Below are 66587 nucleotides of genomic sequence, written 5' to 3'. Positions count from 1 at the left end.
CTACATTAATACACCCCCACACATTACTACAATAATACACCCCCACACTCTTCATTAATACACCCCCCACACACACACTACTTTAATACACCCCCCCACACAAACTACATTAATACACCCCTCCCACACACACACACACACTACAATACACCCCCCACACAAACACTACATTAATCCACCCCCCCACACACACACACTACATTAATACACCCCCCACACACACAATCACTACCTTAATACACCGCAGCTACACACACACTACATTAATACACCCCCACACACACACACTACATTAATACACCCCCACACACACACTACATTAATACACCCCCCCCAAACAAAATACATTAATACACCCCCCCACACACATACTACATTAATACACCGCCCCCACACACACACACTACATTAATACACCCCCCAAACACACTACATTAATACACACACACACTACATTAATACACCCCCCCATACACACACTACATTAATACACCCCACCACACACACACTACATTAATACACCCCCCCACACACACTACATTAATACACCCCCACACACACACACACACTACATTAATACACCCCCCCACACACACACACACACTACATTATTACACCCCCCACACACACTACATTAATACACCCCCCCACACACACAGACTACTACAATATACCCCCCCACACACACACTACATTAATACACCCCCCAAACACACACACACTACATTAAAACACCCCCCCCACACACACACAACATTAATACACCCCCCCACACAAACTACAATAATACACCCCCCCACACACACACACTATATTAGTACACCCCCACACACACACTACATAAATACACCCCCCCACACACACTACATTAATACACCCCCCCCACACACACACTACATTAATACACCCCCCCACACACACACATTAATACACCCCCCCACACACACACACACACTAAATTAATACACCCCCACACGCACACACACTACATTAATACACCCCCCACACTACTACAATAATATACTCCCCCACACACACAGTACATTAATACACCCCCCCACACACACACTACATTAATACACCCCCCCACACACACTACATTAATACACCCCCCACAAACACACTACATTAATGCACCCCCCCACACACACACACACAGACACACACACACACACACACACACACTACATTACATTAATACACCCAACACAAACACACTACATTAATACATGCCCCCACACACACATACACTACATTAATACCCCCCCACAAACACTACATTAATACACCCCCCCCCCACACACACACACTACATTAATACACACCCTCCACACACATACACACTAAATTAATACACCCCCCCCCACACACACACTACATTAATACACCCCCCCACACACACACTACATTAATACACCCCCCACATTACAACATTAACACACACACCCCCACACACACACACTACATTAATACACCCCCCACAAACACACACACACTACATTAATACACCCCCACACAAACACACACTACATTAATATACCCCCCCACACACACACTACATTAATACACCCCCCACATTACAACATTAATACCCCCCCCCACACACACACTACATTAATACAGCCCCCCACACACACTACATTAATACACCCCCCCCCACACACACTACATTAATACACCCCCCCACACACACACTACATTAATACACCCCCCACACACACTATATTAATACACCCCCCCACACACACACTACATTAATACATCCCCATACACACACACACACTACATTAATACACCCCCCACACCCACACACTACATTAATACACCCCCCCCCACACACACACACACACTACATTAATACACCCCCCCACACACACACACACACTACATTAATACACCCCCCCCACAAACACACACACACACACGCACACACTACATTAATACACCCCCCCACACACACACTACATTAATACACCCCCCACATTACTACATTAATACACCTCCCCACACACACACACTACATTAATACACCCCCCCACACACACACTACATTAATACACCCCCCCACACACACACTTCATTAAAACACCCCACCCCACACACACACTACATTAATACACCCCCCCCACACACACACACACACTACATTAATACACCCCCCACATTACTACATTAACACACCCCCCACACACACACTCTACATTAATACACCCCCCCACACACACACACACAACATTATTACACCCCCCCACACACAGACACTACATTAATACACCACCCCACACAAACACACACTACATTACATTAATACACCCCCCCACACAGACACACTACATTAATACACCCCCACACACACACACACTACATTAATGCACCCCCCCCACACACACACACACTACATTAATATACACAAACACACACACACACATACACTACATTAATACACCCCCCCCACACACACTACATTAATACACCCCCCCACACACACTACATTAATGCACCCCCCCACACACACACACACTACATTAATACACCCCCCACACTACTATATTAATACACCCCCCCACACACACACTACATTAATACACCCTCCCCACACACACACACACACACACTACATTACATTAATACACCCAACACACACAAACTACATTAATACATGCCCCCACACACACATACACTACATTAATACCCCCCCACAAACACTACATTAATACACCCCTCCCACACACACACAGACTACATTAATACACCCCCTCCACACACATACACACTAAATTAATACACCCCCCCCACACACACACACTACATTAATACACCCCCCCCACACACACACTATATTAATACACCCCCTCACACACACACACTACATTAAAACACCCCCACACACACACTACATTAATACACCCTCCCACACACACACTACATTAATACACCCCCCACACACACTACATTAATACACCCCCCCCACACACACACACAATACATTAATACACCCCCCCACAAACACACACACACTACATTAATACACCCCCCACACAAACACACACACACACACACTACAATAATATACCCCCCCCCACACACACTACATTAATACACCCCCCACATTACTACATTAATACCCCCCCCACACACACACTACATTAATACACCCCCCCCACACACACACTACATTAGTACACCCCCCACACACACACTACATTAATACACCCCCCCCACAAACACTACATTAATACACCCCCCCACACACACACTACATTAATACACTCCCATACAGACACACACGCTACATTAATACACTCCCCCTCACCCACACACTACATTAATACACCCCCCCACACACACACACACACACACTACATTAATACACCCCACACACACACACACTACATTAATACACCCCCCACACAAACACACACTACATTAATACACCCCCCCACACACACACTACATTAATACACCCCCCCACATTACTACATTAATACACCCCCCCAAACACACACACTTCATTAAAACACCCCACCCCACACACACACTATTTTAATACACCCCCCCACACATACACACACACTACATTAATACACCTCCCACATTACTACATTAATACCCCCCCACTCTACATTAATACACCCCCTCCACACACATACACACTAAATTAATACACCCCCCCACACACACACACTACATTAATACACCCCCCCCTCACACACACTATATTAATACACCCCCGCACACACACACACTACATTAATACACCCCCCCACACACACTTCATTAATACACCGTCCCACACACACACTACATTAATACACCCCCCCACACACACTACATTAATACACCCCCCCACACACACACACTACATTAATACACCCCCCCACAAACACACACACACTACATTAATACACCCCCCACACAAACACACACTACATTAATATACCCCCCCACACACACTACATTAATACACCCCCCACACACACACTACATTAATACACCCCCCCCCACACACACACTACATTAGTACACCCCCCCACACACACACTACATTAATACACCCCCCCACACACACTACATTAATACCCCCCCACACACACTACATTAATACACCCCCCCCACACACACACTACATTAATACACCCCCATACACACACTACATTAATACACCCCCCCTCACCCACACACTACATTAATACACCCCCCACACACACACACACTACATTAATACACCCCACAGACACACACACTACATTAATACACCCCCCACACAAACACACACACACACACACACGCTACATTAATACACCCCCCCACACACACACTACATTAATACACCCCCCCACATTACTACATTAATACACCCCCCCACACACACACTACATTAATACACCCCCCGCACACACACTACATTAATACACCCCCCCCACACACAGACTTCATTAAAACACCCCACCCCACACACACACTACATTAATACACCGCCCCACACATACACACACACTACATTAATACACCCCCAACATTACTACATTAATACCCCCCCACTCTACATTAATTCACCCCCCCACACACACACACACTACAGTAATACACCCCCCACACCTACACTACATTAATACTCCCCCCCACACATACACACACACACTACATTAATACACCCCCCACATTACTACATTAATACACCCCCCACACACACACTACATTAATACACCCCCCCACACACACACACACTACATTATTACACCCCCCCACACACACACACTACATTAATACACCACCCCACACAAACACACACACTACATTACATTAATACACCCCCCCACACACACACACTACATTAATACACCCCCCCACACACACACACTACATTAATACACCCCCCCACACACACACACACACACACTACATTAATACACCCCCCCACACACACACACACACACACTACATTAATACACACAAACACACAAACACACACACACACTACATTAATACACCCCTCCACACACACTACATTAATACACCCCCCCACATTACTATATTAATACACCCCCCCACACACACACTACATTAATACACCCTCCCACACACACACTACATTAATGCACCCCCCACACACACACACTTCATTAAAACACCCCACCCCACACACACACTCCATTAGTACACCCCTCCACACATACACACACACTACATTAATACAGTCCCCACATTACTACATTAATACACCCCCCCCACTCTACATTAATACACCCGCCCACACACACACTACATTAATACACCCCCCCACACATACACACACACACTACATTAATACACTCCCCCACATTACTACATTAATACACCCCCCACACACACACACTACATTAATACACCACACCACACAAACACACACACTACATTACATTAATACACCCCCCACACTACTACATTAATACACCCTCCCCACACACACACTACATTACATTAATACACCCCCCACACTACTACATTAATACACCCCCCACACTACTACATTAATACACCCCCCCCCACACACACATTACACAAATAAACCCCTCCGACACACACACTACTACATTAATACACCCCACCACAGACATTAAAACACACTCCAACCTCCCTCCCCCAAGAAATAAGAAAACAATACACACCTGCCCACCGATACCACCCCTAAACTGGCACTTACCTGTCCTGGAGGAGGATGTGTGGTCCCTGCTGGGGCTGGGCTCCATGCCACATGATGAAAGGAGAGGAGAGGCTGTGACACAGTGACAGAGAGGGCTAGACTGGAAAGTGGTGGGGACCCGGTGTTAGGGGGCAGAGTCTCAGCAGAGAAAGGAGAGTGCATGTAGAATAGACGGAGAGTAGGGGGCGGGGACTCAGGGGGAGGGGCTGTCTCAGGCAGTCTAGTGACATTCTGATCATATACAGTGAGGGTAAGTAGCTCCTCCCCCTCCTCCTTCCTCTGTACAGCCTTTGGCAGCACAGAGAGAGTACTGTAATCATGACTCAGTGTGACTCATTAGTACTGATGGCTGCAGGCTCTGCTGCCGAGCGGCAGGATGCCCCTAAGGCATTGCAAATGCCAGTAATGCCTATGCCTAGGGCCGGCTCTGGTTGAAGGAACAATTGAGGGGACCCCATGCTCTTTGTGTGATATCCCACCAAAGGGTCATATACATTTACAGTATATTAACAGTGGTATCACACTCAGACTGTGAAGGAACTCTTGTGGTTCCTCTGTGTATATACTGCCTCTGTTTTGGGCAAACTGTTGTGTGTGAGCTGCATTGTGGACGGCGCTGAGAGATACTCTGCAGGGTTTGCCCCCCTTCTCCCCTGAAATGCTGCAGCTGATGCCGTTAACAGTTGGGCTGAAAAAGAATTTAAACCTACTCATGCTGTATGCAGGAATCCCCACGAGAAAATGCTGTTTTCATTGGTTTTACCGCATTTCTCAAATGTATTAAGCATCGGAATGCATTGCTTCGTCCCGATGTATAATGCCATCTTTAGATGTCATTACCCAATAGAAGTCTATGGGCTTCTTTTCAGGACACCCCCTGAGAGGGATCCATTCATATTCCTCCCAGCTCCCCCGCGATGCAAGCATCCTTCTGCACATGCACAGAGGGACTTCTGGGTGTTATCTGAGGCTATCGCAAAGAACAGCTCTTATCGGGAGAGCTGTCCTTTACTATTTTAATTGCATTTCTAAGTACATACTGGCATAATTAACTGTATGTACCCAAAAAGAGGTGGGATGTACCGCATCGCGCCCCCTGTCACCTATCCAGAAGCTATATATATCAGTTCTCTCTGACCCATAGGGGAGTTCTGAGGTGATCGCTGAGGAGAGCTGGCTGCGCTGCTGAAGGTGACATTCAGTGGTGTCTGTGTGTGATAGCCGCTTTCCAGCAGGCAGCAGTACTGAGGGGTTGAATCAGAGGCAGTGCCCTTAGTAAGAGGAGGCGGTTCAGGGGTCTCTGAAGAGACAGCTCCAGGCTCTCTTTCCCAATGTGTGACAGCCATCAAGGCGGAGCTGGAGAAGAAGCTGTTAGTGCCCAGCTAATTTGACTGATTCAAGGCAACAAAGAGAGACCTAATCGCAGCTTCTGAGGAGAAAAAGGAGATTGCATCTGAACTGTAGCATCTGGAACAGGTCTGTGTATTCCTCACCACTACTCGCATTAAACAGGCACCCTTAATACTATATAGCAAGCCTACTGCCAGAGTAAGGACCTGATTCAGACCCGCTCGCTAAGGCGCGATCGATTGCTCTGAGCGATTTTCGCCCATCTGCGCATGCATATAATTCGCAGTGCGCATGAGCAAGCCATTCATTGCCATCTGATTTTGGTTGCTCGTAAGCCACTATTAGGTCACTGCTTTGAGTGATGCAATGCACAAGCGTCCAACACACCCTTTAAAAGCGCCCCTCACAATTCCAAAGACTTTCACAAGGAGCTGCGTAGTGTTTGGAGTGTCCTACTGGCCACATAGGCATATCCTAGCTGTGGAATGAGGTGAGTCACATGATGCATGATAGCTGTTGTGTTGTTATAGATGTATTAAATCAACAAATGTCCTGTGTTTCTCCTCCATTTTTGAATGGCCAACCAATCAGACTGCACCCTAGTTGATATAAAGTTTACAGACTGTAATATTTGTCATTGCCATCATGAGATCCTCCAATTTTAGTAGATGGGAGCTGCGCGACCTGACAGACGTTATGAACCGGCGCCTGGGGCCTGTGGGCCTGTGGGCATGTGCGCAATCGCATAAAAATGCGGGTGTATGCGGAGGTGAGGAGGAGGCTCCGGCGCATGGGCTTCCGCCGTACTGTTGTGCAGCTGGAGAGGAGATGGTCGGATCTCCGGAGGCAGATCCTGGCCCTCCTGGATCAATTGCGGGCGGATAACCGCCAAAGTAAGTAATTCGTTGTATATGCATTGCGTGGTATATGCTTTGTGTTGTGTATGCCTTTCTGTGTGTGTATGTGTTTATGGTATATATACTGTTTATGATGGCCTGTTTGTTAGCTTCATTTTAAGGTCTGCAGACATTTTAATATTTTTTACAAAATGGCTGCTAACAAGTTTGAATTCCTAATTTCAATACTGTGTTTGAAAAATTAGCACAACTTTTGTAGTCATTAGGTGTGTGTGTTGGTGTGTGTGAGTTTGTGTGTGTGTGTGTGTTGGTTTTTTTGTAAAATAACATGGTTTCTGAAATACGTGTTTAAATGTAGAAGATGGCTGACAATTTCAGTGTCAGGCTACAGTTATCGCAGTGTCTCTGGATTTTTGTCACATGGGTGACACAGGTGTCTGTATGTAATTCTCTGGTTTTTTTTTTTGGCTTAAAAAAAAATCTGTGCTCATGCATTTGCTCTGCTAAACCAGGGAAATCTGGATATGATGTTTGTTTGACATTGCAAAAATGAAAAGCTTTTATTTTTTTAAACTCTTAGGATTACGTCAAAGAAGAGAAAGGGCTCGCCAAGCCCAAACACCACCCACCCCTGAAGAGGCCTCCCCCCAACCATCATCCCCACCCACCACTGAAGATGCCTCCCCCACCCACTCCTCCTCACCCATCCCTGAACCTGCCTCCCCCACCCACTCCTCCTCACCCATCCCTCAACCTGCCTCCCCCACCCTCTCCTCCTCACCCATCCCTGAAGATGCCTCCCCCACCCTCTCCTCCTCACCCATCCCTGAGCCTACTTCCCCCACCCTCTCATCCTCACCCATCCCTCAACCTGCCTCCCCCACCCACTCCTCGGGAAGCTCTAATTGGGCTGCTTCCACCCAAGAAGTGCCGGACCAAGGACATGAAGGTACATATGTCACAGATGCCATTATGCAATGTATATCTAATTTAGGAACCAGAAAAGAAAGCAATGTGAAAGCAGAATTAACCTCAGTAGCCAATGTGAAACACTGTGCAGTACTATCTGGCGAAGGGATACACACTATGGGGATACATGGCTATCGTCCGTGGTTTTTATGTCAAACTGTTTGGCTTTTTTGACAAATACTTATTAAATATTTTTTCTTTCCCTTTACATTTCAGTTGAACAAGAGGAGCCACTTTGGGAGCTTCTAAGGAGGGGGGTGGCCACAATAGCCACATGTGTCCAACAGATTTTGGAGGCCATTCGACGCATCCAAAATGGCCTTTAATTTTTTGTGAATTAAAAATAAAGAAATACATTTTTTCCCTAAAAAATGTGTGGTGTTTTTATTAAAAGGTCAAATATTCTATAAGTAACATCTTAATAAAGTAGAACTATCTGATTCCATGTTTGCGTATATATGTAATTTTTAATGTGTACATATATACTGTATATATATTTTAGTAAAATTAAAAACAAATATATGTATAAATACATATAGGGATATATATATATATATATAGATATATAGATATATATATATTTAAAAATCTGGGTTGGTATATATATATATATATATATATATATATGTGTGTATATAATATCCACCAAATCCAGCACTCCTCCTGAATGCAAAACAAACGCTCTGGTGCCTTCCCAAATGATAATGTATAGACCACAGGACAGGCGGCACTCGATGAGACTTCACAGCAATCAAAAAAAACTCAGCAATACTTTGCTTTTTAGTCAATGTTTCAGTGTTTCCACTTTTATCAAGACATAAATAAAATAACTGCAAAACATATCTTAAATAGATTTCACCCTGTGTTCCTTCACCACGTGTCTCCGTCCCGATGGGGGTCTGATGACGTCATAGAGAGCGTCAGTGCGCCGGCGTCATCGTCATCCCCGGGGGCGGGTACACTAAAGTGTTCACCATCACCTTAGAAACATAATTACAATATAAAAACTGGATACATCTGATACAATAAACCAAGAAAAGCACATAACAGTGCATACGAGCACATGCATATGATGTAGTTTATTGCAGATCATGTACAAAAAACTACAGAGATGTATAAATCAGAGAAAGCAAGAAAAGGAGTTAATTTCATTAAGACCCATGGGTTGAAGGATTTGAAGATCATGGGTTTGAAGATCATGTTGAAGGAGAATGCGTCCCCTATCACCTCCCTTAATACTGGGAGGAATCCAGTCAATCATTTTGCAACACAATGTTGTCAGACCATGTTTGAAGTCACGAAAATGTTTAGCCACCGGTTGGTCTACTGGTTTGCCATCGATGGCTGCCCTAATGCTGGAACGGTGAAGCGCCATTCGTTCTTTAAGCTGTCTTTCCTATATATAGGAGACCACAAGGGCACCTAATATAGTAAATAACAAACCGGCAGGTACAAGTGAGGGGGTATTTTATATACATTTTTCTGCCGGATTGAGGATGCACAAAAGTGTCACCAGTCTCCAAATGACTGCAGGTAACGCAACCTGTACATTTATAATTTCCTGCTTTCTTGGTAAGAAAATGTACGGGGGCTTGTTGTTTGTGTTGTGAAACATCATTGTGCACAACTAAATCCCTAATATTAAGACCCCTCTTGTAGGCTGGAATGATATTGGAATCCTTTAACATCTTCAGAGACTGGTCCCCAGACACAATCGGCCACAACCGTCTGGCCATCTGTATAATTTCACGTGAAGAGTATGAAAACTCTTGTATCCACAAGAGCTTTTTATCTTTTGATGCAGGTTTAATAGGATTAAGGGCTGCCACTCTAGATATTTGTAAGGCTTTTTCTTTAGCCTCCTTGAGTAATCTTGGATTGTAACCTTTGCCAAGGAATTTTACAATCATGTTATCAATCTGTAGGCGAGCATCCACGGGGTCACTGCAGATTCGTGCAATTCTCAAAAACTGGAGTACGGTAGGCCTTTTTTAAGGGCTGGAGGATGAAAGCTGTCCACCTGTAGAAAAGTATTTCTATCAGTGTTGTTGAATTTGTCAATAAACCTTTTAATATATTCCTTCCTATAAACCTCTAAGATTCACCTGCCTAGAACCTCTAAGACAAAACCCTGCCTAAAACCTCTAAACAGAATGCTAATTGCGTACGCAGTTTAACCGCAAATAAAGACAGGAGTGGAATCTGTGTTTCCAACGCACAAGTATTATTCAGGTAAAAGTACAGTCAGTTACACGCAATCTATACATACACAAGTTAGGCGTAAAAGGAAATAATACAGACCCAAGTACGGTTATACATACGCTGCGCCTCTGGACCCAGAGATAGACTTCTGACTAGATATCCTCAGTTCACCCAAAATTCAGAATGAACTCCCAAACCAGTGTTCGGACACATGTATTTATTCCCCCCCAGACTGAAACAGGACAAAGGGGGAACTTCCTGCTGATCTCATTGGTTCCCAGAGGAGAAGCATATGTAACGACACATTTAACAGGTTGTTTCAAATAGACTTTCCCTGCCTCTAACAGCCGGAGTCTTTCTGGTAACGCCTCCTGTAACATTCCATCAACTAAACATTTTGTTGCTTGTAAGTTCTGCAATCCGTAACTTGAGTTTGCATGATGCGATCTCTCCACCAATAACACCGGGATTCTGTAAAAAGGGGACGCATCAGAACGAAACCAAACACACCTTGCTTATCATGTATAATACCTTAGATATCAAAAACCTCTATTTCTTAGCATTTAAACTAACTTAACCAACTTGAATCATACAGTTTGATGCTAATGGAACCTTGTGTGCGAATATGTAGTGTGTGAGTATTCGGGGTTTGATATAAGGATGCTAGTTATTAATGGGTGAGATTTAAGTGCATAATTTCTCATACACGAAGTGAACATCCAGCAGTGTGGATGGCTGAGGGTTGTAGTTCTACATGCCCTCTGTCAGCAGGCCCCCACCTGTTGTGTGTTCAAAGGAAAACAAAACCTCTTTTGTTCTCACAGACTCTTGTGTGAAGTGCAAATGTATTACCACCTCAAGCTGTGGAATCTGGGGCCATCCTGTCTAGGATTCAGACAAATCCAATTGTGGAGATATTATATTACAATTGCCACAACTATACTTTATCTGCATCCAGGGATTCCCAATTTGTATGTAAAAATACCCATTGTCTCTTCTTATTTACTTTTACTCAGAAAGCTTGTTTTTCCAGTTGCCCTTGGTAGGTTAACAAAAACATTGCCATCTGTTCTTAGCTCCTGAGTTATAACTTGAATTGACGCTGACCACAAAAATGGTATCTTGCGATCCCATTTCCAAAATGGAGTCTTGCGGCCATTCGCAAGATGGCGTCGCCGCGATTAAATTTTAAACTGAACTTGTCTCAGCCAATTATTCAGCTTCGACAGTCCACCCTTTGATAGCAAACAACATGCTATCACAATCTGCTATAAAAATTTATTTTGGGCTTACATTAACATATTATTTAGTGTTATCATGGGATGGCACAAGGTGGTTCTTAATCCATCAACAATGTGTCTCTAGGTGGGGGCATAAAACTACTATTATATGCACACCGCAGATCTTGGGAGATCATGTGACAGATGTGGGGATGCACCAGTCTTATAACAGTAGTTTTGAAGGGGAATTTGAGACTTTACATTGTCTGGGTGTTCTATAAATAACATTTCAATAATATCTTCTATGCATGTCTAAATATTATACATTTAAATGATGGTACTTCCTAGCTCAGGGTTGTAGTGCAGTTCTGTATCTACCTCGGTATACATATTATCATTTCTGACCACCATCATAGTTTCATCCCTTCGTTTCACTCTGTTTTCACATTTTCCACACTTCAACACAATAGGAACACCCCGGATGCATATGCCAATTACTATGATGACAATCAGTATAAGGATCAAGAATTTGACTACGCTGGCGACCACTTCCTGGACCCACTCTCCTAGACCCGAGAACCATTTCACTGGGTTCAGCCATGACACCCATCCTTCTATCTTTTCCCCTGCTTCAGCCACTGATGCGTTATGGTTCTTATGAAATGCCCACTTTAGCTGCAGAATCTCATCCATCTTCTGGTCTATCACCTCCTTAGGGTCGCTGGTATCATTGGTGACATAAGTGCAACACTTTACTCCAAATTGGGTGGCTAACGTTACGCAATACCCTCCAGTAACAGCAGTTAAATAATTCAACACTAGCCTGTGTTGCACTAGTTCTTTCTTGTACGCTTGCAATTCTCTCCCTGTGTACCTGAATGTGTCATCGTACATCTCGGTGATATTATCTATTAATTTAGCAAGTTCCTGGATATATCTAAAATTTAATGTACCCCTAGCAATTCTGGTGGGATCCAGGGCGACTAAAACTTGGAAGCCAGTTGTCTCACTGATTAACTGAGCAGCTTTATGCATATCACCAGGTATCATATTTCTCTTGCCTCTGTGTTCACATTGTGTGTGAAGATATGGTGACGGTGTGTTTTTATGTATTCCCAACATTTCAACATGTGTGAGGGTCATAACTTCTGGGACAACTCTTCCCAGATAACACAAACCTTCGGAACTCGGGGAGAGCCATTTATACGCTTTTCTTCCACATATAAAATATACATTATCAGGGAGAATATAAGGAATTGTATGCATCATTATCATTAAACACATTTCTCTTGCAAACAATCCTATCTCAGGCTCTTCCATCTGGTATATGCAAGTTTCTGGTTGTATTATTTTAGCACAATAACCATCTTGTACTTTACCAATCATTTCTTTGGTGGAACTCAATGTATACCGGTACCTAAAATATTTCCCACTTGATTTAATTGAGTGTAGCAGATCATAGTTTATGGACTCATTATCAGCTCTTTGTGAGAAGGTCATCGTCTGATTATTCCCCGTCACTTCCCAACATCCGGGTTTATTGGGGTTGGTTATGTTTAAACACAAAAGTGATTTATCTACTTGAAATTGATAGAGTTTGAAATGAGGCGGTTTGGATGAGAGGAATTTTCCATCCAATGTTTTCCCCTTTTGTAATTCTAAAATTTCCATGATATTCAGCGGAAATGGCACCAACACTACATTATGCTGTCCTTGTGGCACATGTGAACACACCCAGCAATCGGTTTGATTTAACACTTTGCCTACCATGCTGTGAAAATCCTCTAAAGGATACCCTCCCCAGTATGGGTTATATTTAGGTTGGCACCGTTGAACACAGTTCTCATCAATTAGGGACCCACAAAACTCACAAATACAGGAATCTTCAGACGATAACCCTTCACACCTTCCCCGAGTATCCGGAATGACAGCTCTCTTAACAATAACAGTACTAAGATTGGTCAGACACTCCCTTGATTGGCATTGCACTCCTCCTTTCTCCACTCCATCAGCACTGCCATCAGCTCCTGTTTCCTCAATAGGTCCCCCATCACAGACACTGGGTATTCCCGAACTGACCAGGATGGTGAACACTCTAAAAGAGAATATGAAAATGAACACAGCAGGCCCGTCCATTGTCACAACAAGACCTGCAAATTTCTCTCAGTTCAGGTATCTCACTACAACCTTTTCAATCCTCCCGGAACAAGCTCGCGAGTGACAGATCCACACTATCAGCTTTGTCTCCGACCTGTTTCTCCACCGGTTGATTGACCTTTTTACAGTGAGTGGAATGGACCCAGGTATCTCTCTCGGCCACCTTCAAAGATGTAGTACTAGTCAGCAGCACCTGGTACGGACCTTCCCACCGATCAGTCAAACAACCTGAACGTAAGAAATTTTGGATCATTACATATTCTCCTGGTTCAACATCATGGCAGTTCATTTCAGGCATATCATGGGACAACAATTTCAGTTTCTGCTGCTGTTGCTTTAACTGCTTACTCATTGATATAAGATACTTCACAGTTACCTCGTTGTTACCCTTTAGATCTTCCTGTGGACTTATAATCAAATGAGGTTGTCTACCAAACAATATCTCAAATGGGGACAGATTCAGAGGAAATCTAGGAGTGGTCCTTATACTATGTAGGACCAAAGGTAAAGCTTCTGGCCATCCTAGTCCAGTCTCCGCCATGATTTTACTTAGCTTATTTTTAATAGTCCCGTTCATCCTCTCTACCTTGCCACTATGACAACTCCCATCCATATAGAAAGTCACATCCACATTCTCTAAAGGTGTGTCATGTATGTCAGGTCTAGCAGTAAAGGTCTGATTCAGATATGTCATACAATCGTGGGTGTCATCATGTCTGCTGAACTCACCTCCCGCCAGCAACTCCTCTCCTTCCACTCTTTGTACATCATGTTGTACATATGGCAGGTATGTTGCTGGATTCAGCGTACTGCAACATTTAACTGTAATATTTGCAGGAGCGATTAGGGCTAGTTCCCATTTGGTGAACCTAGCCGAGGAGACGTGTTTGGTTTGAGCTGAGTTCAACAGAGCAGATACAGCATGGGGAGTGTAGACAATCATATCATGGCCCAATACTACGTCCTCACTTTTACTCACCAATAAAGTGGTAGCTGCTACACTTCTCAAACAGGTGGGGAGTGATCTTGCTACCGTGTCCAATTGGGCACTGTAGTATGCTACGGGCCTACTGGCATCACCATGTTTTTGTGTAAGGACACCTGCAGCACAACCATCGGCTTCCGTACAATATAAATCAAAAGGTTTTTCATAATCGGGTATTCCCAATGCAGGAGCTTTTGTCAGGCTATCCTTAAGATTAAGAAAAGTCTGTTCTGATTCCTCAGTGTGTGTGACGCGATCGGGCTTTGAGGAAGAGACTAGTTCCTGTAAAGGCAAGGCCAAAATAGAAAAACCTGGGATCCACATTCGGCAATATCCACACATTCCCAAGAAGGTACGAATTTGCTGTTGATTCTGCGGCAGTGTCATGTTTTGTATGGCCTGGATTCTATCATTTGTGAGATGTCGTAACCCCTGGCTTAGGCAATGTCCCAAATATTTTACTCTGGGCTGGCACGGCTGTAACTTGTCTTTGGCCACTTTGTGTCCTGTTTGCGAGAGATGAAGTAACAAAAGTTTAGTATCATTCACACATGACTTAAATGAGTCAGAACAGAGCAATAAATCATCCACATATTGAATTATCCATTGGCAGGTTGAAAAGCTTGTAAACAGTCATGCAATGCCTGGGAGAAAATACTGGGGCTGTCTATGAAACCTTGGGGAAATCGTGTCCATGTATATTGCACACCTCTGTATGTAAATGCGAATAGGTACTGACAGTCAGGGTGGAGAGGCACAGAGAAGAAAGCAGAACAGAGGTCAATGACAGTGAAATGGGTTGCATTTGGTGGGATCTGCATCAGGATGACAGCTGGATTCGGCACTACAGGGAATTGGCTCTCTACTACCTTATTAACACCTCTAAGGTCTTGCACCAGCCTATAACCCCTCCCACCACTCTTCTTCACTGGAAAGATGGGACTGTTGGCTACACTAGCTGTACGAACTAAAATTCCCTGTTGCAATAATCGCTCGATTATTGGAAACACCCCTAGTTCTACTTCCTGTTTTAGTGGGTACTGGGGAATTTTTGGAGCTTGCCTACCGCTTTTTAAGTGTATCATTACCGGGCTTACGTCTGCCATTAATCCAGTGTCCTGTCCATCTTTTGTCCAAAGGGAATCAGGAATTTGGGACAACATTTCATCTACTTGTGATGGATTTTCTTTTAAAACTGTAGAGTGGTACATTATCCTTTGTGGGGTGTCTAACATATCCCGCACCTCGTATACCATTCTCTCTGGGATATCTAAATATACACCATCAGGGGTGCAATATATGACACATCCCATTTTACATAACAAGTCTCTGCCCAGCAGGTTAGTAGGAGCCGCGGCAGCCAGAAGAAAAGAATGTCTGGTATGCAACGGCCCAATACTAACTTCTGCGGGTCTGGTTAAAGGATAATGTTCCACTTTACCTGTCACACCCATTGTTGGTATTGTCTCGTTGGTCACCTGTAAATTAACGGGAGATTTCATCACTGACTTGGTCGCCCCTGTGTCTACAAGAAAAGGATATTCAGTACCAGCTACATCAACCATCAAGACCGGTTCTTCCCTAGTACTTCCCGTTAACCTGACTATCTGTAGACTACAGGTATGACCTGACCCCTAGCGTTGGCTACCATTCTCCAATAAAGCATTTACGGCTACAATTGGAGCTGGTGCTTGCTGAATATTTGCTGATCTCTGTGCATATCCCTTATGGGGATATCCAGGTTTCACTTGGTGTGGGGTCCATACTCTTTTTACTGTGCTGTTTGTACTTAAGTGTCCTGTTTGTTTGCAATTAAAACATGTACGTGATTCAGGTGAAAGCATGTGTTGTTGTGAAGTTTGAGCAGAGGGCAAAGGTGGTGGATATGGGTAAGGATAGGGAGGGTAAGGGTATTGTGGGGGAAAAGAAGTGGGTGGATATCCTGGGACCTGTGGTTGCATTCGGCTAGTGGGATAGAGTAGTGTTTGTTGTTGAGTGGGGTTAGTGAGAGCAACTTGTTCTGGCATGAGTGTGTGTGCAAGTACAAGCGTGTCTGTTGGCTGTAATGTTAACGTCATTCTCTCCAGAGCTTGTATACTGACATCCATTAATTTTTCGCTCTGGGTCTCCCTATTTTTTGAGATGTTTTTGTCATGTTCTATGGCAGACTCTATGAGGTTATCTATTGTAAGGCCCCGCCAGCCAGGCTGTGAGGTCTGAACCCGAGTTTTTAAATTCTCTTTTAACCCATCCATTAATATCGTGACTATCATTCCCCTGTGGTGAATGCTATCTTTAATCTCTTCTATCCCAGTGTACTGGGTGATAGCCTGCAGAGCCCTGTCGCAATATTCTTCTGCAGTTTCACTCTCTTTTTGTTTGATTGTGAAGATTTTGTTCCAGTTAACTACTACTGGAAAATATACACCCAATTGAGTCACAATGCGGGAAATGTTACCTTGGTTTACTTGGTCTGTTAAGGGAACGTCGCCATCCAATACACAGTCCGTGATAAATTTTGTCACGTCGGTATTGTGTGGCAGGCAGGCCCATAACACCACACGCCAATCTTTATTAGTGGGCTCATGAGAACTACCCAAATTTCTCAAAAATCTTTGACATTTGGCTAGTTCCTTTTTGGGATTGGGGAAATCAATTATGATGGAATTCAGTTCTGCTCTTGTCCATGGACAATGCATTACTACTTCCCTTGTGGGCACTACACTGTTTGCATCTGCATTTCCATTCAGAACAGTTATTGTCCGAATGGGATGCAGACCGGCAGCATTGCTACCTCTGACCTGGTTACCTGGCTGGGGGTTTAATCTGCTGCTGCTACGTATGGTATTAACAACTTCCTCAATGGGTGCCGAGTGTATTAACATTTCCCTTGCTGTTACCGATGGAGATGGCGGCACCACCCGATTGTGGTGATGCAGCATCTATCATTTGTACAGCATGGGAAATAGCAGACATTACAATAGGCTCATCTTCTACATCATAAACATTTTCTTTATGGTTACTTAAGAGGGGGTACAAATTACTTGATACATTTTTATTGGTATTTTTGGTAACTGTACTTGCACCTCCATCCACATAAGGTGGGGGAGGTGAGCGTGAACTGCTGGTAATACTCTCCGCGACGCTACTTTGCCGCCCGTGCGCGCCAATTTGCGGCTCGCCCATATTGCAACTCAGCGTCGCGGATGTATTTTCTGGCAATGCGTTCGCAACGCTAGTTTGCGTCGTTTGCACATTTTTAAGCCAAGCATCCCCTTCATGCTGCCATATTTTTAAACATTCAAAATACTTAATCTTTTTCTCTCGGGATCGCACCATACTGATGTGATCCTGGACATTATCTAACACATTTTTGTCAAAACTACCAATTCTGGGAAACGGTCTAACACTCTTTCTCATCATATTAAACCATATATCACAATACCTTATTGCATAAGTACCGTACTTAGTGTGCGTTTGCGTGGCTCCCATTTTGAGACAACTCCTACGCTTTTCAATAAAAATGTAAACTGGTGAAAGACAATCAAGATACTTTCACTTACCTGTGAACGATTTAAGTCGGCGGCGCCCACACACCTGGATAAGATTTCGTAAGGCCACTTCCACACCTAGATAAGTTTTGAAACAGGCAACTTCCAGACCCGCATAAGCTTTAGTAAGGTAACTTCCAAACCTATGAGAGTTTGTATGTCGGCCACTCTCATGCACCTCTATACAACAAAGACAACATGTACACCTGCTACTGTGTTTAGAACGGTAAATCAGCTTACCAAGCGACTAGGCTAACCCTTGCACCTAGCCCTTAAGGATCATATGGTACCCTTAACTTTAGGGAATAAATTACCCCTACCAACAATACACACACTGTTACACACTTTTTCTCTACGCAGAAAATAAACATTTAACCCAGATATTGGTAGATAGAAAAAAATGTAAACCTCAATGGCTTTGTTCAAACACGTGGCAGCAGAACCGGAAGTGCGTATATGCTATTGTGCGATCGTCCGCATACACAATTATGCGACTACCACACAAGCATATAATTACTTTTTTTTTTTAACTGCGTACGCAAAAATGCATTTTAGCTGCGTATGCAAATACTGCAGCACCCCTCTAAACACAAGGTTCTATCAACAGAGGAAAAACAAACTTTTTTTTTTTCCTCTGTTGTCCCTGGATTCTAATCAGTGCTTCCTCTACACAATAACCGGCAGTACGCTCTCAGCAACACTGTGGTAATGAAAGACTAATGCGTCTCCCAAAAGGCGCCTCCACCCTTTTGCTGAGAGAGGACTGACCAAGTGTTATCGTGTATCAGATAGTGTGATAAACCGATGAGCCCCCACTGTTGAATTTGTCAATAAACCTTTTAATATATTCCTTCCTATAAACCTCTAAGATTCACCTGCCTAGAACCTCTAAGACAAAACCCTGCCTAAAACCTCTAAACAGAACGCTAATTGCGTACGCAGTTTAACCGCAAATAAAGACAGGAGTGGAATCTGTGTTTCCAACGCACAAGTATTATTCAGGTAAAAGTACAGTCAGTTACACGCAATCTATACATACACAAGTTAGGCGTAAAAGGAAATAATACAGACCCAAGTACGGTTATACATACGCTGCGCCTCTGGACCCAGAGATAGACTTCTGACTAGATATCCTCAGTTCACCCAAAATTCAGCATGAACTCCCAAACCAGTGTTCGGACACATGTATTTATTCCCCCCCAGACTGAAACAGGACAAAGGGGGAACTTCCTGCTGATCTCATTGATTCCCAGAGGAGAAGCATATGTAACGACACATTTAACAGGTTGTTTCAAATAGACTTTCCCTGCCTCTAACAGCCGGAGTCTTTCTGGTAACGCCTCCTGTAACATTCCATCAACTAAACATTTTGTTGCTTGTAAGTTCTGCGATCCGTAACTTGAGTTTGCATGATGCGATCTCTCCACCGATAACACCGGGATTCTGTAAAAAGCGTACGCATCAGAACGAAACCAAACACACCTTGCTTATCATGTATAATACCTTAGATATCAAAAACCTCTATTTCTTAGCATTTAAACTAACTTAACCAACTTGAATCATACAGTTTGATGCTAATGGAACCTTGTGTGCGAATATGTAGTGTGTGAGTATTCGGGGTTTGATATAAGGACGCTAGTTATTAATGGGTGAGATTTAAGTGCATAATTTCTCATACACGAAGTGAACATCCAGCAGTGTGGATGGCTGAGGGTTGTAGTTCTACATGCCCTCTGTCAGCAGGCCCCCACCTGTTGTGTGTTCAAAGGAAAACAAAACCTCTTTTGTTCTCACAGACTCTTGTGTGAAGTGCAAATGTATTACCACCTCAAGCTGTGGAATCTGGGGCCATCCTGTCTAGGATTCAGACAAATGCAATTGTGTAGATATTATATTACAATTGCCACAACTATACTTTATCTGCATCCAGGGATTCCCAATTTGTATGTAAAAATACCCATTGTCTCTTCTTATTTACTTTTACTCAGAAAGCTTGTTTTTCCAGTTGCCCTTGGTAGGTTAACAAAAACATTGCCATCTGTTCTTAGCTCCTGAGTTATAACTTGAATTGACGCTGACCACAAAAATGGTGTCTTGCGATCCCATTTCCAAAATGGAGTCTTGCGGCCATTCGCAAGATGGCGTCGCCGCGATTAAATTTTAAACTGAACTTGTCTCAGCCAATTATTCAGCTTCAACAGTGTTTTTAAAGTAGATCGAAGTGCTGATATCCAAATTCTCATTGATGCTCACAGCCACATCCAAAAAATTTACAGATTTGTAGTCACAATCAAATGTGAATTTGGTCGATGGATCTGAAGAATTAATGTCTTGCATCATGCTGTTAAAGTCCTCCTTAGAGCCAGACCACAGTACGAATATATCTTCTATGTAGCGTAGATACGTTGTGATATGTCCTCTTGTAGCAGATGAATTAAAGAACAGATCCCGTTCAACCTCACACATAAATAGGTTGGCGAAACTTGGCGTCACACAGGGACCCATTGCGTAACCTGATTTCTGTATAAAGAATTTGTTGTCAAAAAGAAAATAATTCCTGGACAAAGTTAATTCCAAAAGTGTAAGGAAAAAATTGATGTCTGGACCGGCATATGTTGCATTATTGGTAAGTATACGTCTGATGGCCTCCAGGCCTCTAGAATGAGGTATAGAGGTGTACAGACTTATTACATTGATTGTGCACATCAAGTGTTTGGAGGTCAGAGGGGAAAGTTGTTGTAATTTAATAATGAAAGAAGTGGTATCTCTTAGTATGGAAGCTTGGGACTGTACCACCGCTTGTAGTATAAAGTCCAAAAATTGCGACACAATGTAATATAACGAGTCCCTGGCAGAAATAATTGGTCTGCCAGGGGGTTTAATAGCATTTTTGTGCAATTTAGGAATAGTGTATAAATGGGTACTTTAGGCCAATCCTGTCTGAGGCTGTCATATGTTTTCTTTGAAATATAGTTGTTAGAAAGTGCATCCAACAGAATGTTGTCCAATTCCTTTTTAAAGATTAAGGTGGGATCTCCAGCAAGTGGTTGGTATACATCTTGATCGGAAAGCTGTAAATAGATTTCCTGTTTATAGCTATCGGTTTCTTACCAGGAAAGCAGGAAATTATAAATGTACAGGTTGCGTTACCTGCAGTCATTTGGAGACTGGTGACACTTTTGTGCATCCTCGATCCGGCAGGAAAATGTATATTAAATACCCCCTCACTTGTACTAGCCGGTTTGTTATTTACTATATTAGGTGCCCTTGTTGTCTCCTATATATAGGAAAGACAGCTTAAAGAATGAATGGCGCTTCACCGTTCCAGCATTAGGGCAGCCATCGATGGCAAACCGGTAGACCAACCGGTGGCTAAACATTTTTGTGACGTCAAACATGGTCTGGCAACATTGCGTTGCAAAATGATTGACTGGATTCCTCCCAGTATTAAGGGAGGTGATAGGGGACGCATTCTCCTTCAACATGAATCTAAATGGATTCATGATCTTCAAACCCTTCAACCCATGGGTCTTAATGAAATTAACTCCTTTTCTTGCTTTCTCTGATTTATACATATCTGTAGTTTTTTGTACATGATCTGCATTTAAACTACATTATATGCTTGTGTTCGTATGCACTGTTATGTGCTTTTCTTCGTTTATTGTATCAGATGTATTGCTGAGTTTTTTTTGATTGCTGTGAAGTCTCATCGAGTGCCGCCTGTCTATATATATATATATATATATATATATATATATATGGTGTATGGGTATGATATTGTGCTGCGCGCTCCCGCGGGATCGTAGATCGCATCCCCAGATCTTCCTGCATGTTCATCAGAACTGGGATGCGATGTACGATCCCATTCAGATGAAGGAGGGAGGAGCCGGCATGTCGTGCGGTCTGCGGGGACCGCACGGTTGCCAGCAGTAACAGCACGATCCGTCTGCCGATGGATCGGCAGTCGCCCTACACGGTGCATCGGACCGTGTATGGGTACCTTTACACTTTTTATTGGTGCTTAGTCATATACTGACAATGGAGGACTGATATTACACTTTTAACAAACTGGTCTCTATGAAAATGTTTTCATTCTTTACGATTCCTTTTTGGTGTTTACTAATTGAAGGACTTGTTTATTGAATGCTTAGGCGTTAATTATTGCATTTGCTACATTTATTTATTTTTGTCTTTTTGTTCCATTTGATGCAATAAGAAAATGTTTTTGCTTTTTATTTCCTGGGTACCCATTGAATACTATAATGATAGTATATACATGATTCCACTTTCATAGAGATATGTCATTTGCAGTGCCAGTTCTAGACCTTGTGGAGCTCAGGGCAAGAGTTCCCATTGGTGCCCCCCCCCCCAAAAAAAAAAAAATACTTAGTGACACGCCCCCTGTTCATCTCTTTAGTGAACACGCCCAGCAGAAGGCGGATGCACTGCCATGCGCGATGGCATCAGGCGCAGCACCACCGGCATTTAAGGAGACTGGTAGTGTTTGGGAACAGCAGCACAGTTTGTGAATATGGTACCGCCAGCATTTGTATGTCATGCCACACAGAGCACATTCAAGATATTCCACACAGTAGTACTCCTCGGGTGGGTTAGGGACCACAGGGGGGGTTAGACACTAAGGGGGTGGGTTAGGTTTAGGCACCAAGGTGTGGGGAAGGTTAGTGTTAGGATGCAACAACAGAGAGTTAGGGTTAGGGGCACAATAGGGGACGGTTACCATACTTACCTGACCCTTGTCAGCATCCTGAGCATCAGGATGCTGCTGGTAGTATATTGACAGCAGGCATCCCAACTGCCGGGATTTCATACCAATTCCATAGTAGTGCCCTTTATAACACACTATGCCACACAGGGTAATGCCCCTTACATAATATGCCATATGCCAGAGTAATGCCCTGTACACAATATGCCACACAGAGTAATGCCCCTTACACAATATGCCATGCAGAGTAATGCCCCTTACATAATGTATCACAGAGTAATGCCCCTTACACAATATGCCATGCAGAGTAATGCCCCATACATAATGTATCACAGAGTAATGCCCCTTACACAATATGCCATGCAGAGTAATGCCCCATACATAATGTATCACAGAGTAATGCCCCTTACACAATATGCCATGCAGAGTAATGCCCCATACATAATGTATCACAGAGTAATGCCCCTTACACAATATGCCATGCAGAGTAATGCCCCACACATAATGTTTCACAGAGTAATGCCCCATACAATACCTTTTTGCACACAGTCTGACAGCAGGGGCCAGAGATCAGAGTCAGGCACAGGCAGGGCCAGAGATCAGAATCAGGCACAGGCAGGGCCCCAGGGGCTGCAGCAGTAATCACAGCCTGGGGGCTGTTGAACAAGCAGGGACTGGAGGGAGCTGATGAGTAAGAGGAGGCTGTGGGAGTATCCTGCAGTACTACGGGTGCTGCCATGCCCCTACATCAACTGACACTCACCGGAGTCACCACCGCCATGCTGTTGCTGCTCTTCGTGTCCTAGTGGGTTCCCTGCCTCTCACTTGCGGCTCAGTGACGTTGTCGCGGCCGCGCGATGTACTTACCACCACCACCTGCTGCTGGGGCCGGGACAAGGCTGATAGATGAATCTGGCTGGTAGTGAGCTGGTGACCATGGTGTGAGGACTCAGGAGTCAGACACGTCACACCCAACGCCAAGCTCTGCTGCTGCCCGCGCTTCTGTTTATGGTCCGTCCCGGCGGTACTCTCTCCCCTGCGCTCAGTGACGTTTACGGCGCATAGCATTCTGGGAGTCCCAGAATGCCACGGGGGTTCTGCACTGTGGGAGGGGAGGTAAGGGAAGTGGTGGTGAACCACCGCAGTGGGCTCAGGCAGCAGGCTGTCAGGCAGTAAGATGGCTGTGGCTCCAGCAGGTGGGGAGCGGCATCCGCGGGTGAGAGCTGTGGCGCCTGCGGGCAAGAAGCGGCAACCGCAGGTCCCTCTAGCTCACTGATGGGGGGGGACTCAGCGGCACCCGCTTGAGGCTGGCGCTCCGCGCGACGGCCCTGTTAGCCTGCACCTACAACCGTCCCTGGTCATTTGATACTAAGGGGTATATTTACTAAAGTGAAAGTTTTTAGAAGTGGAGATGTTGCCCATAGCAATTATCAGATTCTACTTAACATTTAACTAGCACCTTCTAGAAGATAATAGCTAGAATCTGATTGGTTGATATGGGCAACATCTCCACTTCTAAAAACTCCCAGCTGCTGACGCAGCCAGTCAAAGGTGCCAGTGAACGATATATCAGGCATGATTGTGCAGTATGTACCAAACCACCCAATATATCGTTCATTGGCACCATCGGGAGTCGCATTGGCAGGTCGCTAAATGCGTATCCAGTCTAAGTTGCTGACTTGTTGGAATTGAGCTATAAGTACCTGTAAATTAGCAACCTATTACATTTCCCCCATACACTGACATAATGAAAACATTCAAAGTGGCTCATGAAATCTTGCTAGTGACTGGTGGAGTCTAACCAAAGCATTTTTCGAGGGAATGAAGAGAGAGTGCATTATATTCAATATAATCTCTATAGCGCCAACTGTATCATATTTGTTATATATGATGTTTGATGTTAGGTTAAAGTGGAAATTTCCTTTAATGAAGACGGTACTCTTAAAGTTATAGCAGGATGGCCTTTGAAGTCACATTTTATTGTTTCCATTATGAGTATCCCCAACCCATGAACCAATCCTACAAACTGCAATGTAGGCCACAGAATGTTCAATTATGTGCGTTTGCAAACACATACATGCATTGTAGCGTGTATATTTAGCTCTTTCTAAACAGCTTTTGTGTCCTTTGTCCTCATACTTACTGCAAGTTATTTTATGCTGTACTGACTGCTTGTACACCTTTTATGCACTTGTGTGCTATTAGACATTTCCGTCTTTGGGATGTTACTAGTAATGAAAGCAAATGTCAGAATGGATGCTGCAATCTTAGGGCAGAATCTCACCTTTCAACTATTTTAGTAAATAACCCTCAGCAATTTGCCGCAGTTAATGACCTAGAGGAATATTTGAATCACTTATTTTTTTCCTGAGAATTATACTCTCATTAAGTCAGTCATTAATGTAATTTGAGCCGTTATGAAAAAATATAGAACAGCCACACTTCTTAAATAGAACTTCCTGGACCATTAATGACTTCTAGCATAAATATCAATATAATTTCTTGAAGCCCTAAGCGATCTCTGTATAATTAAATTCCCTCGAGCTAAGAGCGTTTAATTATACTTTGAAGCAATATTCACTCTAGCTGCATGTACCCATAATTTTATTTATGCCTGTGCAGGGATAGAAACCTGTCCCCTGCCACAGAGCTCTTGATTACTGAACAACTTGACACCTGCTGGTAGTGGCATCACTTCTTAGTGGATGTGATAAGGTTTAGGAGATGAAGGCAAGTCTCAGCTACCCAGACATGTTTGTGAATAGAAATGACACTGTTTTTTTCAGTATTGTCCATCTTTCCCAATTCCTCTAATTGTGTACAGTGCAATTCTCAGTGTCTATTATTATTCTCTGGGGATATAGTTAGGATTCCGACCGTCAAAATGCAGGTGGTCACAACACCGACAGCGGCATCTTGATGGTAACAATCCCGACAGATTCCAATGGTAAGTATTAGGGTTGGATTAGGTTTAGGTTTAGGCACTTGGGGGAGGGTTAAAGTTAAGCTGTGGGAGGGGAGTGTTAGGGTTAGGCTGTGGGAGGGAAGTGTTAGGGTTAGGCTGCGGGATGGATGGGTTAGGCTGCAGTAGGGGTGAGTTAGGGTATGGGTTAAGATTTGGGTTAAAATACTGATGCTGTTTCTTGTACTTTAGCAAACATTTTTTTATTTTTTTTGGAGGGGGGCAATTAGATATGCTGAAATGAGGAGAAAGAAGAAAGCAGAGCATCAGAAGCAATGCGTGTGTAATAGTGTACTTATTACTGAGTTTGAGTGGAATGTGCCCTTGAAGTGTATTAGATTGACCATCACAGGCTTTGGCTGTACTGTGTGCAATGTAATGTGGGGAATCTTACAGGGTATTCCTTATAAATGCTATTATCAATAGTAATGAATGTACTGTGGTGACCCACATTCAGCATGTTGTAGGAAGAGTGTTAATAAATTTGTATATATAGCATGTAATATGTGTTTGGGTTATTTGCATAGCCTGAGACGGTGACTCTGAGTTGAGGCTGCTGACATAAAAACTCCTAAGATGAAAGTAACCTGGAACTTTTAGCAATTTTGTACAACATTTAGGGGCCTTTTCATCCTAAAGCCCCATCTGTATGCCCATTAATGAAGTATACAACTCACAGCAAAGTGCAGTGTCATATACTCAACTATACAAGCAATTCAATATTGGTCCAGTGCAGGGACAGCTGCTTCTAAAAAGCATGTCCTATCATTAACACTTTCCCTGCTATTTGGTAGTATGGAAAGTTTACACTGCCGGATTTGACTAAGTTCACGCATGTGAACTGCCATAGGTTGCACAGAGCTGAAGGAGAGTGGGGGGTGGTGGAGGGTTCTGAAGTTATCCCTTTTCAACACCCAAACCTACTTTATATAGGAAAAAGCAGATCGCTGGGATCTAATGCCATCTGAGGATGGTGTCAGTTCTTGCAATTAAAACTTAGATTAACTTGGGTCCCCATACTAATGTATGGGGTTGGTGAGCCACATCGGCGGATGGGGATGGAGGGGATGCACTAAGTGTTGGAAAGTGATAAAGTACCAACCAATCAGCTCCTGTCATTTTTCAAACACCACCTGCAAACTGACAGGAGCTGATTGGTTGGTGCTTTATTATTCTCCACTTTATCACTTCCAAGGCTTAGTGCATCTCCCCACAGGACTGCAAGGTAAGTAGAAGACATCAGTCATATCTCCTGTGCTACCTACAGTAAGAATTGATTGTGTCTGTAACTTCATTAATTCAAAAATAGGTGTAAAAATTATCCTGTTTTACTTACCATAACCTCTTATACAAGTGCATCCGGAAAGTATTCACAGCGCTTCACTTTTTCCACATATTGTTATGTTATAGCCTTATTAATTTTCGTCCTCAAAATTCTACACACAATACCCCATAATGACAATGTGTAAAAAGTTTTTTTGCGATTTTTGCTAATTTTATAAAAAAAAAATCTAAGAAATCACATGTACATAAGTATTCACAGCCTTTGCTCAATACTTTGTTGATGCACCTTTGGCAGCACATACAGCCTCAAGTCTTTTTGAATATAATGCCACAAGCTTGGCACACCTAACTTTGGGCAGTTTCACCCATTCCTGTTTGCAGCACCTCTCAAGCTCCATCAGGTTGGATGGGAAGCGTCGTGCACAGCCATTTTCAGATCTCTCCAGAGATGTTCAATTGGATTCAAGAGCGCTCTGGAGCAGGTTTTCATCCAGGACGTCTCTGTACATTGCTGCATTCATCTTTCCCTCTATCCTGACTAGTCCCCCAGTTCCTGCCGCTGAAAAACATCCCCACAGCATGATGCTGCCTCCACAATGCTCACTGTAGGGATGGTATTGGCCTGGTGATGAGCGGTGCCTGGTTTCCTCCAAACATAACGCCTGGCATTCACACCAAAGAGTTCAATCTTTGTCTCATCAGACCAAAGAATATTGTTTCTCATGGTCTGAGAGTCCTTCAGGTGCATTTTGGCAAACTCCAGATGGGCTGCCATGTGCTTTTTACTAAGGAGTGGCTTCCTTCTGACCACTCTACCATACAGGCCTAATTTGTGGATTGCTGCAGAGATGGTTGTCCTTCTGGAAGGTTCTCCTCCCTCCACAGAGGAATGCTGTAGCTCTGACAGAGTGACCATCAGGTTCTTGGTCACCTCCCTGACTAGGCCCCTTCTCCCCCGATCGCTCAGTTTAGACAGCCGGACAACTCTAGGAAGAGTCCTGGTGGTTTTGAACTTCTTCCATTTCTGGATGATGGAGGCCACTGTGCTCATTGGGATATTTTTCTGTACCCTTCTCCAGATTTGTGCCTCAAGACAATCCTATCTCGGAGGTCTACAGACAATTCTTTGGACTTCATGCAATCACACAGTCACTGTATATTTACTGGCATACACTATACCACCATGTCCAAAAAGAGCTTAAACATTACTGCATCTGTGTAGGACTTATGTCCATTTTGATATTTTATCATAATATATGCAATATTTTTTTTCTAATTATGACAGTGTTTTAAGCTGATTTTTATTGATTTTAATGGTCCCATATGGTTTGTTACTTAGTCACATTTCATTTCTACATTTGTCATTTTCTCATTTGACTTGAGCAGCTTGCTATCAGATTGTGCAGGACTGCATCTTATCATTTTATCATAGTAATGTGTGTGTTTCAGTTCTTATTTTCTGAAACTTTAATAGAGTGGATAAAGGCCCTCATTCAGAGCCGCTCGTAAGCAGCCGTACGCTCGTAGTCATCCGATGTTGTTAAACCACGCATGCGTCGGTGTAACAGTGCGCATGTGCGTACGGCTGATTGCGATCATTTTATCAGTCGTTCGTCGAATAGCGAATAGGAAGTGACATGTCAGATGTGATTGACAGAACTGTCTGTTTTGGGGCGGTGACGGGGGTGGAGATGGGAAAACGCAGGCGTGTCGAGGCGTTTTTTGGGCGTACACAAATTATCTGATGCGAATGGCCAATGTGAACGGAACAAGTGTTACGTTACTGTCTGATCCACTTTCCATTAAAACTGCTCGCTTAGCTTGTGGTCTGGTATTCTCTACTGCAATGACGATGGTCTCTTCGTTCTTTCCGAGGCTCATTGATGGTTTTTCGATTTATCAATTGAGGCCTCCAAAACAATCAGTTTTGAATTGCAAAAATGCTTGTAAGGTGTTTAGCAAATAGCCTTTTTTTAGTAGCAAAAAACCGTACGCAGGTGAACTACTCAGCTGCTAATTTCTGGGTTAGACAATCAATTAGCTTACAAATTTAATTTCAATTTGCGTGTTTTTGCCACATTTGGTTTCTTCTTTTTTTAGGGCAACAATATTGTACGCATGTTTGTTGTTTTTCTTAATTTTTTAGGGGCCAAGAAAACAATCGTCCTTTTGTTTTTTGCTAAGTGTTAATTAAAACTCATAAATTGTTTTTAACCCTTGGTTTTTTAATTCAAAAATAATGTTTAGATTTCCGTTGGATTGTTTGTAATTTTGTTTGTGGGATTACCTTTTAACCCGTTTTTGAATAAATTAACAATAGAATTGTGCAGATTTTAAACAGTATTTATTTATTTATTTTAATTTTTTGGAAATGATAAAAACTTGATAACGTAAAAAAAAATAACAAATGATTTTAGAAACACACAACCAAAATAACTGGCATTTGAAATCCACAAACAAACACAATTTTTAAAAAATTCACAAGAAAGGAGAGGGAGGTTTTGGGCATTAAGGAATATGGGGCAAACACTGAGAAGGATTGTGGGCAAATTAGCCAGTGCTGTCATCGCCTTTTGGCCCGTTTGGCTGGGGTAGGGAGGGAGCCTGAACGGGTCCGGGATGTCCTTCTGCTGGCCTGGCCAGAGGCAGATGTTGTGGCCTCTGGACTAGGCATAGGGCTAGGCACATTTGGAGGGATGGCTGTTGTTGTGCCAGAGGTGGAGGGTCCTGATGTTCCGTCAGGAAGGGAGGCCGGCTCCAACATGTGCTGGCGAACGAGCTGCTCCAGGGCATTTGCCTCTTGGCCAGTGCTTTGCTGCTCTGTAGTCATTTTGGACTTTCAGGTCTCACTACAGCAGACCGATTTGGCTTTTCAGTGATGTTTTTATACATGCGTCAGCATTATTCGGCCGCATCATTGATTGTGCGCTCCTATTGTCCGTCCTTAATTTGAGCGGGAAAATAAAGACTATTTATGGCTTGGTGTGACTCGAGTCGATGTGGCATGTTTTGATTGTTGGAGGTTTTGCATTGGAGTGGATTGTTGGCTTGAGTAGAAGGAGGAATTTGTGCGAGATTTTTGTTTTTTTTCTAACTTCTTTCTTTTCTGTTGGCTTTTTTTTTATTGCTTGGCTATTTTTATTGGATTTTTTGAGTAAGTATTTTAAAAAACCACCGTAAAAAATAATTGTAAATAGTTGACAATTTTTTTTTTTTTTACAGTTATTTTGGCATTGCCCCAGTGATGTTTTTGAACTTTGGGATATTTGTCTGTTTTTGGTAAGTGTTTTTGGTTTCATGAATTTACAAATTCGATGTGTTGGTCTTAGCATATGTTTCGCTAAGTAATGTTTTTTTTTTTCTGGAAATAATCATGTCTTACCACTAAATGTAGGGTACTATTTTGCGAACTAATGTGTCCTTATTTAACTGTAAAAGTAACCTACTTTTTTGCGAACTAATGTGTCTTGATTTAACTGTAAAAGTAGCGTACTATTTTGCGAACTAATGTGTCTTGATTTAACTGTAAAAGTAGCGTACTATTTTGCGAACTAATGTGTCTTGATTTAACTGTAAAAGTAGCGTACTATTTTGCGAACTAATGTGTCTTTATTTAACTGTAAAAGTAGCGTACTATTTTGCGAACTAATGTGTCTTGATTTAACTGTAAAAGTAGCGTACTATTCTGCGAACTAATGTGTCCTTATTTAACTGTAAAAGTAGCGTACTATTTTGCGAACTAATGTGTCTTGTTTTAACTGTAAAAGTAGCGTACTATTTTCTGCACTAATGTGTGCTCCCTTCTCTATTTTTTCACAAAAATAATTTGTTTCCAATTCTATTTTTTATAATTAATCTTAAACAAATTTTCTATTTTTGAAATGTAGGTTGTTCTGCACATGACACGGCCCAGGCCTGTAATCATCTTTGAATTTCTTAGAAAAGACAAGTATATTTTTCATTACACATTTGTCTAAAACAATAACTACCTGGCTTACCATTTCAGGTTGATGTTGGTCGTATTATATTGGCCATGGTTCCAGAACCCGACCAACCTCAACTTCGTCCCAGGCATAGGCCTTGTAGGCATGCAAGGCCCCAGATATATAGAACACGTGTCACCCTTTTTGGAATGCCAGATGATGAGGAATTAAGGCGATACTGTCTGCCACCACAAATCATCATAGACACTCTCTCATTAATAGAGAGTGATCTTGAATGGCAAATTGAAAGTCCTACAGCAATACCACCACTTACTCAATTAATGTCGGCCTCAGGATCCTTTCAAACCACTGTGGGAATAGTTGCGGGAATATCCCAATCCTCCTTTTCAAAGATCCTGAGGGCAGTGATGGAAGCCCTTTTTAAACACCTCCATCATTTTATTAAAATGCCATTGGATATGGGTACCCTTACTGTGGCGAAGTCCAATTTTTACCAAATAGCTGGCTTCCCACACATCATAGGGGTTGTGGATGGCACTCACATACCACTTCAGCCTCCAGCAAGGCTGGAGGCTATTTTTAGGAACTGCAAGCACTTTCATTCACTGAATGTAATGGTGGTATGTGATGCCTCTCTCCAGATCCTGTCCCTGAATGCCAAATTCCCCGGCAGTGCACATGATTCCTTTGTCATCCGGCAATCAGGGATTTGGCACAAATTAAACAACCTACAAGCTGGTGTTGCGTGGCTTCTGGGTAAGTTGAAACCTTCTGTTGAAACCAATGCAAAGCTTGTTACACAATGGTTCTGATGTTTGTTTTTATATTTTCACAGGAGACAGTGGTTACCCTTGCACGCCCTGGCTGCTCACTCCTTATTTGGTTCCCACACCAGGGCCACAAAGTGAGTATAATTCCGCACTTACAGACACCAGGCAGGTGGTGGAGTGCTGTATCGGCCTTTTAAAATGCCGATTCAGATGCCTCCACCGCTCTGGTGGCGAGCTCATGTATTTGCCGGCTATGGTTTCGAAAATTGTGGTCCTGTGTGGGATATTTCACAACATCGCCATAAGGAGTGGTGTCCCAATGCAGCCAGAGGATGCCTTGCCTGAGGATGGCCCCCCTGAGGTTGGTCGGAGGTCAGTATGTGGGGGGGTAATACGCGATGACATTGTGGCCAGATTTTTTAGGTAATTATTTTCCAAAATGAAGTTAATTGACACAATGTAGACATGTAAGCTTTTAATGTACAATTTTAATTTTGTTTTTTTTATTTATTTTCTTTTATTCCATAAAATTACCATAAAAAATTATGCCTACTACCTGATCTCAAAAAATTACTTCATGTGGACACATTGGATATAACTTCGGGAACAATGATTTCTTCGCCTCATTTGTGGAATCATGTTGGCATGCTACTTCTTCAAACAGTTCCTGATTGTTGTTTTACTTTTGTTGTTTTGGGTGTGTTTTGGAATTTTTTGTGTGTTTTCATTGTGTTAATTGATTGTGACAAATCACTTAGTGTTTTTATTTTGTGTGCATTAAACTTTTTTTTACCGTTAAACAAACATTTCCTGGGTAAATTACAAGCAAGTGTAACCTGGTCCAAAAAAGGCTGATTGCTGATGACGTTGAGGGTAAGGAATCAGCCTTTTTTGGACCAGGTTGGGAGGGTGAGGAAAAGAGAGGGGGGGGGGGGTGGAGGGGAGGGTGAAGTTGGAGGGATGGGAATGTGAGGAGAGGGAGGGCCCTCACGGTCTGCCAGGTCTGGGGTGGAGGGGGAATTTGGGGAAGAGTGGGGAGAGGATGTTTGGGTGGGAGTGAGGGAGAGGGGATGAGCTCGACGTCGGTGACGTTGGAGACGTCGTAGTCTGCGCTCAGCCCCTAAATGATGTAGAAAAATTTTTATTATTACATATTTAATATTTTTATTACAAAATTTACACACACAAAAAAAACCAGGGCTATACGGGAAACATGCACACGCAGGTATGTCCAAAATAAAGAAACAGGGCTATACGGGAAACATGCACATGCAGGTATGTCCAAAATAAAGAAACAGGGCTATACGGGAAACATGCACACGCAGGTATGCTTACATTTTAAATTTTATATAAAAAAACCCTTTCTAGGATTTGCTGCCGCAAATTGTCCAACAGGCGTGGGGATCGGCGCCGGAGATCGGACCACCTCCTTTCCAATTGTCCGATATTTCGGCGGAAGCCGATCCTACGCAGGCGGCGCCGCACCTCCGTGTAGGCAAGCCTCTTGCGGAGGTTAGTGATGGGGCCCATGGAGTTGGTTAATCTCCGGTCCATCACATCAGTGAGGACCAGGAGTTCTCTGCGACAAAAAGCTGCGGCTCTCATGATGGCAATGATTTTTTTTTACACCAAACAGTTTTAATAAAGGTCCTAGAAAAAATTTGATTGGCTAATGTACTTTGTAAATTAACAGAAAGCATTCTATTGGTTATTGTATGAGTCATGTGACTTACACCCTCAAAAATATAATGTGAGATATGATAGGCTTGATGCAGTGACATGCGTAAGCTAATTTAAATATTAATAAAAAAGAAGAAAAATCTGCATATAAAAAAAAGCAAAACAATAGTTTCATTCAAACAAACTTTTAATTTTGAACAACCATCCCCTTGGTCCAACAGTACGTATTCTGCGGAATCAATGACACACACTAACAATAATAAACTTTATTGACATTAAAAAAAAAAAAGGATTGCAAACATGTGAATACCAATTAAGGTAATTAATATAGTGATTGCCATTAATCGATTCAAGTATGTTTCCTGAATGAAATAGCAGGCAATCGAAAACTGACAGGGCCACTTGCGGAATTGACTTGTGCGAGCGTTCCCTGCAACCAAAGAGGAGACGAACGGTCGCTATTTACAATGTTCGCTAGCTAGAGGAGGGGTTGGGAGACTATGGGGCGGAAGATTAGCTGGGAGCGAACATACGAGCGAGCGCTTGATTTGACATTTTTACGCTCGTACGCCGAACGAGTGAATGGCCACTTGCGTCCGGGTCTGAATCAAGCCCAAAGTTCTTCTTATTGTTTCAACAATGAGACCCTCACACCAGAGTCCACCCAAAAATGCAATCATCAGTTTCTGTATACTTGATTTTAATTGTTTATTATAAAATATTAAAAAGGTTAAAAATCTTACATAGCACATGCAGAGTTGCCTATTTGGGATAGATGTTAAAATCTTGATGTCCCTCCTGTTCAGGAGTATGAGTTTTTTAATAGCAAGTTAGCCCTCTTTCGGCCACTTTCGCATTATCCACCAATGTGTTTCATCAAATATCGACTTCTTCAGGGGTGTTTAATATCCAAACAGATATTCCCAATAGATATTTAAATTCATTATCTGGTCTAATTAAGTTACTCTTTTTGGATATGCTTAATTAACAATGAGTATTTCATGCTTTCCTGAGGCAATGGGTTTGAATTGATATTCCTCAGATGTACTCAATCCAGTGAGGATGACTATTCTCAGTATGTGTGCTCAGTTCCCTTGTCAGGCAGTGTAGTTCTGTGTCTGAAGTCACAACCATTCAGCAACGCACTGCCACTATGCAATGTTACTACATTATTTTATGTGCACCACAAGTGTCTCATACCCTCCAACATGACCCCTTCTATCAGGTACAAAATGCTCTGGTCCTGGACTTCCCACTAATTTATGATTGCAGTCACCTGTGTTTAAACCCTACTCTTATCTGTTAACTAGTTTTACACAGGTGACTGCAATCATAAATTAGTGGGAAATCCTGGACCAAGTGGAACCGGTCATGTTGGAGGGTCTGATGTCTAGATCAATCATTAAAATAGAAAATATAAGAATATGTAATGCAGCTCTTATTTTATGCAATGCTGCTCCTTATTGATGTTGGAATTTAATTGCAGGAGTACAAAGAACAGGATCTTAAAGGAATCCTAGCGTTCCACTGCTGAGCACCACAAATGATCTAGACTTCTGAAAGCACCACAGCACAGTTATTTGGAATCCCACATTCTTCATTTTTAAAAAGCACTTATTTAAATTAGCAAACTACCTATTCTCTTATTTATTTGTTTCTTTTATGCTGAAGGCCACCTTAGCAGTTGCCAAATCAAAGCATACTTTTAGCATAAGTGAAACAAAACAAGAAAAAAAGGCACAAATACTGACTTTATATTTCTATAGTAACAGTGCTCTTTGATATATCTGCCTTTTAGTAATTTGGAAAAATGGATCAGTTCATTGTTAAGAAAAGAAACAGACATAGTGAATTCTAATAACAGTAACCCCAATCACCTCAGAATCCTCAGTTACAAACTTATAGAAAGATAATGCTGACACCACCAGTTATAGTGCATGTAGTTCTGACCTACAACAAACATTTTTGTCTCTTAGTTTAAGTCCATGTAATTCATATTCAAAGCCTTCAAATATTCCTTGTGATGACCCAGTCTGTGATATTCCAAAAACAGATCAGAACGCAGGGTTGGATACAGGATATCGGCGCTGGGGATCCTGGTGGTCAGAATCCTGATGCCAGCTTCCCGACAGGGTTAGCATACCAATACTTGTTGGTCGGTATACAAACCTTCCCCATCTCCCTACCCTAACCCTCCCTGGTGCCTGTCCCTAACCTCTGTCCCCTAGTGCCTAAACCTAACCTCCCCCTCCCCACACCCTAAACCTAACCCTCGTCCCTTAGTTCCTAACCCTCCCCCTAGTGCCTAACCCCTAAACCTAACCCTCCCCCCAACCCCGCTACATGCCTTCGGTATCCCGGCAGTTGGGATGCCGGTGCCGGGATTCTGCACAGTGTTGGGATTCTGGTGCCGGTAATATAAGTGTCGGCATTTCGACCGTTGGGATGCTGAACGTATCCCAAAACACCAACTTCGAATATCTAGAGTGCTTTTTCAGCCCAGAATGAGCATATATCTTAGAAATATAATAGGATCTAAACTAAGAAGTTACCATTCTGATTGGTATGAAAACTATAAATGGTTAGTATACAGCCCATCAAGAGAAGCAGCTTTTTGCTTTTACTGCTGTTTATTCCCCTCTAATGATGCAGCTAGCAAAGGCCACATGGATTTAGCCTTTATTGTTAAAGAATTCAGAAACTGGCATAAGGTTACTGAATGTTTTCAAAACCATCAACTGTCTCACTCTCATGTAATCAGCCATGCATCATGGTAATGTTTTAATGAAGGGAAACCTATTAATGTACTGTGAAATGAAGGCAAGCAGGCTTACCTGTCTAAACAGGAAAAACTACTGTGCCAAGTGTAATGGAGCGACTGATTGACGTAGTTCTGTGTTTGGCAAAAGGTGGCAGACCATTCAGGGGTCACAATGAAAAATGCCTGAAAGAAGTTTATTTATTAATCTTCTAAATATGCTGAAAAAATATGATCCAGTGATGGCAAAACAATCTCCTTGAAATGCTACATATCTGAGTAATCGCATCCAAAATGATTTAATTGTGGCCATACACAATGTTACGCTACAAAACATTGTGTCCTCACTAAATAGAAAAGTGCTCTCAATAATTGCAGAGGACACCACTGACTGTGGATACCATGAACAGATGTCCATTGTTGTGCAGTATTTTCATATTGAGAAACATAGTCCAGTTGAAATTTTATGTTTGTTCAGAGACTTTTCATAGTTGAAGCTCAGTCTATTTTAACTAATTGCATGACATCCTTGGTAATCTTAAAGTCGACTGGTCTTCAGTATTAGCTGTCTGTTTTGATGACGCATCTACTATGTCTGGATGGACAGCAGGCATTCAGATGAAGTGTAAAGAAAGAACAGTGATATAATTATGTGCACTGCTATGCACATTGGGACATGAAGCTTTAAAAAGAGTGGAGAAGTGTACCTGTGGAGAAGTTTCCCATGGCAACCAATCAGCTCCTACCTATTATTTTATAGAATGTACTTGATAAATGCAACCTCAAAGCTGACTGGTTACCGTGGGCAACTTCTCCACTGTCAAACTTCTCCACTCTTCTCACTGCTTCATACATCTACCCCATTGTCTGTGTCTCACCCTTGTAGATGCATGCACTTCAAGTAGACAGATCAGAAGTATTTTTTATTTTTTTCTGCATTATTCAGACTCTATATAACCTCGTGATGGTCATTTCTTTTTGACATGCAATAATGGAGAAAATTGCCAAACATGTAGGATCCCAGTTGAAGTCTTTGAAATCACTATCAAACACATGATGGGCTTTAAGAGCAGAAGCTGTGGCTACAATACAACAGAACTACTCTGTCATTTTACAAGATTTAGGGGCCTATGGAGCTTATTCAGACCCGGTCGTTAGCTCTACGAGCTCGCAACCGGGTCGATGTTGCTTCAGTTCGCATGCGCGAGACCCGGCTAACGACGGGTGATCCGTCGTTAGGGGTCTCGTAGCTGATGGGGAGAACCGTCGATGTTGAGTGACAGCTGGGTGGGCCGGGGGCGTGCCCGGCCAAACGGAGGCATTCTTGTCGGAATGCTTGCCGTTTGGGGGCGGCTCCACTGACATCATCAGTGATGTCAGTGGGGAGCTTCCTGCTCAAACAGAGCAGGAAGCTCCCTGGGGCTTAAGGTTGACGAGACCCTGCCTTAGGGTCTCGTCGTTACCCCGATGGTTGGGATGGTCTTGACCATCGCGACCATCACCCTTAGCGGTCATTAGAGCTGTGGGTGTTAACCCACAGCCTAATGACCGACATGGAGGAAGCCGTTCAGGATGTAAGCGGCCGCCCTGTTTCAGAACGACCGCTTGCATCCTACGACCGCCTCTGAATGAGGCCCAATGTATTAAAGCTGTGAGAGAGATAAAATTGTAACAAATCACCAACCAATCAGCTCCTTTCATTTTTAAAGCACAGTCTGCAAAATGTAAATTGGAAGCTGATTGGTTAGTACTTTATCTCTCACAATTTTATCTCTCTCACAGCTTTGATACATAGGCCCCTTAGATTAGATCATTGAAGCTACTCAACTCCCAGAAATGAAAATAAAAGCCAGAGGTTTTATCTGTGAACTGAAGTCATTTGAATTCATCTTAGGACTTCACAAACTCTTCAAATGGTGGTAAAATTGAGTAGGGCTCTTCAAGACCCATAACTCAGCTTACTTACAGCAATGGCAGGAGAGAAAAGCCTGTGTAACTCATTATGGGTAATGAGAAGTGACCCAGGACATATTCATTCGATTTACCAAGAAAGTGTTTAGAGAAAGATATATCAATACCGTCCATCACGAAAAGAAAAATATCCACTCGTATTGATAACACTATTGAATCCCAGTATCAGGAGAGAATAACTTCCTTTTATCCATTCCTTGACTCTATTATAGCCGGCATTGACCAGTGATTTAAACAAGAAACTTGTGTTTCATTAACTGCAATGGGAAATTTGTTAAGTTTAAACATTGGCAGGGACAAGCTTAAAATCATTGCCAATAATTGTAAATGTCCACAGATGAATTGGAAGCAGAAGTGAAGTTGCTTCAGGGCAATGATACATGTTTTTCTAACGTTAGCACTACAAACACAACAAGAGAGTGGCTTGCTTGGCTAAAGGAAACACGTCGGTCTTCCATGTCCCTGGCCTTTTATAAAACAATTCAATACTTTTCTTTGATACCAGTTACTAGCTGTTCATGTGAAAGGGTATTTTCAAAACTTGGACATGTAAAAACAAACTAAAAAGTACAATGTGCTAATAGCGCCTTGTCCTGTTGTTATACACTGAAGAAGAATTGGCTTTGTCAGTTAATTACAATGATGTGAATGAGGAATTTAGGTCATTAACATCCGGTGAGCGATGTCTTCTTTAGCGATCTCATTGGGTTGGATATGGGATGCCGGCACTCGGGATCCCAGCGGTCAGAATCCCAATGCCGGCATCTCGACAGGGTTAGTATCCTAGCCCTCCCCCTCTCCCTCACCCCGGTACCTAAACCTAACCCTCCCCCCTTAGTGCCTAGCCCTAACCCTCCCCTGGTGCCTAACCCTCCCCCTAATCCCGCTGCTTAACTTCAGGATGCTGGCGTTCGGGATGCCGCCGCCTGGTTTCTGATAGGTGTTGGGATTCCGGCACCAGTATTCTAAGTTCCGGCATCCCATGTGCCGGGATATTGACTGTATCCCATCTCCTCATCTGCTATTCCTACAGATGTTGACTGTTCTGATATGGACATCATTTTGTCAATGTAATCACTCATACTTGCACATTCACTCAAACCAATTCTTCTCATCAGACCCCAATCATATGCTGCCTGCAGTGCTGTCTACCATAGATGAGATTTGATATAAAAATTATTTGATTATCGAAGATGTTTATAAGTTATAAACATCTTTGTTTATTGTAATCATATTTATAGTTAACAGTCACCAGCTTTGTGAAGCTCCCTGGTACTACAGGGATACAAGAGATGAGGCAGCAACAGCTCAGCCGCACTTCTGTATAGTCAGACACTGCTTGCAGAGTTGGGGGCAGGGCCACACCACGGGCAGTAAGCTAAATAAGAAGAATGGTTGTAGAGGCATGCCTCTGAGTATGGGGGCATGCCTTAAGCACTGATGGACACCTTGGATGTGTCATGTGACCAGGAAGTGCACTGCAGTATTTAAAGTCAGCAGTAATGACAGTCTGTGCTGAAAACAATCTGAACTGAACACTCTTCTGCACTGACACGTGTCTATGGCATCTACTGTAGATACACATCTCTTGGGTGCCTGGGCCGATAACCTGTTGATATGTGTGTACTATTTGACGGTAATAAGCAGAGTAAATAGTATACACCAGTGGATCCACTGTTTGCACTAAACAACTCAGGACTTAACTAGAACTTTGGTTTATTCTGTAGTATACAGCTATACTTACAGTTATATACAATCAGAGGGGTCTATTCATAAAGAAAACTGTCTTCAAGCGTTGTCCAGGGTCCGGTGATCCTGTCTTTGGCTGCGGTCCAGGATGAGCTGCCGGGAGGCAAATGCAGGTCCTTCCTGTGCATGCACCGGCGGCTGAGGTAAGACAAGGCTGCAGTGGCTGATGGGACATCAAGAGGGCGGAGCCAGCCTCGGGAACCGGGCACTGCGTGCAACAGACTGGAACATCCTGAGATAGCAAATCTGAACACAAAGGAGAAGCGGAAAGCAGAGCTTTCTGTCCTTTAATGAATTGCACTCATCATACTAAAGTACTGTATAGTGATGCAATTTCCACGGATCAATGGGTACCACTGGAGAAGTAATATATACCTCCACGGTAAACCGCTTTGTGAATTGCACCAAGCAGAGAAGAGCCCTGTTTTCTGCAAAACAGGACTTTTCTCTGCTCCATGAATAGACCCCATAGTCCTGTATGGTGCGGAGCTTGAGTGGAGCATACAGATCACCAGACGGTCAGGTCACTCACTACAGTTCTTGCACTCTCATACAGTGACAGGATGGAGCCACGCATGAACAGATGGTCAAATGGCAGCCATCTTGGAAGAAGTAAAGATACTTCCCTAAAGGAACAACATGGAGGCTGCCCGGTAGAACACTCCATATTTCAACGGAATCGGTATGAAATACCGACGTCTGAATAGCCGATGGTTCTTATACCGACTCTGAAAGCCCGATCATTCACAATCCCTACTGGGGCTGGTAAGTACCTTATCCCTCCCCTGCCCCCCCCCAACCCCTAAGCCTCCCTTGGTGATGCCTAACCCTAAAATTGCAGGGTGGTGCTTAACCCTATGTCCCTTCTGGGGGGGTGCCTAAACCTAACCCCCCTCCCCGCACACCCTAAACCTTACCCTTCCAGTGGAGGGGGTGCCTAACCCTAACTTGCCCCCAGTGGTGTCTAACCCTAACCCCCCTCCCCACAGCCTAACCCTAACACTCCCAGGGGGTGCCTAACCCAAAGTCCCCCCTGGGGGGCGCCTAAACCTAACCCCCCCCGTGGCTAATACTAACCTGTCCTTGCTTACCTTCGATCGGGATGCCTGCTGTCGGGAGTTCATCGTGGGGCTAAAGATAGGCGTCGGGATTTCGAAACCTATCTTTAGTTCTTTAGTCCTGGATCGGGCTTCTATTGTCGGGATTCTGATGGACAGCATCCTGGCCACCAGTAATCTAACTGCATACTATTTCAACAACATGTACCATGTTATTGTATTATCAAACATGTACATATACTTGTTTTCTAAAGACCACTGGAATTGAAAGTGTAATTATCCTTGAAATGCCTATTTACATTCTGGAATAGAGAGGATGCACGCATTCACATATCTATTCACTTAGGGGTCGTACACATATGCACGATTTGCTATACTTGACTTTACATCATACTTGCCTACTTTTGAAAAAGCACTTCAGGGAGATTGTGAAAGCAACACCTACGAGCGCTCTCAGATATGGGCGTATACTGCTATATCTGAGAGGCGTGTCATAAAATTGATTTACATCCACATGTAAATGAGCTCCACAGCAGTTAGTAAGATCTACTTGTTGATGAAAATATACTGATACTTCTCAGAAAATGCATGTATAGCCATAGGGATCATTGTGCCTTATAACCAATGCAGGGAAATTATACTAATGATCCCATTTGAATGTATATGTCTGTTTTTTTCTTTTAGAGAACAGTATCATAATGGGGGTACGGTGAAATGAGGGAGATTGGTAGACTCTTCAGGGAGACAGGGAGATTGCTGCTATTTCAGGGAGTCTCCCTGACAATGAGGGAGGGTTGGCAGGTATGCTTTACATGCCTGCGTGTCTGTCTTTCTTGGAGGACATTAGGCTGCATAATGTATGGTGAAAGCTGCCTTTTGTTATGTTCTGGTCATTTGGCAGGAATGATATGTTAGGTACAGTATGACATACTGGTCATTGCTGGTGAGAGGTGCTGAGAATGGACAATGTATTAGAGAACACACATAAACTCCATTTCCATTTTGCACAGTACACTTAGTGAAAACATTTGTCTCCCCATTGCAGAGACCTGAGAGGGAACATTGCTTTGAAGTCATCATGCTCACACATTAAAATTCTATTGCCAAAAAGTATGTTTTCATTCCTGTTAGCTTTAAAGGTTCTGGTATTTTTTCTGTAGATAGTTTTGTCTCAGAAATTGTAGTTTCTGCCAGAGAGCTGGGCATCCTGCAAGTAGGCATGTCTATTTTTATACTCAATTTTGTGGCACTAAATAGCGATTTGTCTATGTGGTGCAGAGAAGCACAATATGTGTAGTAAATTAATACAAACACTGAGCTAACCTCCACCTCAGAGGTGAAAGAGGATTGCAGTGCTGGGAGCATGTAACGAAGTGTTGTCACAAGCTGCATGGTAATGATTAAATGAAACATAAATTGGCACAATACTTTCACCAGGTCTGACTTGTTTTTACAACCCACTGAAACCTTTAGGAGCACTTCCCATGCTTTCTAGATGCAAAAGTCATTTCTAAGTGTTTTCTATCCTTTTGGTCTATGACCCTCATTATATACTTATTACACTGTGTTGCTGCTTTTTTGACTTCCATACTGTATTTAGCAATTGCACTGGGTCTCCAAGTGTTTTTTTTTTTAAATAATTCCTGCCAATCAATCTCTTTATAACTGTCTCCTCCCTTGCTCTCTTCCGAGTAACTTATAGCCAATACTATTATTGCAATAGGAGGCTCCTGTTCTGCACTGAATTTCTGTTAGCTACCGGATTTCAATGCAGGTCTAGAAGAAGCTGTATCAATCAACGGACTGATAGCTGCTGTGGAAGAGAACCTGGAGAAAAAAGCAATAATCACCTAATATACTTGTATATGAGGGCCTAGATATGGCTCTGTATATTAGATTTTTGACCAGGTAAGCTGTGCATATTAGTCTTTGGCATCATATCAGACTGCATATTGGCATCATATCAGACTGCATATTAGGATGTAGATATGGTTTGCATATTATACTGAGCAGCAGATATGGCTCTTCATATAAGAATTTGCGCCAGATATAGTTATATTAAACTTGGCACTGGATTTGGTTCTGCATATTATAGTCGGCAGCAGATGTGAATTTGCATAGGATTTGAATCCAGATATTACTCTGTATATTATACTTATCACCAGATATGGCTCTGCATATTATACTGAGCACCTGGTATGGCTTTACATATTAGATTTGGCAGCAGATGTGATTTAGAAACATTTTGGATCTACATATGGCTCTGCATTTTAAGACGTGAAGCTTACGAGTGTCTAGTGGAGTGGTCCAAAACTTTCTTGACTCATGGCACCCTAGAGTATCAACATTTTTTTCATGGCACCTCTAGTCCAAAAAAATTTCTTATTGAGGAACGTACAAGTATTATTAAATTACTGTAAGTAAATTTGGCTGACATGTCATCCATGTCATGTTCAGTTGTGTGGTAGTGGACAGGGTTGTTCTCTGTTTTTCCACATATTCTATGATAGGTAAAACTAGAGCTGGTGGTTGCCAATCACATTTACCATAAATAATTTAATTTGGCTCTGGACCAACAACTCATGGCACCCATGTATGTGTCCCAAGGCACCCCAGGGTGCCATAGCATGCAGTTTGGGAACCACTGGTCTAGTGCATTGAGCTGGGGAAGTAGGGAAGGAGTTTAAAATGTTGCTCTTGGTACTGGTGCATTATAGTTATGCCTCTTTCTCATACAAACACTTCTGGTCAAAGGTTTTAGAACACCCTCATTTATCCAGTGTTTGTTGACAGTTAAACAATTCATGTAGTAGATTAAATTAAATGGCACAAAGGTAAGTGGTAAAATGCTATAGGTTAAAAAAAAGGTTTAGGAATGCAAAAACTGAAATATAATGTTACTCTCAGAGTTATAAAGTAAGGCCTTTTTCAGGGTGCAAGTAAGTTTAGCAGCAATAAAAAAGAAGCTTGCTTGGTCCATGAAGCACCTCCAGTGGACTACTGAAGACTGGAAGGTCTGTTATGGTTTCTGTTATGAATTCCAATATTTTTTTAGAAATCCATAACAGAAACCTTGCAGGTCTGCGATTTATGGTAATTAAAAAAATACATCGGAATTGGAGAGGTGGAAACATTGTGAATACCTTAAAGAAAGTTGAAACAAAGTGGATTTTCGAATTAAAAACACTGCAACCCTGTGGACTTACCATAGATATTGAACTTAATGCCTTTTTATAATATCAATTTTAAAACAATACTTTTCATTATTTTTTATATATTTTTTACATATATTTATCAAATATACATTTCACCAATTTTATTTAAAGTGGCACCTATCTTAAAATTGTTTCCACTTGTATAAAACCTTATTAAACTTTCACAATATAGGTATAATGTTTGAGCACATGGATACCGCTTTTTTAGATTAATTTCTTCCCGGCATTTCCGGTCTTTTAGCATTGCTTAATAAAGTTTTAGTAGTATAAAAGGAAGCCCTAGTGGAACAAACGGCCATCCTTAAAGTGCGTATATCATCATTCATGGTCGGTTCAGGCTAAGTGCCAGCAAGACACGTGGAGGCCAGACTCTAGTGCACCTGCTCCTACTACAGCCCGGATCAGTTTCCCCGACCAGATACCATCCACATTGGAAATTCAACCTACCAATGTTACCGGAGAAACAAAGAAGGGTGAGTTAGGGTAATATAGGGATAGCATTCATCACGGGCATTAGTGTTCCTATAGACCGGATTCCATCACATATCCTCCAAAAGGAGCTACAGTATAAACAAATTATTTACTAACCATTTCCTTTTCAGGTGCCACTATATTCAATGAGCGCTCATTTATTCCCAGCAGGGTTTTTGTACATCATTGAGAAGACGAAATAATGGTTCCTCGGGGTGTGGGGTTTATTACCCAATGTTTTACTATTAAAAGCATCTCTCTTTAAAATTTTGAGCTTAATGCCCCCATGCATGGTGCAATTTTTTTTTACACAATTTGTCCGTTTTCGCTCGATTTGACTGACCAATCGTGTAAAAAGTGCCGTGTGTGGAGATGATCACGATGCTGATGCGGTCCCCCTCATCGTACATCATCGTCACTGATCAATGGAACCTGCAGAAAGATATCGACCTATCTTTCATGATTTGGCACACATCGTTCCGTGTGTGTGCATGATGAATGACGTGATGGATGATGGACGATATGTTTTCACTTTTCCTCCCATTATTTAAATTCCAGCATCGTGAGGTTGTTTGCTACAAAGTATATACCGTTTACCATCTGCAGTCGTTTACAACCCATCTATATTGTTTGGTCGTTTGTACAATCGTTCCGTGTGTGGGCACAAAATCATTTGACCGGGAGACTTCAGGAATTCAAGGGAAATCAAACCAGAACTGCTATATAACCTAATATAACTTTTTTTAATTCTATCTAAAGTTCTAAAATTTTAGATATTTTTGATTATTAAATGTTGAAAGAACTCAAGCATTATGCACTCGCTGGAATAATTGTACTTTCTAATAAGTTTCAATATGAGTAGTAAATACATCATACAGTAACTTTTTGTGAGTGTCTATAGTTCACAGTTGGCTTAAAAATGTATTTCTTACACAGTAATTTACTTTAGAGCAGTAATCATTTTTCAAATAATTTTATAGTAAGCAAATGTTTTAGTATATAATATCTATAATATTTAATAACCATAATATATATATATAATTTCCCTATGCTAACCAAAATGCAACATCCTTCCTAAGAAAAAAAAATACTGTTTATAACTCAGACATAGGGCTCACAGTGAAAACGGGATCGATATCCTACAAAGTAAACGAGTAGAAACAGACAGGGCCTTGGCACAGCCGATCGATAAAAAAACCTCAGCCGCCTTCCAAAAAACCTTCCAGTGAAGCAAATTTATCGGCTCAGCCTTTAGGGACAGCATTTTCAATTAAAGGCAGCTGTAAAGGATCAACATCCACTCTGCAGACCCGTTTATTCTGGGCAACTCCTGTAAGCCAGAGTTGAAGGGTTGATGGATGACTGAGGTTGATGGATAAAAAGCAGTAAGGGTTTGGAAGCTGTAGTTTTAACTCTTTCCTCAAGTCTTTTTAACAAACTGTGCAAATAGATTTTGACATTCATAGTACCAGTACTGTTAGTTTGTAAGTCTACTTATGTGGAGATCATTGGTTAAGGTGATGTAGCACTTTCCAGTAAATGAAACATGCAGTACACATAGGGGGACATTTTTTAAAACACAATTGTTTTGATTTAATAAATGTCACATACCAAGCAGGTTTTCACCACAAAGCTGCAGTATTATCTATCCAGAGATTTGGTTGGTAATGAAAACCCAAATAGCTGGCAATGTGGTTTAAAATCCCTGTATCAGAAGTAAATTAGCTAAGACTGATAGGTAAAACTGTATTGCCCCTTGGTTATTAAAAAAAAAATTGTTGTGGTTTTTGTTGTGGTTTTTTAATGTAAGTAAAGTTAAACTGTGGCCACTTATTATAATAGATATAAAAATATGATATGTACCCCTTATTAATAAAAACTAAAAAGCATTAGTATTGTAAATAAATAATGAATATGTTCCCCTTTTTAGATATGTAATTAATATGTTCCCCTATTTATTGTTGTCAGTATTCTGACTGCGGCATCCCGACTGCCGGGATCCCGTACCCAACCCACACTAAAGGGAGCTCCTCACAGGAAATTAGTTAGTGTCCAAGCCTCAATACTTACTAGACAGGTAGCCAATCAGGAGCAGTCTCTCATCTGTCATGGAAGCAATTGATTTTACTATACATATAAAACAAACTTTCTTTCCCATTCGTGTATCCTGTTTTCTGTTTAATGGCTAGTAATATAGTTTTGTTCCAGCCCCATAAGCCATTTGTAAAATACTATAGTTTTAGTGCAACACAATCAAAAGTGAAAACAAATATGGTGCTAGTACTGTATTGTGTTACAGGTGGTCATAGAATTGTTTCATGTGGTGAATACAATTTCACTTGGGCCGGTCTTTGCAAGTGCAGGACCCACTGCAATATCCATTAACCTACTGGAGGGAGAATTACTATTGCTACTTCCATTGGCCCTGTCATCATCCTCCTCTCCTTATTTTCCTCCTACCAACATGCTTCCTTCAGCATTATAGCTTCTCTATTCACCTATTTATCATCATCTTCTGACCCACATCATCTTATACCCGCATGGCACAGGAATTGCTCCCCACCCTGCCTACGGGAGCTTTCTAATCTCAACGCTCCTAAAAACCCATGGATGTTGACGATGTAGGCAGCATATTGCTACCCTCTCCCCCGCTGGTTCTCTATGCTACCTCTACAGTATGCTCAAACATCTCTTTTCCTGCCCGGTTCTCTTTCCTCCTTTTTCAGGTTTTTCCTTTACCCCATGCATTCCCCTTGTTTCCCCAGAAATCACGAATTCTCTGTCACCTCTGTCCATCATTTCTATTTTACTTTTCCACAGGCATCCCAGCAGCATATCAGCATCATTATATCCGCAATGCTTTAAAGGCAGCTCTTTTTTTGTTCTTTAATAATTAATGGTCTGTGATATTACTGTAATAAGTACCTTTGGTGAATGCATAGGGCTTTGTTAAAACCAGCCCTGAGTTTTACTTTTTAGAACATTTTGCCAAATATTATTCTGTATAATGCACAGCATACATAAAAAAGTCACACAAACATATAGATGCTAAATAGCTAAACATCACGTAGATGTACAATGTAGCTATGCAAGTCTTGCTAAAATTCAATGTAATGCTAAGTAGTAAACAGGTGATTTTAATATGAGCATAAAGTGGAGAAAGATTATCAATAGAATTGTGTACTTGAGCAACTAATAAAAATCCACAAATGATCCAAACTGCCTTCTTTTGTATACTGTATGCATCATGTAGAGATGAATCTAAGTCCATTTGTGCTATGTAAAAAAGGCACTATGCTGCATTGCTCATGTACCAAAAAATGCAGCTATATTTAGAGTTACATATGAAATGCAGTTGAAACCCATTGCAATGGGGATGAGCATGTGTATATTCAGTGCAATAAGAGTTTGTGCACCTATGTTTTTTAGAGCTTCTTCCCTTAGAAGCAAAGCCCGTGCTTAACCGTGTAATTTCCTCTATGAAATGGAGGCCCCACATTTCAGGTTTCAAAGTTATATTTTATGTCATGTCATGTTTGGGGTTTTCAGATCCAAGTCAGGACCCGTAGACTGGGCAATGAGTCGTAGCAGAATAGTGGTGGTGAAATGAGTGGTCTACTCATGGGTGACACCAGGGGCAAACTCAGGATTTTTACAAGGGGGTTTCATAATATATATAAGAGATGAGCCGGTTCGGTTTCCTGGAAAGTGATTGGTTTGTTAAACTGTGCATGTCCTGTTTAATATATACAACAGAAAGGTGGGTTGGCGGGCCCAAGCACAATTCCATCTTGCACCTCTTTTCTTTGCATTATGCGCTGTTTGGTGCATTGCTGACTGACATTTTTAATTTTATAGTTTATTAAACTGCCATCCTGTCTGCCATCGCTGTGTGGCAAATGTTTCATAGATATTCTATATTTTTTTAATCTGCCGTGCTTTTGTGCTGCTGATCTGACGCTTAATTTTTTTTGTTTCATACTGTATTTAAACTAAAGTCACAAATAGGTATACTTGCAAATACTCATGCCTTTTTGAACTTTGATTTGTAGATACCAACCTGGTGGGCTTGGCTTTCCTTGAACATAACAGCCATGTTTAGTCAGATGCAACTCAAGAACCAAATGGATAGGCTATTTTGTGATGGTATCTGGAGATGAAGTACAATGATGACAGATGTTTACTACCAGACTTTAATAATCCCTCTACCCCCTTCCAGTTCAGAGCTTCTGTTTTATGTGCTGCCACATTAATAGTTCTTCCACCCGTTCAAGAATCGAAATGGGCAGGTGCAACACTGGCAAAACTCCCGTTGGTGGGAGGGCCAAAGGACAATTCCATCTTGCACCTCTTTTCTTTGCATTATGCGCTGTTTGGGGTACATTGCTGACTGTCTTTTTGTGTAGATGACAAACATTATTGTATATTTTATTAAACTGATTTTTGTGTAGATGACAAACATTATTGTATATTTTATTAAACTGCCACTGCAGTGCCATTCTCTTTTCTAGATGTGCCATGTTGGTAATTGAACTTCCACAGCCACTGAAATCTTCTATATGTGTTTGATGAATGCCAAAAATGGCCAGAAATTTTTATGGCCACAGACAGCATCTCCTACATGCCCCTTTCATTTTTATTTTTAAAAATTCAGAACCACCAAAGAGCTGAAATGGGGCATGGACTGATGTGAATGAGTAAAATATGTTTTGTAAATGCCACTCCTCCTCCCTCATAAATTTGCTTCAGAGTCCAAAACTTAGATTAAATTTACTACGAATCAACCCTTCCTTTTCCTGCCTTCCACTACATACAAACTCTACCTCTCTCGGACCACTGATCTAGTTCTTCGTTAATGAAAAGTTACTGCCACTCTTGTTTCCTAGATGTGCCATGTTGGAAGTTGAACTGCCACAGCTGCTGAAAACTTCTACATGTGGTTGATGAATGCCAAAAATGTCCAGAAATTTTTATGGCCACAGACAGCATCTCCTGCATGCCCCTTTAATTATTATTTTTTTAAATTAGGAACCACCAAAGAGCTCAACCGGGGCAAGGACTGATATAAATTAGAAAAATATTTGTTGTAAATGTCTCCTCTCCTCCCTCATAAATCAACACTTCCTTTCCCTGCCTTCAACTACATACATACTCCAACTCTCTCAGGCCTCTTGATTAATAAAAACATTTCTTTCCTGATGTGCCATGTTGGAAGTTGAATTGCCACACCCGCTGAAAACTTTTTGTCATGTGGTTGCTGAATGCTGAAAATGTCCAGAAATGTTTATGGCCACAGACAGCATCTCCTGCATGCCCTTTTAATTTAAAAAAAATATACTAAACCACCAAGTTGGCGAAACTTAGGACATGTGGTTCACCAATGCTCTCCCCTCCTCCCTCATAAATTTGCTTTGGAATCAAAAAATTGAATGAAATTTACTATGAATCAACCCTTGCTTTCTCTGCCTTCAACTACATACAAACTCCATCTCCCCAGACCAATTGATTAATAAAAAGATTTGTTTTCTGATGTGCCATATTGGAAGTTGAACTGCCATGTGTTTGTGCCGCCCACTGCTGCCGTTTAGCTTAGTCATCCAGCTAGCTTGGTGCAATTTTTTGGCCTAAACTGGATGAAAACAATATTATGAGCTGGGAGGTGGTCAAAATTTAGTCAATTTAAGAAAAATAAAAAATACAGAATCAAAACATGAAAGTTATTCCAGATCCAAAACCAAAACATGGGGGCTGGCGCACATCACTAATATATATATATATATTGTATATTATTGTATATTATTATATATGTACATATATACACACACACTTTAGTGTGTTTGGGTGCGTGTATATATATATACACACACACTGTAACATATATATATATACATTTATATATATATATATATATATACACACACTTGCATATATATATATGTATATGCACACATGTATATGCCACACATATATGTCACACATACATCACACACAGCTAAAGGTTGCAGATAGGGATGGGACCGGCCACCATGTCATTAATCCCCACCCATTGGGGCAAAATGCAGCGATTCGCGGGTCAATCAGGAAAAGATGGAGCCAAATGATGCAATTCTAATGGAGTTGCATCATATTGGCTCCGCCTCTTCCCCAATGACCCAGCTGATGCAAGGTAAGTAAGTGTGTGTATGGAAGAAAACAGGGGCATGTCGCAATTGGCCGTGATGGGATCACAGATGCACCAAGGAGGTGTCTGTTTCCTACAGACACCTCCTGCTGCATTTGCATTTGAGATGGATGGAATTGCACAACCGCTAGTGTGCGGCTCTGCAATTCTGTCTGAATCAGGTCCTTAGTCAGGAACATAGCATTAAATTCTTCTGCCAATGCTGTTGCGTGAACGTCAGATGCATTGATCTGGGACCTCACTTCAGGACCATGGGCCTGATTCAGACCCACTCGCGAGCGGCTGTCCGCTCACAAGTGGGTCGATGTTATGGACTGAGCATGCGCACGACGGAGGGAGCTCCGTCGTGCGCATGCGCCAGACACGACGAGTGAAGGAAAGTCCTTCGCTCGTTGTGTCCGATCAAAGGGGGCGTGCTGTCAATGTTGATTGACAGCACGCCCCCTTTGGTGGGCGTGCCGGGGGCGTGCCTCCCTGACGGGGGCGTTCCCATGGGAACGCCCCCCTTCAAAAGCCGGCCCACTGACATCACTAGTGATGTCAGTGGGAGTGATTTTGGCTCTGATAGAGCCAAAATCACTCCGGAGCTTGCGGTTGAAAACCTCAACCGCAGGCTCCGGCTCGCAATTTCGATGGTCGCGATGGTCACGACCATCGCGGCCATCACAATGCACGCTCGTATATCCTGTGGGTGGTGACCCACAGATATACGAGCGTCCAGGAGGACGCTCCATTTTCATGGAGCCCGGCCCTCATTCAGAGCGTGCGCTCTGCTCAGAGCGTACGGCTCTGAATGAGGGCCCATATCCTTTACAATAAGGTACTGTATTTGATAGTGTTGTATTCAAGAGTACAAACTTTCTTTTACCTCATATTCATCACCTTGGTCAGTCAGTATTAGAAGAGATGCGGCTTGGCATTGAAGAATCTGTTGATGAGGAGAGGCTTCAGGAAAGAAAGGAGTGGAAATAATGTGGAATCTTTAGGTATGATGGCAACTGCGGTTTGTAGGACACTGGATTGATGTAGGGATTCACTCAATAGAAGTTAAAAGTGAGGACACCTCAGCCTACAACTCTGCTTTACCGGACTGCCTTTTTGGATCTCCGGGTCTGAATTGCCCAGCCAGCGCAGCTAATTTATACAGCACGGTCTTGCACTGACGGACCACACAGCTGCTGAACTCTGGGCCTGATTCAGCATTGATAACAATTGCAACCGCGTACACAGATCGCTCTGCTGTAACTTAAGGGGATTTTATTTACACATTCATCATTATCCCCCATATTATTCATTCATTTGCTGATATAATTATATGACAATTTAAAACAATTAAAGCAGCGCTCCAATTAAAATTGACAATATATAATTTAAGACAAAATACATTTAAAAACCATTGTAGCTCACAAACAATGTATATCGATGAATGAAAGCACAGATGATATTCAATAACTGACATGCATGTCTAAATATAAGCTCTTGAATTAGAAAAACACCCTTAAAGGCACACTCTGTTAAGCACCAAAGTTCAATGTGCAGTAAGAACTTCAGTGTGAGAATTGTAAGGTATTACCAGCTCGTCGTATTCTCTAGTGTAAAATTGTAATGATGATGGTCTAATAACTATCAAAGACCCATACATGAGGAGTAGTTATTCTGTGGTGCTGGAGCCAATATGAACAACAATCAAGTACCGCATGGATGTGCACGTCTCAGAGCGATCACTGGTGGCGTTATTCTCAATGGGTACTCCTGGATGATCCAATGATGGTCCCTTATTTGAGATTCCACAGGTCCCAGGCTGGTAAACTAAGCTCTTAGTTCAAGGACCAGTAACAGTCTCCACACTCTGGTAGTTCCAACCGCAGTGGTCAAAGTATCTACAGTACTGCAAAAAATAAGGTGCAGGTGCCTGTAATGGAGTGTCACACCAACGCGTTTCCCTGCCAGATTGGCAGTTTTTTCAAGGTGACATAATTATATGTTTGCAGTTACTGCGGACAACCATTAATCATGTTTAACCACAAGGCACCTGGAAAGTCTCTTAGCCTAACTGTGTCTTAGGGGTAAATTTTCTAAAGTAAGAGTTTTTAGAGGTGAAGATGTTGCTCATAGCAACCAATCAGATTCTACTTAACAGTTAACTAGCAATTTCTATAAGATAATAGCTAGAATCTGATTGGTTGCTATAGACAACATCTCCACTTCTACAAACTCTCACTTTAGTAAATTTATCCCTAATTGTCACTTTCTGAATTAGCTATTTGGTAATCGTTTATCAACTGATTTTTAGATTGTTTTAATGTGTATTTTTGACACTGTTTTGGCTTACAAACAATTATTCATATGATGCTTTGCTGTAGGTATTTGTTTATCTGATAAGAGCAGTCAGGGGTGGATTGGGATGGAAAACCAGCCCGGGTAATTTCTGGAAGCAGCCCTAATGGGGGCGAGTCTGCTGACGGGGCGGGGTCTGTGGAAGAGGGCAGGATACACTCTCCTCTTAGGGCCTTGGAGGGACTTTTGCGAACCACTGAGTGGAGCAAGGCCGGCAACATAAATCCTGGTGAATGATACACTCTTTTTGGGGGCCCCCATCCCTAAACAATAGGTACAGGCAGGGACGGACAGACCTGATTACAGCTGGGAAGCTGTACATTTTATGTGTACCTCCATCTGCCTTCCCTCTCACCTTACTTCACATCGAGCTGGAGGTAAGGCGAGGGGGGGGGTTTATACTCGAGTCTGCAATGTTCAGAGTCCCTGGCGCCCTACACATCCACGTACCATGCTTAATGATCTGGCCGGCGCTGGGTACAGGCCAGTCAGTTTGAAAGTGTTTTCTTACCTATATGGTGGAACTTTTGAAGATTTGAGCCTCACTGGACAGCGTCTTCAGCCAGTATTCACTATTCATGTAGGAGATCACATTGTCTGGAAGATGCCTGTTTACATAGAAATATAACCAATGTCATCATCATAACCAGATAATATATAGTAACAGAAGCTTTTGTGCAGGGCGAAATGTGAAACAATTTTTGTGTCTCTCTAGGCCACCCTGTGTTACTCCAGACCCCCCTACATCTCCATCCCCAGGCCCCCCTGTGGTTCTCCAGGCTCCCTGTGTCTTTTTATCTCCAGGCCCTCCTGCCTCTCTCCAGGACCCCCTTATGTCTCTCTCCAAGACCCCCTATGTCTCTCTCCAGGACCCCCTGCATCTCTTCATCCCAGAACTCCCTGCATCTCTCCATCCCCAGTACCCCCTGCATCTCTCCATCACCAGGACCCCCTGCATCTTTCCAGTCTCAATCCCAGTGGGTCTCAGCCTCACTCCCTCAGCCCCAGTGTGTCTCAGCCTCATTACTCCAGATCCAGTGTGTGTGTCTCTGAGCCCTGTTCCCTCAGACCCAGTGTGTGTCTCAGCCCCATTCCCCCAGACCCAGTGTGCATCTCTCAGCCCCATTCCCCCAGACCCAGTGTGCATCTCTCAGCCCCATTCCCCCAGACCCAGTGTGTGTCTCTCAGCCCCATTCCCCAGCATGTGTCTCAGCCCTAGAATGTCTCTTAGTCTCATTCTCCAGCCCCAATGTGTCTCTCAGTCCCAGAGTGTCAGTCAGCCCCAGGTTGTCAGTCTCAGCCTCATTTGCCCAGCCCTTGTGTGTCTCAGCATCATACCCCAGCACTGTGTCATCAGCTCCAAACCCCCTACCCCAGCCCTGTGTCATCAGCTCTTACCTCCCCCCTGCAGCCGCCTCCAATACTTACCTGCTACCCCTTTGTTTGGCTTCCCGTGGCGCTGCTTGTCTGTGGCCAATCCAGTGTCACCGTGCAGGCTGACTGTTGTTGCACGGAGATTGTCCTGGAGATGGGGCCGGGCTGCGGAAGAGCTGGAGCTGTCAGTGGTGACTAACAGGCTATGCAAAGGCTTGTGGGAGGAGCTGGGGGGCTGGGCATGCGTAGCAGCTCCCCCATCTGCATTTTTTTTAACTTTTAGTAAACTTCTGCGCTTGTGCACTGTGCAGAAACTGTAGACCTGCTGAACCAGAGTTGCAGCAGCCAGTGTGTGTGAGTGGGGTGTGGCTGCTGGCCCCTTTTAGGGTTTGGCCCATTGGGGACAGGCCCAGTGTCCTGGCGCCCCAATCCGCCCCTGTAAGCAGTTAAGTGGTGTACTTTTTTCTATTAGTGCCTCCACCCAAGTATTTGTGGTCAGTATGGGCCTACTTGGGAAAACCCAAATGCTAATAGCAATTAAGTCATGTGGTATAGATAACACAATGTATAACTTATACTACTATTCCTGCTCACATCCTGTCCTTCCTGGATTTGTGTGGACTCCAATGACTCTCACCACTCCTCCCAGTAAGTAGACAACATCCAGTATAGTTTTACCTCAATTTATATAGGCAATATATTCATGCATATAAGAACAATAATTTATCTTTTTGCATTACATAACTTATCACATACAGTTACCTCGTAATACACACACTTAATACTACATCATAATAATATATATATATGTATATATATATATATGTAAAACAAAAAGTGAAAAATAAGTGCCTCATAGTGTGATGTTTATCAGTTAAGCACGCACCATTAACACTTAAATATGCGTACCGTAATGTGTCAGCATGCGAGCACGTAATAAATGATCCACAGGATCTCTGTATCTCCCTCTTGGATTTTAAACAGTCCAGTTCTTACTCCACAGTCATTAGTGTGTATATAGGAGAAGAAAACACTCTCATAGTGTATTATCAATGACAATTTTAATTAAACATATGGTGGACACACACAAAAAATTGCATAATTACATTTAAAAAGCGCAATATAGGCTTATCTGAAATGATCACAGCGTCAGCTAACAGAGGTCCCCGCTTCCTCAACGCGTTTCGTCTCTTATACCACTTTGGTAGGAATTCGTCAGGAGCATAACACCTAATGAGATACCTTTCCACCTTATATACCTTTCCCAATAATTATGCATGCCCATATCGGGCTAAAGCCGGATTTCCGGCCGCGGGCGCAATTTTGACTCATGCCGTGCATGTGCGGGAACACCCAGACCTTACGAGTGTTCTTCCTGAGGGCTCTGACGTGTCTCTCAGCAGGGAGGAGGATCACCTCCTCTCTGACCGCCGCCCGCTTACAGTGTGCCGGTCTAATGGCTGGCGTTTCCTCTCGTTACCAGAGGACAAACACCCACGGCCATTTTGGCATAGTCTATATCCATAGACTGACAGGCGCCATTTTTTGGAGTTTCTACTAAGGGGATAACTATATCATTGGGAGGTATATGAGTTAAAGTGTCCGGTGCTACATTTAACAGACATCACATCACTCTTAGAACAAAATTAGATGCATAATAAGCATCATTATTCACAACTATAGTAAAATTCATATTACAATTATCAATCTAAAATACTTCCAAGGGAATTTAAAATATTTTAAAAGTACTTTTAAAATTAATAAATGGTTAATAACTCCATTAATAAATAAATAAATACCTCTAGAAGAACCACAATTTATAATAAGTACAAATAATCAATCTGCTTACTGTAAACATCCAATCACTAGATAAATAAAATTTTTAAAAAACATCTATATACATGCATGTTCATATGTATGCTTCATGTATACATAATATATATCATATAACTTCAAATAGTCTCATACTAGACCTAAAGGAGGTAGGAAGATAAATAACGTTTAATAGTTTATAAGAATGGTGTGATTTCATAACTCTCGTTCATTCCGTATGGTGCCATGGTGTTAAGAGTAAATATCCAGTAATTTCTTTTTGTGATAGTTTTTTCTCCCTATCACCACCACTCTCCCCTAATTGTACCAACTCAATGGCTTTAAACCTTAGCCCTGATGGATCCGCATTGTGATATTTAGAGAAATGCTTGGGTACAGAGTGATTGTCAAATCTGTTTTTAATACCTCTAATGTGCTCTTGTATGCGTAATTTCAAGTTCCTTTTTGTTTTTCCCACATATTTGCGCTTGCATGGACATTCTAAAACATATACTACCCATGCTGTAGTGCAATTCATTAAGCAATCAATTTTATATGATGCTGTATTATTAACATTTTAAAATATATTATTTTTTTATTATCAACAAATTTGCATATATTGCAGCTGTTACATTTAAAAAAAACTTTGCTTTTCTGGATCCATTGTTTATTCACGGTTTCAATTGATTTTAAAGTGCTAGGTGCCAATTGGTCTTTGATATTTCTTGCCTTTCTAAAGGCAATAGTCGGTTTCTCGGGTAAGGAATCCATTCAATACAGTGTCAGTTTTGAGTATTTCCCAATGCTTATTAATAATATTTTTAATTTCTTTTTCTTTATTATTGTATTGGGTCACAAAGACAATTTTATTATCACTTGGGACCTTTGGTTTATATTGCAAAAAAGTGTTTCTTTCCAAATTATTCACTCTAACAATAGCTTTCTGTATTGTCTCCTCTGGATATTTTCTCTCACGGGAATCTTTCCGAAAATAATTTCACTTGGATTTTATACATATTATCAGAACTGCAATTCCTGCGTATTCGACAGAATTGCGAATATGGTATGTTGGTTTTCCATTTAGTTAAATGTCTACTATTAAAATGGACATAACTATTGGTGTCAACCACCTTAATGTAATTCCGACTCACAATCCCATTGGTATCACTACCAATCACCAGGTCCAAATACTCAATCTCCACATTGCTAAATTTCTGAGTGAACCTTAAATTGTATTGATTCACTTTCAATTGGTCCAAGAATTCCAAAAATTCTAATTCAGTGCCATTCCATATATATATGTATGTATGTGGATCCAAATATTAAAACTACGTAGATTCTGCAGTGTATCCTTTAATAGGAGGGTACTCATTTGTAATTATGAGTCCAGGTCCCTCTTGACCCCTAGTTATTTGCACTCTGAGCCAGAAGTATAATGTTCCTGTTATAACTAGGGTGTTATACAAATATCCTTAGGCTTGACATAAACTTAATATTCCTGACTCTTTGTATGGTTATTCTCCGGAATATAACTAGTAGTGTCTCTTTCCAGAATAAATTACTTTCCTCGATGAAATGTATGTTCGTAGAATTTACATGAATATGAATAGCCTCTTATCGTTTTGTTAAACTCTGTGCTTTGTTGAAATATTTTGCTTCTAAAATTAACAAAACTGTAATAAATTATATTTGTAAATAGGGAACATAAATAGGAGGAGGCAGTTTCAAGTCAGCTATGCCTTGACAAAGACCCATGGAGGGTGGAAAAGCGTCGGCATACAGCTGGCTTGAACGTTGGCCATATATAGAAAACTTTTATACCACATGAATGCTCACTGAGAGGAGATAAAGTGGAAGGAGGAGTGGAACCGACAGGTGGCAGCTGTTGGGTGAGAGCTGGAGCTTAGACGACCGTTACTATTGCATATAGAGCAGGAGCTCCACTGACATCAGCCGCGGGTGAGAGCCGTGTGAGCGTCATTGGGAGTGCTGGCAGAGACGAGGAGGTCCCGGGTGAGAGCTGCTGACCAAACTGGGTATCCATCATCCAGAAGAAATTACCATCCCGATTACCACCGGGTGTTATAGGGTTTCAACTGGAGCAAGCACTCATACCATTTTGATGATCTTTATTGTGCCATGTGTGACCGGTCTCCACAGGTCCGGTAAGCTCTTTCCTTTCATATAAGAATCTCATTTGGGATACAAGAGAAGCATTTTTAAGAAGACTGCATTTTTAGTTTGTTTTATTAAAGATTGCCTTTTTTCAACATCATTATCCTGAAGTTTTTCTCCAGAATCTGTCTACATATTGCTAGGATTTAAATACAACTGTTGTCACTATCCCCATTTTTTTGGGGGGAATGTTTTATTCCAATTCCATTTATTTAAGAGTTACTTTGTTTATATAAATTTTTGGACATTAAGATCTCAGCACTGCAGATCTGACACAGTGTATATATTTTTGGTCTTTTCAAATTATATTTGTTTGTTGGGAGGATAGCCACCTAGCAACAGCTGGTGGGTGCAGTGGCGTCACGAAGGGGGTGCAGTCTGCACCCAGGTATCATCCACCGAGGGGTGACACCAAGGTGTAGACTCCCCCTCACTGACAGGAGCCGGGTGCTGCACTGTAGCATTAAGTGCAACACTCAGCTCCTGACACTAAGGGAGCCGGCCAGCACTCCATGCAGGTGCCTCCTGCACCCCCAGGGGTTCGAGTCGCAAGGCCATGCCCCCTTCCTACGTGGCCATGCCCTTTTCCTGTGTGGCCATGCCCCCTTTTTTGCAATGCTACACGCACAGCATCCCTCCCCGCACCAGGTGACACTTTGGGGAGGGACCCCACTGGATGGGTGGATGAGCAAGCCTCCTGAATACGACTGGAACAAGGTAAAGTGAAAACATTTCACTTACTTAGCTTGTCCCTAAACAGGAGGGCGGGCCAAGCATCTGTTCTCTGACCTAATGGTCATGTGACTGACTGCTTGAGCTCACCCTCAGGTAGATTTTTTTACAGTGCAGACATGGGAGGAAGCTGGGTCTTTCTCTGACAGAATACTTACAGCTGTCCCTCCTTGTCTTGCCATATTGTGATAGGAGAGCCACTAAACAGTTGCTGGCAGTGATTATTTATCTTTTACACTGTTATTTAAAAAATTAGGCCAGTGTAACGTTTGTTTGCTTTTCTACCTAAGATTCTGAGGTAAAGTCACTGCCAAAAGTAACCTCTCTCCTCTGTTCAAGAGATAGAAATAAAGTGGCCTCTTCCTGGTTTATGATGAAAAAATATATTTTTCTGTTAAGTGCAATAATTTTTTTTTTTTTCTACCTCAGAGTCTGAGGTACAAATCACTGCCAAAAGACACCTCTCCTGCCAGAGACTATTTAGGGTTGCCTGTTTAGTCAGAAATGTAGCAGCCCCGATGTGTGGCATATTGTGTAATTCGGCATTACGGTGTGTGGCATAATGTGTAATGGGCATTACGGTGTGTGGCATAATGTATAATGGCCATTATGGTGTGTGGCATAATGTGTTATGGCCATTAAGGTGTGTGGCATAATGTGTAATGGGCATTACTGTGTGCGGCATAATGTGTAATGTGCATTATGGTGTTTGGCATATTGTGTAATGGGCAATCCTGTGTGCGGCAGAATGTGTAATAGGCATTATGGTGTGTGGCATATTGTGTAAGGAGCATTACTATAAGGGGGAAAAATTACAAATAATGTAAACTGTCTATGGGGACGCAGTTTTAACTGTTCGCACTGGGAGCCAAATTGCCTAGAAACGTCCCTGTATTAGTTTTACCAAAATTACATGGGGGTGGGTGGGTGCCAGAAATGTTTTCGGCAGGGGGGAGGAAAATTTATAGTTACACCACTGCTGGCACAGTACTTATGCCCAAAGCTCGCAGGACACCCGTTTGAGACAAAAGGGGTCCCAATCCAATATTCCACTACTAAACTCTCCTGATTATGTATGTCAACCATGTCCTTCTTAAGTGGACTGTGAATCAGAAGAGGTGACTAGGTCCTCAGAGAGGCAAGTATAGCGACATATAGATGGCCAGCACTGCACTAGAACCTCCCACCAAATTATATACCTCAGTCAGAAGTATGAGGTGTACAAGTTTGCCCAGCTAGCCTGTACAGGAGCTGTAGGCTGCCCTCCAGTTTCTGTGGGATCTTGCATCCCAGCATGCCCTGCTTCAGTTTTGGTAAGGCTGTGACCGGGTGTGTGGTTCAGCAGCGGCTAAGTTGCCAGTTATTTCCCACCCCTGCTCCAGAGCAACCCTAGTAAAAAATGATAAATGAGGTTTAAGGAGTTAAACAGGACTCCCAGATGCACCCGCACTATTTTCCTTGAAGTTGACGCTTCTTTATGTTCACATGGGGGTGTAAGGTCTAAAAGCAACACAATGAACCAAATGTTAAGGCAAATTCAGTTTTCAAATAACTGGTGCTGCTGGTCCTTTTATGTTCTGTACAGAAAGATTGATTCTGCCATACCTGGAAAGCTAAGCAGTGTGAGCCCTGCAGTGCTCTGGATGGGAGACAGGGTGTTGTAGGTGTTTTCTGCACAATAGAGTCTCTAGTAGCTTTTAAGTATATCCTACTTGAGGCAATTAGTAGAGCCACCCTCATTATTTGCGATGGGCTAGCAGGTTGATCAGAGCTGGACTAATGCCACTTGACATGACCATTCTGGTAAATGCAGACCTCTTTGGCCAGATTTCATAGGTGAGGTCAGGGGTTACATTTAAGGCCCACAGGTCATGCTCATACAGGTGGCTCCTAATAATACTTTCAAACAGTCAGAGTATCTGTAACAAGCCGCCACTCTGTGAACGCAGGGCGAGGCAAATGCTGGGAGATCATTCACTGAACTCCTCCCAACTTCAGTTGTCAATCATCCCTGGTTTGATCTGGATTGGATCCTATGACTATTTCCTGTGGGTACAAAGGCTGTTCCGATGCTGGTGATAGCGTTGTTTTGTGTTTCCGGTTCTGGCATAGTCTCCTGTTTGTTCAGTCGAGTACCCAGCCCTCCCATCAGCTTTGATTATCCTGTTGATTGTGTCATCCAGGTGGCACGGTCTGCATACATACTTTTCGTGTCATCCAGGTGGCATGGATCGCACTCCTGTGTCCAGAGTGCGCTATCCAGCGTCCAGAGTACACAATCCTGTGTACTGCCACTTGTGTCAACACGGCGGCACAGGCTGCACTTCAGCATCCAAAGTATACAATCTTGTGTACCACCGCTTGTGTTCAATCTGGTGGCACAGACCACACTCCAGCTTACAAAGCTTACAAAGTACACCATCCTGCGTACCACCACTTGTTTCAACCCGGCGGCACAGGCCGCACTCCAGCACCCAAAGTACACTGCTTGTGTCAAACTGGTGGCATAAGCCACATCTCAGCGACTACCTGCCTGCAAGGCAGCTTCACGGCCCAAAAGCCTCATCTTGTTCTTCGGCCCACAGGCTGCTTCTAACCAAGAGCTACCAGCCCTCAAGTCTGCTTCACGGCCCAAAGGCTGTATCATTACCTATGGCTCACAGGCCACTACCACTCAAGAATAATCAGCCCTCAAGGCTGCTACACGGCTGCAGCGAGCCAAGTTATCCAGCCTTCAAGCCTGTTGCTGGACTAAGTTATTGAGGTGCCTCTATCCTTAACATTATCACCGGACATTATACGAGAAAGTTTTCCCTGTTTGTGAAAGAGGCACTCCTCCTTTCATCATGGACCCTGGGCAGAACCCTGCACAGATTCTGACAGCCCAGATTCAGGTGCTTACCCAGAAGGTGCAAGTACTGTCTCTCCAAGTCGAGGAAACTCGATCTACGCCCTCAACTGTTCAGGAACCAAAATTGAATATGCCCGACTGGTTTTCTGGGAACTTACTTAATTTTAGAGAGAGCTGTAAGCTCTATTTTAAGCTCAGACCCACATCGGAAGTCCAACGAGTCGGGATAGTGATTTCCCTCTTGCAGGGAGACCCCCAAACCTTGGCTTTCATCCTTCCTTCCACCTCAGCTGCGCTACAGACCATGGATTCGTTCTTCACAGTGTTAGGTCTGCTTTATGATGACCTGGACAAAACAGCTCTGGCTGAGGCTAGCCTTTGGTCTCTAAAGCAGGAAAACATGGCTGCTGAAGATTATTGTACGGAGTTCCATAAATAGGCCATAGATTCTAGATGGAATGACTCAGTTCTCCGGAGTCAATTTAGATGGGGTCTATGTGACCAAATAAAGGAAATCCTGGTTCAACATCCTTCTGTTGCAAGCCTGGATGGATGACTTAATGAGTCTGACCCTTCGTATCGACCTTCGGCTCCGGGAACGCAGGGTGGAGATGAACCTGCTGTCTCTGGCTCCACATTTGCCTATTCGAATGCCACCTACAGAATCAGAGGAGCCCATGCAATTGCGGGCTTTCTGCCTTCTGACTGAGGAGAAGCGCAGGAGATGCTCGCTGGGTCTTTGTCTTTACTGCGGTGGTAAAGGACATATTGCCTGACTTTGTCCTGTGAAGTCAGGAAAAGCCAAAGTCTAGGTGTAAGTAGAGTTACATCTAGGCCTTGCGCCCATCTCTCCTCAAAATTCTGTCCTTGTCCCCGCAGTCATCAAGTCGTCAGATGCTCAAGTGTTCATCTCCACTTTTGTGGATAGTGGAGCAGCGGACAACTTCATGAACCAGACATTTTTTGAAACTTTGGGACTCATTCCTGAGCCCTTATCTAGTCCCATCTCAGTCATGGGTTTGGATGGTAGAAACTTTTCCAAGATTCCGATAGCCTTCCAGACTCCGCCATTACAAGTGACAATCGAAGCTTTGCATCTCGAAGAATTATCATTTCTTCTGCTTTGTTGTCCACTAGCTCTGGTGGTACTGGGACTGCCTTGGCTGAAGAGACTTAAACCAGTGATCCAGTGGCAAACTGGTGAAATCCTCCAGTATGGATCTTCCTGTTTTTCCTGTTGTCTTTCCTGTCCTTTCCATATTGCTGCAGTCATTGTCAATTCCCACTCCACATGGGGATTTGGCCGAAGTTTTCTCTAACAAAAATGCTGACATCTTGCTGCCTCATCGACCCTTCAACTGCGATATTGATCTTCTACCCGGTACCAGACTTCCTAAAAGCAGGTTATACGAACCTATCTGTCCCTGAGAGTAAAGCCATGCAGGAATATATCCAGGAAGCTCTGGAAAAGGGATTTATATGTCCATCTAAATACCCAGTGGGAGCAGGTTTCTTTTCAGTTGAGAAAAAAGATGGATTACTCTGACCAAGCATCGATTTCCGAGGGCTGAATAAGATCACCGTTAAGAACGCATACCTTCTGCCACTCATCTTGGTTCTCTTCGATCAGCTAAGAAAGGCCTCAATTTTTCAAAGATCAATCTTCGGGGTGCTTATAATCTCATCTGCATCAGAGAAGGAGATGAATGGAAGACGGCTTTCAACACACAGGCATTTGAGTATCTTGTCATGCATTTGGTCTCTCTAACGCCCCAGCCATCTTCCAAGACTTCATCAATGAGGTCTTAAGGGACATTCTTGGAATTTTTGCAGAAGTCTACCTGGATGATATTCTCATATTTTCCAAGTCTATGGAGCAGCACCGACAACATGTAAGACTCTTGTTACAGAGACTTCTGTTAAATAGTTTTTATGCCAAGCTGGCAAAATGTGAATTCGAGGTGGAAGAGGTCTCCTTCCTGGGTTACATTATTTCTTCCCATGGGTTCTCCATGGATCCTAACAAGGCGAAGGCTGTGTTGGACTAGGAGCAACCCACTTCACTGAAGGCCGTCCAGCATTTTCTTGGGTTTGTGAATTATTATTGCCGCTTTATTAAGTCCTTCTCTGCTATTGTCTCGCCTATCATGGAACTGATGAAGACGGGGGTGGATGCAGCTAATTGGTCCTCCAATGCCATTCAAACCTTCAAGCATTTCAATACTACATTTGCATTTGCTCCTGTTCTTCAACATCCCAATTTGTACCTCCCATTTGTGGTTGAGGTGGACACTTCCACAATTGGAGTTGGCGCTATCCTTTCCCAGAGGGATAGTAAGGATGGCAAGCTGCATCCATGCACTTTCTTTTCTCAGAAGTTTGATTCTGCGCAGAAGAATTATGACGTTGGCAACCAAGAGCTTTTGCCCATTAAATGGGCATTTGAGGACTGGAGACACTGGTAAGAGGGGGCTAACAATGTGGTTTCTGTTCTGATTGACCACAAGAATCTGGCCTATATTGAGTCTGCCAAGAGGCTGAATGCAAGGCAAGCACGTTGGGACCGGGTCAGAAAGAAATAACAAAATTGAAGTGGGTAATAAACAGGTTATTACCCACTTCAATTTTGTTATTTCTTTCTGACCTGGTTCAAAGAATTTTAAGGCAGATGCCCTGTCATGTAGCTTTCCCATTGCTCAGTCTCCTAGTCTTAAGGGGAAACCATCATTCCGATCCCCCGGATTCTTCTTGCCTTAACTAGAACTTTGGCTAATTCCCTTAGGCATAGTCAATCTGAAGCCCCTCCTGAAAAGCCTCCAGGAGTACTGTTTGTTCCTGAGAAGTCATGCAAGGCAATCCTGAACGACTTCCACTTGACTAAAGCTGCTGGTCATCCAGGGGTCACCAGGACTCTTGAACTTCTGTCCTGTTCTGTTTGGTGGCAGCCCATGTCTCAGGATGTTTGGGAATTTGTAGCGGCATGTGTCACCTGTTCTAAGAACAAGACTCTTCAAACTTCTCTGTTTGGCCTCTGGTGTCCTCTACCCACTCCTTCGAAACCTTGGACCCATATCGCTATGGATTTCATGGTAGATCTTCAATAATCTTCTCGCTGTCTGGTCATCTGGACCATTGTGGATCGATTTTCGAAGATGGTACATTTTGTTACTCTTAGCAAATTGCCTTCAGCTAAGGAGTTATCTGTACTCTTTATCCAACATGTGTTTAGACACCATGGCTTTGCATCAGAAATTGTCTCGGATTGTGGTACCCAATTTGTTGCTCGGTTTTTGTGCAGATTTGGGTATCAATGTCAGTCTGTCTTCTGGATACCATCCACAGTCTAATGGACAGATGGAGCAGGCCAATCAGTCCCTGGAAGAGTACCTTCATTGCTTCATCTCCAAGTGTCAAAACAACTGGGTTACTCTTTTACCACTTGCTGAATTTGCAAAGAACAACTCCTGCCATTCTGCTTCTTCCGTGTCTCCTTTCCTCTGAAATTTCGGGACTCATCATAGAAGTAATTCTTTTGAAGCAACATCAACTACAACTCCATTTTCCTC

The 66587-nt window shown here is 42.6% G+C and overlaps 1 protein-coding gene and 1 pseudogene across 5 annotated transcripts; one reads left to right on the top strand and one right to left on the bottom strand.

Moving 5' to 3' along the window:
• Positions 1-11086: 11086 nt before the first annotated feature.
• Positions 11087-56816, bottom strand: LOC148442143 (uncharacterized). Of its 5 annotated transcripts, XM_088464201.1 has the most exons (5): positions 56361-56816; positions 55506-55616; positions 54589-54685; positions 53435-53628; positions 11087-14666 (listed from the first exon to the last, which is right to left on the bottom strand). In XM_088464201.1, exon 5 carries the CDS (start codon positions 14415-14417, stop codon positions 12609-12611), a length of 1809 nt encoding a protein of 602 aa, XP_088320327.1. In that variant the 5' UTR covers positions 14418-14666; positions 53435-53628; positions 54589-54685; positions 55506-55616; positions 56361-56816; the 3' UTR covers positions 11087-12608. The 5 variants fall into 5 exon arrangements, 4 of the variants coding, with proteins under 4 accessions (XP_088320327.1, XP_088320331.1, XP_088320328.1 ...); XM_088464205.1 differs by lacking the exon at positions 53435-53628; XM_088464202.1 differs by lacking the exon at positions 55506-55616.
• LOC148442144 (uncharacterized) lies at positions 22283-39761 on the top strand (annotated as a pseudogene).
• Positions 56817-66587: the final 9771 nt, after the last annotated feature.

Source organism: Taudactylus pleione, unplaced genomic scaffold (genome assembly GCF_031769625.1).
Source record: "Taudactylus pleione unplaced genomic scaffold, aTauple2 ptg001607l, whole genome shotgun sequence".
NCBI classification, from domain to species: domain Eukaryota; kingdom Metazoa; phylum Chordata; class Amphibia; order Anura; family Myobatrachidae; genus Taudactylus; species Taudactylus pleione.
Note: the sequence above shows the minus strand (reverse complement) of the source record. Positions and strands in the feature narration are given on the sequence as shown.

Bases quoted from the DNA above. Each gene is read 5' to 3' on its own strand.
- LOC148442143 (XM_088464201.1), bottom strand. From the start codon at position 14,417: ATGGACGGGCCTGCTGTGTTCATTTTCATATTCTCTTTTAGAGTGTTC.